Here is a 56,053-nt window from a genome sequence, read left to right on the forward strand (position 1 = left end):
AAGGAATTCAACAACCATCCGGTAAACATGGGGCGAGGCAGGTGAGAAAAACGCTCAAGACTGCCTCACTTTGATCTTCTTCAGTATATAAAGTGAATGCTTTCAAGATGTTGTTATTCTATCCTCTAGCTTTCTCTCTCTCTCTCTCTTTCTCTGTCTGTTGGTCTCTCTCTCTGTCTCTCTCTGTTTCTCTGTCTCTCTCTGTTTCTCTGTCTCTCCATGTCTGTCTCTTTCTGTCTCTCTCTGTCTTTTTCTGTGTGTGTGTGTGTCTTTGTCTGTGTCTCTTTGTCTCTCTCTCTCTGTGTCTCTCTCATCTCTCTGTCTCTGTCTGTCTCTGTCTGTCTCTCTCTCACTCTGTCTCTTCTCTGTCTCTCTCTGTGTCTGTCTGTCTGTCTCTCTCTCTCTGTCTCTGTCTCTCTCTGTGTGTCTCTGTCTGTTTGTCTGTCTCTTGTCTCTCTCTGTGTGTGTATCTGTCTCTGTCTCTCTGTCTCTGTCTGTCTGTCTGTCTGTCTCTCTCTCTCTCTCTCTCTGTGTCTTTCTCTGTCTCTCTCTGTCTGTCTCTCTCTCTTTCTCTCTCTCTGTGTGTCTTTCTCTGTCTGTCTGTCTCTCTCTGTCTCTGTCTCTGTCTCTCTCTCTATAAACTTGTCAACTTTAAGACTTGTGGAGTTCAACTCCCAGAATTCCTCAGCCAAAATTACTTTTTCATCAACGTCATTGGATTTCCGTGCATGCGCACCGTTGCCCATTTCTTCCGCGGTCTGGTTTTCAACAGGTCGCAGCCCGGGGGGGGGGGGGGGGGGGAGGTTGGGGAACCCTTGGCATAGCCTGTAGCTGCATTGGGAGGCGGGGAGGGCGCAAGAGAAGGGACCCTCCCAGGTTTTTCAGGTTGTCATTAGGGAGTTCTGGTTGCGTGGAGCTAGAATAATACTTTTGAGATTTCCAAGAATTGTACTTTGAGATTTGCAAGTGTTGTAAAAGGCTGCAAATGCAGCCTTTAAAACAAATCGTTTTTATCTGGTCGTGTTTCCTATCTGGTTTATCCCACAGCATATATTTAATTTGTGCATATTTTGGGATTCAGTAAGTGATGATTAAGTGGGCCACCTCTTTATTATTAACTTCCGCCAAGTTGAAGGGCTAAATTGGTCAGCAGATGGCAGCATCTGCGAGCTTTTCTTTCAAAAAAATAATAATATTACAAAGCAAAAATCGCATTTAAAAGGATAGAGCCTAGCTTGAAAGGAAAATCACCCCCAAATTTTCCCGCCTGCCCATAAAAAGGATCCCCCCAAAGCAGCTAAATGCAATGAATCACTTTTGCACGTGGTTCCTATTCTGAGTTTATTTAGAGCTAAGCCTTGTCTCTTCAGTTAAGAGTGCAATTCTTAATGTTTTTCACATGTTTTTAAATTGCATTCTAACCAATTTCTGCATTTTTCTTTATCCCGTGGTCTGCTTTGGGTGGGGCTGCATCAGAGCAGAGTGTAAATTATAAAATTTATGTTATAAATTCAATTCAACCCCTCCAGATATCTTCAGTCACCCACAGCCAGTTGTTCTATGTCAGTATTTTTTTTTAAAATTGCCAACTTTAAGATGTGTGGATTTCAATTCCCAGAATTTCCCTAGCCGGCATGAATTCTGGGAGTTAACGTCCACACATCTTAAAAACGGTCAGGTTTCAAAAATACGGATTTATGTCACCAATCTTAGACAAAACAAGATAAACATTTGAGTCCAGATAAGCTAAAAGCTATTTGTGATAGAAGGAATGTTATTATTAAACCTATTCTTGCTTAATCTATGATTTATAGAAACACACTTCGTAGATTTGCCATAATCTGGAAGCTAGTGAGGTCATCATTATTAGTTGATGATTGAAGTTGGGTTTGGTTTTAGCCATAAATACTTTTCATTTCTTTCTTTTTATTGTGTATATTGGTTTGGCTTTAAGCGATATACACTGCCCAGAGTCCCATTTGGGAGATAGATTAATATTAACACAACTAAGAATTAGTTTTAGTTATAATCAACATCAATTGATATTGTAAAATAAATTGTAGGTAATAGAGTGTTCAATCCTGGCTTGTTTGTGGTTTAATGTGTTGTGTAAACAAGTGGTCTATTTTTTGCCTCATTAGATACAGTATTTCAGGGGTGTCCAAACTTGGGAACTTTTAAGACTTGTGGACTTCAACTTTCAGAATTCCCCAGCCAGCCATGCTGGCTGGGGAATTCTGAGAGTTGAAGTCCACAAGTCTTAAAAGTTCCCAAGTTTGGACACCCCTGCAATATTTAAACGAAAAAGAAACTCAGATATTACAGTATTCCTGCACTTTTTTCCAGAAATGTGCGCAGTTATATCGGAGTACACAAGGCAAGATTAATTACGAAAACCCTCTTTAATCTTGGTTTGTGAGGACATGGCTAATGAAATCTGCAGTCCAGTTACGTGGCTGGATTCCGATGACATCGGGGGGTTGAAAGCTCACCAACTACCATCTAGCCTAGTTCAGACTCTGCCGCTGGAGCCTTTTTGTTATCAATCATGATTAAGTCAACAAGTTGCATCAAGTTTTGCATGAAACAAGCGTCTCGTTAGAACCTGCAATTTGGCTGGCTGGCTTTGGCTCAGCCTGTAGGGTGAACGGGGAAAAGACGGCTTGCTAACCGAGATTCGTGGCTTGTTCGTGGTTTATTCAACAAGCCACGGTTAAGGCGAGGCTAGTTTGGCGCCCCCTGGAAGACTCGGACACTTTCTGCCAACTTTTGCGCAGTCCAGAATTTCCAGAGAGGGCGGGGCGGAGGAGAGAAGGCGCCATTGGCCAGCGGCCCCCGCCATTCAGCCACGGGGGCGGGCGCGAAGCGGCGGATTGGCAGCGCGGGCGACCTAAGGCGCGGCGGCGTCCGAGGCGCTCGGGCCAATGTCGGCGGCGGAGGGCGGGCGCGGCGGCGGCTCGTCCAATGGGCGCGCGAGGGCCCGCGGCGGCTGTGGCTGAGGGGGCGGCGAGGGCTCAGAGCCGCGGCTGGCGGCGGGGGAAGGCTGCGCGCCGACGGGATGGGCTCGCCGGAGCCCCGCGCCCCGCTGGCCGCCCAGGACGACGACGAGGCGGCCGAGGCCGAGCAGGAGGGAGGCGGCGAGCTGGACTCGCGGAGCTCGGCGGGCGACGCAGGCGGCGAGCGGCGCGTTGACAAGTTCGGCTTCCTGGTGGCCGACGGGCAGGACGCCGGGGACCTTCCGCAGGCGCCGTAAGTGGCCGGGCGCTCTGCCCATGGGCAGGGGCACTCTCGCCGTCAGCAGCAGGGCTGCTCTCTGGGGAGGGGAGGGTGGCGCTCTTGACATGGGCAGAGGCCCTCGGGGGCTGAATGGGCGCTCTTGACATGGGCAGAGGCCCTCGGGGGCTGAATGGGCGCTCTTGACATGGGCAGAGGCCCTCGGGGGCTGAATGGGCGCTCTTGACATGGGCAGAGGCCCTCGGGGGCTGAATGGGCGCTCTTGACATGGGCAGAGGCCCTCGGGGGCTGAATGGGCGCTCTTGACATGGGCAGAGGCCCTCGGGGGCTGAATGGGCGCTCTTGACATGGGCAGAGGCCCTCGGGGGCTGAATGGGCGCTCTTGACATGGGCAGAGGCCCTCGGGGGCTGAATGGGCGCTCTTGACATGGGCAGAGGCCCTCGGGGGCTGAATGGGCGCTCTTGACATGGGCAGAGGCCCTCGGGGGCTGAATGGGCGCTCTTGACATGGGCAGAGGCCCTCGGGGGCTGAATGGGCGCTCTTGACATGGGCAGAGGCCCTCGGGGGCTGAATGGGCTCTCTTGACATGGGCAGAGGCCCTCGGGGGCTGAATGGGCGCTCTTGACATGGGCAGAGGCCCTCGGGGGCTGAATGGGCGCTCTTGACATGGGCAGAGGCCCTCGGGGGCTGAATGGGCGCTCTTGACATGGGCAGAGGCCCTCGGGGGCTGAATGGGCGCTCTTGACATGGGCAGAGGCCCTCGGGGGCTGAATGGGCGCTCTTGACATGGGCAGAGGCCCTCGGGGGCTGAATGGGCTCTCTTGACATGGGCAGAGGCCCTCGGGGGCTGAATGGGCGCTCTTGACATGGGCAGAGGCCCTCGGGGGCTGAATGGGCGCTCTTGACATGGGCAGAGGCCCTCGGGGGCTGAATGGGCGCTCTTGACATGGGCAGAGGCCCTCGGGGGCTGAATGGGCGCTCTTGACATGGGCAGAGGCCCTCGGGGGCTGAATGGGCTCTCTTGACATGGGCAGAGGCCCTCGGGGGCTGAATGGGCGCTCTTGACATGGGCAGAGGCCCTCGGGGGCTGAATGGGCGCTCTTGACATGGGCAGAGGCCCTCGGGGGCTGAATGGGCGCTCTTGACATGGGCAGAGGCCCTCCGGGGCTGAATGGGCGCTCTTGACATGGGCAGAGGCCCTCGGGGGCTGAATGGGCACTAGTGACATGGGCAGAGGCCCTCGGGGGCTGAATGGGCGCTCTTGACATGGGCAGAGGCCCTCGGGGGCTGAATGGGCGCTCTTGACATGGGCTGAATGGGCGCTCTTGACATGGGCAGAGGCCCTCGGGGGCTGAATGGGTGCTCTTGACATGGGCAGAAGCGTTCTTGGGGACTGGAGGGGCACTCTGGCCATCAGGACTGCTCTTCCGTGAGTAGATTGAATGGCACTCTTGCCATGGGCAGGAGCACTCTCGCCATTGAGACTGCTCTTTGGGTAGGGTCGGGTGGCACTCTTGACATGGGCAGAGGCTCTCTTGACATGGGGAGAAGTCCTCTTGGGGACTGGAGGGGCACTATTTCCATGGACAGGGGCCCTCTCGCCATCAGCAGCAGGGCTGCTCTTTGGGGAGGGTTGAATGGCACTCTTGCCGTGGGCAGAAGTGCTCTTGCTTGGGAGGGAACGGAGAGGAGCTCTTGGTATGGCTTGGAGGGGGGGGACTCTTGGGTGGAGGGATAGTCTTGACATGGGCAGGGCCACTCTTGCTATCGAGCCTGCTCTTTGGGGAGTGTTGAATGGCACTCTTGCCATGGGCAGAGGCACTGTTGCTAGATTGAGAGAGGAGTGGGGAGGGGTTCCTGGCACAACCAGGGCTCTCATTAAAGGAAGGGGGGGTTCTTAGAGAGTCGAATGGGGGGGGGGCTCCTATATGGGCAGGGGCCCTCCTGTCGGAGAGAACATTATGCAAAAGTGCCAGGATGGAGAGGGCCCTCTTGCCATGGACTTTGGCCCCTTTTTCCAGACTCAGCCTGAGCCGCCTTCGCTGGCCTTGGGGGACGGCTCTCCCTTCCGTTGCCTAGCATCCTCTCTAACAAACTGGCTTTAAACCGTTGTGTAGTTTAGCACCAGGGCAGCTCCCAACTTCTGCCCCTTTAAGACGGGTGGACTACAACTCCCAGAATTCCCCAGCCAGCCAGTCACAAACCCACATGCTAGCCCTCGTATTCTGGGAGTTGAAGTCCACCAGTCTTAAAATGGCCAAGTTGGATACCCTTGGCTCTAGACATAGGGCGAAGGCACTCTTCACATGCTCAGGTGCATTCTCCGTTTCCAAGGCTTGTATCCCGTTCTTTATGAGCCCCAATTTAAAACTCTTTGCTACTTTCTGAAACCAAAAAAAGCAGGAAACTTCCGATTGCTTGATACTAAACTCAACAGGTTTCAGTGTGTTGTGCGAATGGGTGACTTCGGTAACCTGGTTATAAAAACAATAATATCTCGGCGGGACTATTAAACCTGCTTCTTTTAGCCATTCCAAAGTTTTTTTTATTTCTAACAGCAACTCCGCTAAGGTGAAATGCGGTACGTTAAAAAAACAACCTGAGATTTATTTTTTTACTTAAGGAACTGAAAAATAGAGAAGAAAAATAAACAAACAAAACACAGAAGAAAAAAAAACACAAAGTGAGTTTTCCAACGTAGCCTAGAAAGAAGAGTTTTCGGGTGGTCTCAACTGTGTCTTTTATGGGGAGGGAGAAAAGGATCCTATTGCTTAGCAAGGTTGTACGTGTGTGTGAGAGCAAATTAAACCTTGTGTGTGTTTTATTTGTGTGTTTGTTGGGAATTATGAGACAGAGCAAGTGGTTGAGTTTAACCACTTACTGATTTATGAAACATTTCGAGTACATTTTTTTGGGGGGGTCTCAATCTTTCAAGCTGTCATTTTCAGGCAGCGTATGGAAAAAGTGATGGAAAAAGTGAGCTTTATTTACTTGGCTTCTTTCCCAGCCTTTCCTTGTTCAAAAGAGCAGAGGGCTTACTCCTGAGTAAACCTTGCTTTAAGCTTGCTTTTAGTACCCATTCCTGGGCTGCCACCAAGTACGTTAAGAAAACTTGGAGAGGCATGCATGGGAAATGATTAATATTCCACTGGCATAGTAGGTTTTTGGTTTTTTTTTAAAAAAAAGATTAATCACACGACATGAACTAGGCATACCTGTTCTGTTGTGTGATTGTGCAAAAACAGTTGTGCATTCAGCTTTCTTTCCAGGCCTGTCTCTCTTTAAAATCGGCGCTCTGGTTTGCTAGGCTGGGCATATGGGGATGTAAATCCTTCAGGGCTTGTTGTTGGAATGGAGAATTAAGGAATTCAGCTGGTTTAGGAATGCTTTCCTTCTTAATAACAGAATAAGGTGATTTTTGTGTGTGTGTGTGTGCTCCCTGTCTGTTGTTATCCAAGATCTGGATGGCTTGTTCTCAGAGGGAAATTGAAGGTCCCAGCTGTTATCTGGCTGTGTGTTTTGTTCTTTTAAACCATGATTTAAATGACTAGAGAAAAGGCTTGATTTAAAGTGTGCCTGGCAGCCTCTTGTATGATCAGAGTTTGATTAAAGATGGTTTGCTTTCGGATTTATTCATTTATTTTCCTTTCCATCCCACCTGCTGGCAAGAGACAAAATCCAAGCCTTCAGTTAAATACCCTGGAAACAAACAAACAAATTAGCAAATGAATCACAGCATTTCCTTCTACTCTTCCAGTGCTGACAAGGCAACAGCTCAGCTGCAATTAAGAACTCAGGTTTAAAGGCTAAACAGCTTGTGGCTTGTTTTCGCTCAAAAAGTCCATAACCAGGACAGAGAGTGTCCGGTCTCCCCCCCCTCCCCCAAATACAGACAGCATTGACAACTTTTGTGAAGTGACAACAACACGGAAAAAAGTGACACTGTAATCGTTTTTCACGCAGCCGTTTCAGCGTCAGCATCTTCTTTTAACGACCCCATAATCCCTTTCCGGGGTAGAGCCCGGTCAGGTACTGAGGATTTAATAGCTGCCAGCTGATGTCAGGTTGGAAGCTGCAAACTGTAAGCTGATGCAATGAGGATGATGCATGTATCGCCTATTTAAGATTCTGATGAGGTCCATGCAAGTCATTTACCGTTTTAAGAGGTGTCTATATATAGGTGGCCATTAGAGGACGTTTCTCTCTCTCGTCCTGTATCTCATTTCTCTCCTTGTGTCCGTAGCTGAGTGGTGAGGGATTTATCTACCGTGTGTATGTCTGTATATATGTATATATAAACCACTATTAATTGTCTAAAGCAGTGTTTCTCAACCTTGGCAACTTTGGGCCAATTGGATGAAGTCACAAAGCCAGTTTATCCCTTTAACGGCTAATTATTTTTCCGTTTTTAAAGTTTGAAGCTCCAAAGACCACCTAATTCTCCCCCGCGCACTTGCTGGGTAGTTCAGCAATGCCTCTATTGCGCCCGAGATAAATTCAATATTCCTCCCGACCTTAATTGGTTGCGTTTGCATTCCTGTCCACCACGCAACATTTATCCCTTTCCTGTCTGCTGAAGAAGAAACCGGGTGCTGGGGGGGGGGGGGGGGCAGGCCAGCCGTTTACAGCTGCTGCTTCCCATCCCTAAACCGGAAGGGATCCCATTCCAGACGCTCGGAGATCTCCATTTGAAATACCACTTGGCTCCAGCGTGTGTTTTGTTTCCAGGAAAGACAGTGACAAAAGAGCAAAACAAGAGATTATAGGGACGAGCAGAGGCCATTGTGGCAAAGCTAAATGCATCCGGCTTGGAAGGCTGCCTGGATTTTGGGAGACCTTTTGACAGCTTGAACGTGAGACAGGATTAAGGAAGAGAAAGAGAGATGGGCAGCCTCGGGGATACGTACATGTTTTGGTCTTGCTGAGGGTGGGTGTCGGGGGGGAATGTTGTGGCCTGGCAGCAGATTCGGACAGTGAGGAGGTTGGGGAGGAAGATGGGCCAGTGCTGGAGTCTGGGGAAGGCTCTGAGGAGGGCTCTGTGTTGGAGGCAGAGAAGGGGCCAGGGCCATCCGACAGTTATCAGCTGCCTTCAGAGTCGGACAGCAGTGGGGCAGAAGAACAGCTGGAGCCTGTTCCCAATGTGTGCATGAACAGAATGAAGGGAACAGCTAAAGAACAGGGTCAACTGGGAGTAAGGCCACAGGTGGACGGTGAATGTCCCCTCCCAGAGGAAATAAAAGAGGAGCGACAGGGGAGTGGAGTTTGCAGGAGAACATTAGTTCGCTTCATTGGTTCATGACTCTCCGAGACTCCTTGCCAAGTTCTGCAGATCTCAGCCTGGCTGCTCTCCAAACCAGAGAAGGTCTGTGACTGTAAATCCTCCCTCGAAAGACTTTGCTGGATGAGAATGAGCAGAATTTACAGTCAATTAATAAAAGGGTTTTTTGTCGGGACAAGGAGTTTGCTTCAGGCTCTCGGGAAGCCTCGCTCAGAACAGGGAAGTCCAAGATACTTTTGTCGTTGTGGTGTTGGAGAAGAGGCTTAGGGCCACAACTGAGCCCAGAACGTCTGGTGGTTAAGGTGAAACATTTGTTAAGTGAGTTTTGTTCCATTTTGCGGCCTTGCAGGAACTGGGTATGTCTGGTTTAATGAAAAGAAGGACTAGGGATGACTGGATAGAAGTCGTCTTATATTAGAGGGGCTGCCCCAAAGAAGCGGGAGTCAAGCTATTCTCCAAAGCACCTCAAGGCAGGACAAGAAGCAATGAATGGAAATTAATCAAGGAGGGAAGCAAATTAGAACTAAGGAGAAACTTCCTAACCGTGAGGACAATTAACCAGTGGAGCAACCTGCCTCCAGAAGTTGTAAATGCCCCAACACTGGAGTTTTCAAGAAGAGCCTGGAAAGCCATTTGTCTGAAGGGGTGTAGGGTCTCCTTCTTGGGCAGGCGGTTGGACGGTTGCAGGAACTGGGACTTATCTAATGAAGATAAAGTCTAGAGGAGACATGATAGCAGTCTTCTAAGACGGAGTCAATCTATTCTCCAAAGCACCAGAAGGCAAGATAAGAAACAATAGATGGAAACTGGCCAAGGAAAGAAGCAACCTGGAATTAAGGAGAGATTTCCTAACCATTAACCAGTGGAACAGCTTGCCACCAGAAATTGTGGTGCTCCAACACTGGAGGTTTTCAAGAATTGATTCCTGCCAAAGCAAGGGGGTTGGACTAGAAGACCTCCAAGCTCCCTTTCAGCCCTAGGATTTTATGCAACTACTTATCCCCAGCCATCGATGTATCGTTTCGAACCCCCTTCTAAGACCTCGCTTTAAAGGGCGCCTCTAGCAAAACGGTTAGGAACTTATATTAATTCTTACTAGAAGCAGAACTGAGAAGAAGGAAACAAAACTCCATAACAGAAATCTGTCTCTTGCAAAGTTTCCCGGTCAAATAATTACTCATAAATGATTGTTTATAGTAGATGGTTTGGGACATCCCTCTTTAACTGGGCCTGGAGGCAGACAAGGCAGGAGAAAATTCACCTTACCGGGCACTTGCCATTTTAATTATTACCCTGGGATCTGTCCTTCCCACAAGCTTTGTCGGTGCTTGCATAGTTTTTCATGTAAATAATGTGTTGTGTTTTTTTAAATGGGATCTATCAGCAGCCTCTTTTCCTGTGTTCCATGTTGGCACACAGAACCTTTTAAGGGATTATGACGGTTGAGCCTTGGGACGGACGTGGCTGAGCAGAGGCTTAAAACTTTTAAGTCGGGACCCCCCCCCCCCCATCTGCCTCTTAACGTTAAAAGGGAAGAGGATCTGTGAATGGAATTGCGATTTAGTTGCAGGAAGATCCAGTACCTGTGATTGAATCCTCATAATCCTAGAGAAGAAGAGAGCTCCCATTTTTTTTTCAACGCTGAATTTTTTATGCCAAAGGGAAATAAATGTGACTTGGCGTCTTTATTTCTCTTCTTTTTAAAAAATAAAAAAATAAAACAAAGAATTTGCTATGTGGCTAGGTCAGCCGATCGCGAGAGACAGAACAAAGATTTAGTGTGTCAAACTTGAGTGCTGAAGTTTTGTCCCCGAGCCAATTCATAATAACCCGGCGGGCAAAAACCATTAACGTTTTAGATTAAGCCTTCAGGTCTGGGAATCTGCGCATGCTAGTTTGGCCTTAATCCTACAGTTGTGGCGTTGGCGCTCCCTTAATATTAAAACATAGAATGATAAGACTTGGGAGTCTATTGAAATAATGAAATCGGCAAATGCACAATGAAAGGCCAAGTCCCTTTGACATGCAGGCAGTTCTCAACTTACGGCCGCAATTGAGCCCCCCAAAATTATGTTGTTAAGTGAGGATATATACATTCCCAGTGTGCCCAGAGAGAGAGAGAGAAATATCTGCCTCTACCTAGGATCGAACCCACAGACTCCTGATTGTGAGGCGAGATCACCACCTCCAGGCCACTGCACCACTCCTGTTAAGTGAATCACTGCAGTTCTTAAATTAGTGACATGGTTGTTAAGCGGATACAGCTTCCCCATGGTCTTTGCTTATCAGAAGGTGAAGGAGCAGAATTCACAGTCAATTAATAAAAGGGCTTATTCCCCTTTCTCGAGACGAGGCTGTGTAGCTATGGGAGATCCCTTCTCCCCTTAAACAACCCCTGCAAAACCGGTACTGCAAAATCCCGACCTTGTTCGCCACTGGGGCACCGTGAAATGCGAGCCGTCCAAATGCCATCAGCCAAGGAGTTGCTTCTTGGCGGCTCTCCAAGTCCCAGGATCTCTTTTGTCTTGCTTCTATCCAGGGGTATCAGTTGATTTTTTTTTCTTTTTTTCTTTCAAAGCTAGGGTTTCATTGCCTTCGCGGCAATTTGGCAGGGATTTCCTCAAGAAAGCAACTTTATCTCCCCCTCTGCTTCCTTCCTGTAAGCAAATTTACCACCAAACGTATTTATTATGTATTCACCACGTATTGTGCTGTCCCACTCACACACACTCACACACGTAACGGTGTTTTTAAAAGGTAAAGGTTCCCCTCGCACATATGTGCTAGTTTAAGTGCTGTGGGAAGGAAGGAAGGAGGGAGGGAGGGAGGGAGGGAGGAAGGAAGGAAGGAAGGAAGGAAGGAAGGAAGGAAGGAAGGAAGGAAGGAAGGAAGGGCCAGGGTGGCGCAGTGGTTAGAGTGCAGTACTGCAGGCTACTTCTGCCGACTGCCAGGAATTCGATCCTGACCGGCTCAAGGTTGACTCAGCCTTCCATCCTTCTGAGGTGGGTAAAAGGAGGACCCAGATTGTTGGGGGCAAGAGGCTGACTCTGTAAGCCGCTTAGAGAGGGCTGGAAAGCACTGTGAAGCGGCATATAAGTCTACTTGTTATTGCCTTCCTTCCTTCCTTCCCCCCACACTCCCTCCCTTTTATCCTTCCTTCCTTCCTTCCTTCCTTCCTTCCTTCCTTCCTTCCTTCCTTCCTTCCTTCCTTCCTTCCTTCCTTCCTTCCTTCCTTCTTTCCTGGGGTTAGAATGCAGTATTGCAGGCTAACTCTGCCCACAGCCAAGAGTTCAATCCTGACCAGCTCAAGGTCGACTCATCCTTCCATCTTTCCGAGGTGGGTAAAATGAGGAGGCCCAGATTGTTGGGGGCAATAAGCTGACTCTGTAAACCACTTAGAGAGGGCTGTAAAAGCACCGTGAAGCGGTATATAAGTCTGAGTGCTATTGTTATTGTGCTTCAGTCAAACACCTCTTCGATGGCTGCTTGGAACCACTGACCAACTGTGGATGAATTTGGCTGTTTGCATGTTGGTGAATTACCTCCCCCAGAAACCGTCACTTTGGCCAGCGACTTGGCAGTCCCAACAACAAGGCTGCCATATTTTTTAGAGCTGGATCCTCACTCTTGTTTTTCTAAGCATCCTGTATCACTTCTCCATTTTGACTTCAGATGGCGTTGAGGTTTTGGGTGGGGCGAGGCGATGACTCAGACCTTGGGTGTCCGTTTTCCATCAGCAGGAATTCCCAGGAAGGATGATTCCACCAGCTGGGCAAAACCTACATCAGTGTTTCGAAAGCCCTAAAACTTCAAAACTGGCTCCCCAACCGGGCAAGGTTTGAGCCGGAGAAAACTCTCTTGTTTACCGCTCGAGTATCAGTTTCGATTTGTGCCGTAGCGTTTCCAGGAGCTCCCGAACTGGAAAACTTAAACCTCCTAATCCTGGCCGCGCCCCTTGATCAGAGCAGACCGAACGCAAACATCTGCGGAATGCATACCCCTGGCTGCCCCGCACTTATTTCGGTCTGGTTTGGCAGCATTCTTGGCTTTCAGATTTGCGTCTCCTTTTTTGGCAGTATTTGGGAAGCAAAAAAATAAATGAAATAATCGGAGCCCGGCTGGTGGTGTTTGAAGGGAACCTTTGCTGCGAGAGAGTTGTTGGCGTGTGAGACTTTTTCTTGACTTGAGTGTTTTCAAAACTTCTGCCACATATCCCGTTTCCCCGAAAATAAAGACCTCCCCGGATAATAATCCCAGTCGGGCTTTTGAGCACATGTGCTAAAATAAACCCTCTCCTGAAAATAAGCCCTGTGTTCCATTTTACGACCTATTTGTCCACGGTGCTTAAGCGAATCACTGCAGCTGTTAAGGGGAATCTGGCTTCTCCTCCATTGACTTCGCTGGTCAGAAGCCAGTGGGGATTAGCTTGCAAATGGCGATCGTGTGACCATGGGGATGCTCGCGACGGTCAATGTGCCTTCACATTTTCTCTCTCCGGCTTCTGAAAACATACCGTGTTTTCCCCGAAAATAAGACAGGGTCTCATTTTCTTTTGACCCCCGAAATAAGCGCTTGGCCTTATTTTCAGGGAGGTCTTATTATTTTTGAGGTGCAGGAGGCGGTGAGCATGGTCACCTCGTGGCTGCTGCTGTGTGGCAAGATTTTCAGGGTGAGCTTATTTTAGCGCATGTGCTCCCAAGCCCCGGTTGGGCTTATTATCCAGGGAGGTCTTATTTTCAGGGAAGCAGGATAGCTGCAAGGAGATTGCGTAGGAACGAGATGGGCTTAGTGGCCCTGGAATCCTCTTAGTCTGTCGGCCGGTGCTTTGCTCTTTTAATCTTGGGCCAGATAAGGTGGGCATGGGAAGCGTGCAAATCCCTTTTGCTGTATTAAAGGTCCTTATAAGAATATAGAGTATAATAACGGAGTTGGAAGGGACCTTGGAGGTCTTCTGGTCCAAAAGGTTTAGTCCCCTGATTAGGCAGGAAGCCCTCTACCTTTTCAGACAAATAGTTGTCGAATCTCTTCTTAAAAATTTCCAGTGTTGGAGCATTTCACAACTTCTGGAGGCAAATTGTTCCACTGATTAATTGTTCTCACTGTCAGGAAATGTCTCCTTAATTCCAGGTTGCTTCTCTCTTTGATTAGTTTCCACCCATTGCTTCTTGTCCTGCCCTCGGGTGCTTTGGAGAATAGCTTGACTCCCTCTTCTTTGGGGCAGCCCCTGAGATATTGGAACACTGCTATTGTGTTTCCCCTAGTCTTTCTTTTCATTAAACTAGACATACCCAGTTCCTGCAACCATTCTTTATATATTTTAGCTTCCAGTCCCCTCATCATCTTTGTTGCTCTTCTCTGCCCTCTTTCTAGAGTCTCAACATCTTTTTTAAAACTGTGGCGACTAAAATTGGATGCAGGATTCCAGGTGTGGCCTTCCCAAGGCCTTATAAAGTGGTATTAAGACTTCACGTGATCTTGATTCCGTCACTCTGTTAAACAGCCTAGAATTATGTTGGCTTTTTGGAGCAAATTGTTATTCCCTCCCCTGTGTTTTCTTCTTGTCTGCTTGCTCTGCATTTTAGATTTGTTTATATTGTCTGTTTGTTATTATATTATTTTCTTCGTTTTTGTTTTCCTCTTCTTTTTGATTCATTGTGTTTATGCAGTCACCCTGTCAAAGCAACATTAGACATCCTTAGATGATGGATGGATAGATGGATGGATGGATGGATATAGAGGGAGGGAAGAGGTAAGAAGGAAGGTAGGTAGGTAGGTAGGTAGATAGGTAGATGATAGATGGATGGATGGATATAGAGGGAGGGATGCTAAAATCAGCCCAATGCTCCTTCTGCGGCTTTGCCTTCACCTCATGGCGCGAAACCCACCCCCAGTGCATTTTGTGTCCTTGCATATGGGTGAACCTAGCCCGTTGCAACATCTTCAACAAGCTATGTGTTCACTATATCCTGGCTTAGCATAACAAAGGTGCAACATCTTCAACAAGCTAGCATTGTTTAATGACCCCATAACCCTTTATGGGGTGGAGTCTGGGCAACTGAATGGAGCTAGCAGAGTGTTTTACTGGCCGGATGCCCTTCCCTGTCGCCAGAGCGGAGTTTTGTTCAGTAGATATATTCTTATTGTACCCAGAGAGAGAAATATCTGCGTCTACCTAGGATCGAACCCACAGCCTCCGTATTGTAAGGCGAGAGCTCCACCTCTAGGCCGCCACACCACTCCCAAAATCTTCAACTAGCTATGTTTTAACTATATATCCTGGCTTAGTCTCTGCATTCTTAAGAGCGAGGCTCTCAGTGCGAGGCGTAACTTTTTGTCCATTCTGCCGCAGGCTGGAGGAGCTGCCGTTGGAGGTGTTGAGGCAGAGGGAATCGAAATGGCTGGATATGCTGAACAACTGGGACAAGTGGATGGCGAAAAAGCACAAAAAGGCAAGTCAATAACATCAAAGAGTTGCCCAACCACTGTGGCATCCTTTCTTCTCTCTCCTCTGGGTGCCCGAATGCTTCTCTGTCTCTTCATCCTTGCTCTATCTCATGGACTTTTACTCAGGGGCTAAGACGCTCAGCTTGTCGATCAGAAAGGTCGGCAGTTCAGCGGTTCGAATCCCTAGCACCACATAACAGAGTGAGCTCCCGTTACGTGTCCCAGCTTCCTAGCAGTTAAAAAGCAGTTAAAAAATGCAAGTAGACGAATAGGGACCCCCTTTGGTGGGAAGGGAACAGCGTTCCGTGCGCCTTGGGCATTGTCATGCCGGCCACACAACCACGGAGACGTCTTCGGACAGTGCTGGCTCTTCGGCTTTGAAATGGAGATGAGCACCGCCCCCTAGAGTCAAGAACAACTAGCACCTATGTGTGAGGGGAACCTTTATTTTAATCTTATTTTATATTAAAAACTAATCACAAAGCAAATTACCCTAGACTCTAGAAAGAGTGCAGAGAAGAGCAACAAAGAGGATGAGGGGACTGGAGGCTAAAACATATGAAGAACGGTTGCAGGAACTGGGGATGTCTAGTTTAATAGAAAGAAGGACTAGTGGAGACATGATAGCAGTCTTCCAATATCTCAGGGGCTGCCCCAAAGAAGAGGGAGTCAAGCTATTCTCCAAGGCACCTGAGGGCAGAACAAGAAGCAATGGGTGGAAACTAATCAAGGAGAGAAGCAACTTAGAACTGAGGAGAAATTTCCTGACAGTGAGGACAATTAATCCGTGGAACAGAAGTTGCCTCCAGAAGTTGTGAATGCCCCAACACTGGAAGTCTTTAAGATGTTGGATAGCTATTTGTCTGAAACGGTATAGGGTCTCCTGCCTAGGCAGGGGGTTGGACTAGAAGACCTCCAAGGTCCCTTCCAACTTGGCTATTATATTGCATTGCCAAAAAACAAATGAGAGAGTGAGTGAGTGAGTGAGTGAGTGAGAGAGAGAGAGAGAGAGAGAGAGAGAGGAAGAGAATTGGGAAAATGTGACACTGATTTGTTTTTACTTTTAAAAGTGTGTGCGTGTGTGCGTTTCAGCCGTGCCTCTCATCCGTGCCCCCTCCTCTCCTTTTTCAGATCCGTCTCAGGTGCCAGAAAGGAATACCCCCTTCTCTACGTGGCCGGGCGTGGCAGTACCTTTCGGGGGGCAAAGTCAAGCTGGAACAGAACGCTGGACGCTTTGATGTAAGACGCTTTGGCAAATGAAAAGAAGGAGGGGAGGGGGGGGAGCTTCGGCAGGTAGTCCTCGACTTACAACACTTCATTGAGTGACCGTTTGAAGTCGCGACGGCACTGGGAACAGGGACTCGGGATCGTTTCTCACACTTAACGACCGTTGCAGCATCCCCCCCAAGGGTCACGTGATCGAAATTCAGACGCTTGGCAACTGACTCGCATTTACGACGGTTGCAGTGTCTCGCGGTGGTGGGGGTGGTGGGGAGTTAGGCCTTTTTTCGACCTTCTGACAGGCAAAGTCAAGGGGGAGGCCAGGTGCACTCAGCAAGCGGGTTGCTAGCGTATTGGCTGCAGTGATTCGTTTATCAACCGAGGCAAGAAAAGTCATAAAACAGGGCAAAGCTCAGTTAAATGCCTCACTTAACAACAGAAATCTTGGCGCCAATTGTGATCGTAAGTCGAGGACCACCTGACAGTAAAAGTGTTCTAGTCTATTCTATTCTCTATTCTCTATTTATTCTATTCTCTTTTATTCTATTTATTCTATTCTCTTTCTATTCTATTATTCTATTATCTATTCTATTCTATTTTGTATCCTATTCTCTATTTATTCTATTTTACTATTCTATTCTCTTTCTATTCTATTCTGTTCTCTATTAATTCTATTCTATTATCTATTTATTCTATTCTATTTTGTATCCTATTCTCTATTTATTCCATTCTACTATTCTATTCTCTTTCTATTCTATTCTATTATCTATTCTATTCTATTATCTATTTATTCTATTATCTATTTATTCTATTCTATTTTGTAACCTATTCTCTATTTATTCCATTCTACTATTCTATTCTCTTTCTACTCTATTCTATTATCTATTCTATTCTATTATCTATTTATTCTATTATCTATTTATTCTATTCTATTTTGTATCCTATTCTCTATTTATTCCATTCTACTATTCTATTCTCTTTCTATTCTATTCTATTATCTATTCTATTCTATTATCTATTTATTCTATTATCTATTTATTCTATTCTATTTTGTAACCTATTCTCTATTTATTCCATTCTACTATTCTATTCTCTTTCTACTCTATTCTATTCTATTCATTTGTTCTGTTCCGTTCTGTATTTTCCCACCCTAAAATTGCAGGACTGTTTCACCTACGTTGTTGTTAACGTTGTCCTTCCCCTGCCTAAAGTTTGGATGCTCTGAAATCTCCTAATTCTTTCGTACTCTTATGGATGGCTGGTGGGCCTCCCAGAGTCGCTTGGTAGGGAGAAGGGAAGCCCCTACGTTTCCTAAACAGGCCAATAAAGCTCTCGTTCATTTGGGTTTGCAGGAGCTGGACCTGGCTGTGGGGGAGCCCAAATGGCTGGACGTGATTGAGCGCGATCTCCACCGCCAGTTTCCATTCCACGAAATGTTTGCTGCTCGAGGAGGCCACGGGTAAGTAGCTCTGCCCACCCCCCTGCCTTTCAGGTTCACACAGGGGGTCCTTTCCACTCTAGCATGGTGGCCTGTGGCCTCAGACCACAGGACTGTGGCTGGGCCTTCAACTTTCCTGACTGTGTAGCAGGCAGCTGTTAAAGCTGCAACTGAGTCAGGCATGGGGCAGCAAATATAGAGCTGCCTCCCTCCCTTCTCTTTCCTCCTCTCCTCCCCTCCCTTTCCTTCCTTCATTCCCCCTCCTTCCCATTCCTATCTCCTTCCTTCTCTCTTCCTTCCCTTCCCCTTCCTGTTTCCCCTCCCTCCCTCCCTCCCTCCTATCTCCTTCCTTTCCTTGTCCTTCCATTTCTCCTTCCCTCCCTCCCCCCTCCATTCCTACCCTCCCTCCTATCTCCTTCTTCTCTTCCTTCCCTTCCCCTTCCATTTCTTCTTCCCTCCCTCCCTCCCTCCCTCCTTCCTCTCTTCCTTCCCCTTCCGTTTTCCCTTCCCGTTTCCCCTTCCCTCCCTCCCTCCCTCCTATCTCCTTCCTTTCCTTCTCCTTCCATTTCCCGTTCATTCCCTCCCTCGATCTTGTCCTCTAACTCGGGGGCAATTCAGGACAGATGAAAAGGAGATGGTTTTGCCCAGCTTATAATCAAGGATTGGAAATGGCAAGGCAAGGACTTAGAAAGCAGCTTATGCAAATTCATAGCTGTTGAAACTGTCCGGTTGCTAATCTCCTTTTCATAACTGGAGGCACCGAGTCTTTTAATATCAGTTGTAGAAACCCAAGCGAAGGTGTGCAATTGTGTTGTTAGTGCGTTGGTTCCAATGGTTGCTTAAGAAAATTATATGGTTTTCTTCGTTTTTGTCTTCCTCTTCTTTTTGATTCATTGTGTTTATGCAGTCACCCTATCAAAGCAACCTTAGAAATCTTTAGATGATGGATGGATGGATGGATGGATGGATGTAGAGATAGGTAGGTAAATAAGATAGGTAGGTAGGTAGGTAGGTAGGTAGGTAGGTAGGTAGGTAGGAAGGAATGTATGCAGATAGATAGAGATGTAGGGAGGTATGTTCATAGGTAGGTAGGTAGGTAGGTAGGTAGGTAGGTAGATAGATAGATAGATGATAGATAGATAGATAGATAGATAGATAGATAGATAGATAGATAGATAGAAAGAGATAGGTAGGTAGGTAGATAGATATGGTAGAGATAGATAGATAGATAGATAGATGATAGATAGATAGATGATAGATAGATAGATAGATAGATAGATAGATAGATGATAGATAGATAGATAGATAGATAGATAGATAGATAGATAGATAGATAGATAGATAGATGATAGATAAAGAAAGAGAAAGAAAGACAGAAAGATACGGTAGAAAAATACGGTAAACACACGGATAAATAAACAGGGATGGAAACATGCATTCAGGCAAGTCCATTAAACTGTTGAACTGATGGGAAAGCGTTTTCCGTGGCGGAACATTTAATCCTGCAATTCCCCGATCGGATTCCGATGGACGGAACGTTCTTCTCAGCGAGCCTTTGTACAGCTCTGGTCAATGCCCCTTTTGTGAGAGGCGTCGTTGAGGCTTGACCTCATCCCAGGTTTTGCGGGTGGAACGGGCCTCGTTCCCTCAAAAGGCTGGACGTTTGCAGGGCCACTGAGGTCCGAAAAGTTGGGGGACCCCTGAAGTAAACTACAACCTCCCCGTCGGACAGTCTGAACTCAACTTGTAAATGGTTCTGTCTGATCTTCCTTCCTTTCCCTTCGATAATTTGCTTCCCCCCCCCCTTTCTTCCCCTCTACAGGCAACAAGATTTATTCCGGGTCCTGAAAGCCTACACTCTATATCGGCCGGAGGAAGGGTACTGCCAGGCCCAGGCGCCCATAGCTGCTGTGCTGCTGATGCATATGCCCGCCGAGGTGCGCTAGAATTCTTCTTACGGATGCTCCGTTCTGTGTCTTCTCCCTCTGGGCGTGGCCTTCCCTTTGCTCTTCCTCTGGGTCGCCTAGTCTGTACTAGTCTATATCGAGTCGTTATTCTCTCCCGCTGAGAGTCAAAATAGCCAGGACTGGATTTCCTGCTGTAAAAATAAAAGTTGGAGGAGTGGGTCTCCTGCTTGAGCAGGGGGGTTGGACTAGAAGACCTCCAAGGTTCCTTCCAGCTCTACTGTCCTGTCCCCTTCTCTTCTCTCCCCTTTCCTCTCCTCTTCTGCATTCTATTCTATTCCTGTCTTCCGTTCTTCTCTTTTCTCTCTTCTCTTCTGCATTCTTTCTATTCCTATTTTCTATTCTCCTCTTCTATTCTGCTTTCTATTTCTATTTTCTATTCTCCTCTTCTGCATTCTCTTCTGCTCCTATTTTCTATTCTCCTATTCTCTTATATTCTGCATTCTATTCCTATTTTCTATTTTCCTCTCCTCTTCTATTCTGCATTCTATTCCTATTTTCTGTTCTTCTCTTTTCTCTCTTCTCTTCTGCATTCTCTTCTGCATTCTGTTGTATTCCTATTTTCTATTCTCCTCTCCTCTTCGGCATTCTATTCTATTCCTATTTTCTATTCTCCTCTCCTCTTCTGCATTCTATTCTATTCCTATTCTCCTCTCCTCTCCTTTTCTATTCTGCATTCTATTCCTATTTTCTATTCTCCTCTTCTGCTCCTGTTTTCTATTCGCCTCTTCTATTCTGCATTCTATTCTGTTCCTATTTTCTATTCTCTTCTGTATTCTCTTCTGCATTCTATTCCTATTTTCTATTCTCCTCTCCTCTTCTATTCTCTTCTGCATTCTATTCCAATTTTCTATTCTCCTCTCCTCTTCTATTCTCTTCTGCATTCTATTCCTATTTTCTATTCTCCTCTCCTCTTCTATTCTCTTCTGCATTCTATTCCTATTTTCTATTCTCCTCTTCTCTTCTGCATTCTCTTCTGCTTTTATTTTCTATTCTCCTTGCCTCTACCCTACCCTATCCACAGTAGTCCTCAAAACCACAGCTAAGGCCAACATCTGCATTGCTAAGCGAAATTAGACTTAGCAGTTAGTTGAAGTCCACACATCTTCAAGTTGTCAAGTTTGAGAATCGCTCTCTTTCCTCTCCCTCAGGACAAACTCAATTATATTGGGCTAATAATATTTTCTTCTTCTCTCTCTCTCTCTTTCTCCAGCAAGCTTTCTGGTGTCTTGTGCAAATATGTGAAAAATACCTTCCTGGCTACTACAGCGAGAAGCTGGTGAGTGTTTCATTTAAACTGGGGGTGGGTGGTGTTCGGGTCTCCAATCATGGCAGCTTTTAGACTTGTGGACTTCAACTCCCAGAATTCCCCACCAACAAGTTCACAAGTCTTAAAGTTGCCAAGTTGGGAGACCCTTGCCTTAGACCCCGATGGAGGTCTGCTGGTTTCAGGAGAGCAAGGAAACAGTGCGGGAATGGGTTGTGTCAGGCCTGCCCCAACTTGGTCCCTTAGCAAAGGAAGACCCTCAATTCCATTTGTAGCGAAAGGCATGCTTTTACTAAAAGCCAGGCGGATTACAGTATAGCAAAGCCAGAACTGACGTTCGCGCGCCAAAATTGCCCGGTTAACTTTCCCCATCCAGTTCCTCTCCTCCCCTGGCCCTGTATTGTCCAATTATATTTGAGTAACCAATAAAGGAGAATATTTGTAGCACAGGGTTGAAATGAGGCCAACATCTGAGCTTGCTTGTTTTCTTGCGGACGTTTCATGACCCTAAGTAGGTAACATCATCAGGGCTAGTGCTATATTTGAGCAAAAACTGGTCTTGCTTTCTTCTCCCAGGTTTATGACCTTGAGGCTTTGCTTCTTCCCATCAACATTAGTTTCACTTTCCCCTCCGTTCCGGCTCCCTCTAGCGAATGTAGTTCACGGCAGATTGACAGCTGGCGAACGTGGGCCAGTGGCCAAGGCAGAGCCAGCCCTCCTGCTCAGCCTGATCCAAGATCTTCCCCCTCTTTTCTCCTTCCGTGCAGGAGGCCATCCAGCTGGACGGCGAGATCCTCTTCTCGCTGTTGCAGAGAGTCTCCCCACCGGCTTACAAGCATCTCAGCAAGCAGAAGATCGACCCCATCTTGTACATGACGGAGTGGTTCATGTGTGCCTTCTCCCGGACTCTGCCCTGGAGTTCCGTGCTGAGAGTCTGGGATATGTTCTTCTGCGAAGGTACTGGGGGTCTTTGTGGTGGGCGGGGGGGGGGGGGACGGGACGTGTTCCAGCCACACTTGGGAGATGCCTCTGGAGGAGGTTGCTTCTCGCCCTTCCGCACTGCAGTCATGACATCTGGAAGGCCATAATGAGACTTAATTGCTGTGGCCTGTTTGCTCCTCTTTTATTTCCTCTGGGAGGGGCCATTCATCGTCCACCTGTGGCCTCAAAGCCTTTCCAGGGAGGATTTACAGTCACAGACCTTCTCTGGCTTGGAGAGCTGCCAGGCCGATCTCTGCAGAACTTGGCAAGGAGCCTCGGAGGGTCATGAACCAATGAAGCGAACTCATGGTCTCCTGCAAACTCCACTCCCCTTTCGCTCCTCTTTTATTCCCTCTGGGAGGGGCCATTCATCCTCCACCTGTGGCCTTACTCCCAAGTCGACCCCTGTTCTTTAGCTCTTCCCTTCGTCTGGCAACTCTGCGCATGCGCACAATGGGAACAGGCTCCAGCTGTTCTTCTGCCCCACTGATGTCTGAAGGCAGCTGATAATTGGCATACGGCCCTGGCCCCCTCTCTGCCTCCGACGCAGAGCCCTCGTCCAAGCCGTCCCAGACTCCAGGACTGGCCCAGGTTCCTCCCCAACCTCCTCACTGTCCGAATCGGCTGCCAGCTCTGCTGGCCACTGGTGGGCCACAGCAGTCCTCTGGAATGCCCCACCTGTTGTCTCCAGGTGTCCCAGAGAGCCAAGGTGTCTCCTCTGCCAATCCTGACCTCATTTGCTGTCCTGGGTGCCCAGACAGATTCCAGTGGGGAGTGATTCTGCCCTTCTTCGTGGCAGGGCTGGGTTTTCCGGCCTCTGCCCTGTGGCTTTTCCCTCTGCCCAGCTGGTCACGCAGACGCATAATTCCCCTGCAAATCTAGGTCAGCAAAGCATTGAGGATGTTATCCAGTGCCAACTTCAGCAGGCAAGCAGGAAATTTTGGGGCAGCGGCAGTGCCCCCTGGTGGCTGGCGTTGTAGTTTCAGTTTTTAACAGAATAACAGAGATGGAAGGGACTTTGTAGGTCATCTAGTCCGACCCCAAGCCCAAGCAGGAAACCCTACACCCTTTCTGACCGATGGCAGTCCAGTCTCTTCTTGAAAGCCTCCAGGGATGAAGCTCCCACGACTTCCGAAGGCAAATTCTGTTCCATCGATTGATGTCAGAAAACTCCTCCTTATTTCCAGGTTGAATCTCTCCTTGTTCAGTTTCCATCCATTCTTCCTTGTCTGACCTTCGGGGGCTTTGGAGAATAATTTGACCAATCTCATCTCTGTGGCAGCCCCTCAAATATTGAAAGATGCTCTACTGTCTCCCCTGGTCCTTCTCTTCCCTAGACTAACCTTGCCCAGTTCCCGCAACCGTTCATCATATGTTTTGGCCTCCAGTCTCCTCATCATCTTTGACCTTGGAGGTCTTCTAGCCCAACCCCCCCCCCCTGCCATGCCAGACAAGTGGCAGTTCACTTTCTTCTTGAAAACCTCCAGTGATGGAGCGCCCACAACTTCTGGTGGCAAGTTGTTCCACTGGTGAATGTTAAGACGTTTCTCCTTAATTCCCGGTTGCTTCTCTCCTTGACTAATTTTCATCCATTGCTGCTTCTCCTGCCTTCCTGGGTGCTTTGGAGAATAGCTTGACCCCCCCGCTCTTCTTTTGAGCCTTCAATTTTGATGGCAACCGTCCTAAGTACATGCCAGTTGCCAAGCCGTCTGAATTTTGATCGCGTGTCTATGGCGGATGCTGCAACGGACATAAGTGTGAAAAAAACAGTCCCAGGTTTCTCTCTTTTTTTTTTTCAGAGCGCATTGTAACTTTGGTCACTAAATAAAGCTATTGTCGGTCGAGGACTATCTGCAAAGGGGTTGGATTTAAACGTTATTGCCTTCCAATTCTCGTCCTCCTCTCACAGGTGTCAAGATTATCTTCCGGGTGGGCCTTGTCCTCCTGAAATACACCTTGGGTTCCTCAGAGAAGTTGAGATCCTGCCAAGGGCAGTACGAGACGATGGAGCAGCTGAGAGCCCTGAACCCCAAAATCATGCAAGAGGCTTTCCTTGTGCAAGAGGTAAAACCGGTTCAGCCGGATGCCACTCTCACCTTCTGTTATAGTAGACGTTGGGTGCAAAAACCCAGGAGTCAGGATAGGGTGTGTGTGTGTGTGTATGTATGTATATATGTGTGTGTGTGTGTGTTGCATTTTTGCTGATAAATAAACGAAGGGAGACTAGTATAGATCTATTTCAAGCTATTTAGCTCTCATCAGCTAGCCATACCCTTTGGGATTCGAACTTGGGTTGTTTTTACATATTAGGCAGTTGTATTAACCTCTAAGCCACAAGCTCTCCTCCCTTGTCAGCTGAGCCAAGGAAATGATTAAGTGTAATATCAAAGCACCTTGTATGCCCAAATATGGGAGGGAGCATACTGCTTCCCTTTGGCATTGATTGATTGATTAGCCTATAGCTGGCTGGGGGATTCTGGGAGTTGAAGTCCATAGGACTTCAAGTCGCCAAGATTGAGAAACACTCCTCTAGAGTCTCCTGCTGGAGCAGGGGGTTGGACTAGAAGACCTCCAAGGTCCCTTCCGGCCTTAGGATTCTCTGATTCTACATCCTTAGAAGAATAGGGAATGGGACAAGTTTTGGGAGGCCGAGGGAAGCTTGGGGTGGATGAGTTATTTACATGCTGGCGTCAGTGCTTCCGGGGTCTGTCCACGTTTGGGGAACCCACCTGGATGCCCACCTCTTCTTTTGCTCCTCCAAGGTCATAGAGTTGCCAGTGACAGAGCGCCACATCGAGCGGGAACACCTGATCCAGCTGAAGAAGTGGAAGGAGACCCACGGAGAGCTGCAATGCAAGTCCCCTCCCCGCTTCCACGGCGCCAAGGCCATCAGGGACTCTGAGCCGTACCCCCACAGAGCCCTGGAGCCCTCTCCTTCCATCATCCTGCCCCCCGGGGCCACCCTCTCCCCCAAGGGCCGCAAGAGCAAGTCGCGGAAGGGCGCCCCCAAAGGGCCGGTAACCGCCGGCCACCAAGCCAACGGCCCTCTCCCGGAAGAAAACGGATCTTTGCTGGAGTCCAACTCTTCCCTTCTCCATCGGTCCAAGGAGAGCCTTAGTTCCCAGGAGAGCGAGGACACCTACCTGTAGGGGTGGGGATTGCACTTTCTAGATATCACACACACACACCCCTCCCTTCTCCCAGGCCACCGAAGACCCGACTGTCCCAGGGAGACTCCCTTGATAGGAAAAGGGCAGCTGGTTTTGTAAGGAGGGGGAGAGCGATTTGTCGGAGGGTAGGCAGATAAGTATTAGGCCTTCCAATGGCCGAAGGAAGGAATCCTGTATGACTTTGGCACCCCTGCTTGGAGTGTCTCTGCTGCCCCCTGCTCTGGTGGGGGGAGACATTCTCGAGGCCTGGGAACCACTGAGGTGCCCCCCTCCCTTTGCTTCAGGGGAAAAAGTTAGATTGGCCAGAATCACACAGGTATAGAAACATAGGAAAGGGAGGGGGCTACCTATATTCTGATAGGAATAAATGGGGGCCGTCCCTTTAACTCTGACCCTGCCCTCCTCTTCCTCGGTGGGATGAAGGGCAAAAAGCTCCTTGATTCCTCTCCCTGGAGGGACTCTGTCCCACTTTCTCTGCGTCCAATTGCCCTTCGCCCTCGACTCTTAACATTCCACCCTCGATCCACCCGCGAGCGGAGAAGCTGCGGGGCTTCTCTCTCAGACGCTACTACCTCTCGGCCCCTCTCTGTCGACTTCCGAAAACCTACCGCCGGCTCTTGTCACAACCAAGCCCAAGTGATGGGAGCTGTAGTCCCATCTGGAGCTTCACCCAGCAACAAGGTTCTCCAGACAGGACCGTCACCGTGGCGCCCCGATTATGGGGGGAGCTCTAAGTTGAGCGGATGGTGTTAGGCGGGTGTTAGACCCTAACTCCCTGCCTCGTTCTGTCTCGTTGCGCAGGAAGAATGTTGACTTGGCGGCCCTGTTTGTTCTTCGGCTCACCCGCGCGGCCCACCGCGACAGCCATTTCTGCTCGCAGAGACGGCATATCCAAGACACGAATGCTTCTCTCCTCGGGGCCGATGCTCAAAGTCAGCCCGCTAAAAGGAAATGCTTTACCGCTTTAGCCTCGCCGTCTCGTTTTGTGTGACCAAATCCCTCATATGCTGTACGGACCAGAAATGCTGATTTCCTCCACCCCCCCGCCCCCGCCGCTCCCTGTCCCCCCGGTTCTGGACCAGAAGGAGCGCTGGCCGAAAATTCCGATATTTGTACACGATTTTTTTGCAAGCGGTTTCAGATGCCCGTCCTCTCCTCTCGCATTGCAGCGCTGTGGTTTTTCTCTTTTTAAAAAGCACTCCGTTTTCCAGGACACTAAAAAATCCCCCTTGATTATGATTATTATTTTTTCTCCCACCTGTCTTTCGCCCAAATGGCAACAAACGTGGGTGGTCTCTCGTTTTGTTGTGGGCAACTTTCCCCCAGCTAAAACTGAGTTGCTCAGAGTGGCCGAAACCTCTGGCTCCCTCCCTCCGTGATGCTAAGGCCCCCTCCCTAAAACGACGGATTCAGACGTGGAAAATGCTAACGTCTAAGGGTGGTTGTTTTTTAGCCTGTCGTTAGCCATCTGGCTTCCGTCGTCCTGTATTTCCCCAGCACACAAAGACGTTAATTTTTGCAGGAAGCAAAATTTGGGGTGACGGGAGCTTCCGAGGTTTATTAAGGAGGTGCAGGAAGACCCTCCCCCAATTGCTCCCTCCCCTTTTGTGGCATAAACTTGCTTAGTTGGAGGAGGCGCCAAGGAACACTTAAAAAATAAAAATAAATAAATTCTTGGGGTAAACCAAAATGTATATTTGGGGGAGAGCGCGGAACAGAGAGGGCTACACTCTGCTTCCTTCTCCCGCACCAGATGACGGCTGATTGGGTGGGATTCATATATGTGGATTATTATTATTTTTTAAAATCTATTGCTGGAACTGTTTTGTACAAGAGGCGAAATAAAACCGGAATTATGTAAATCTCGTGTGCGATTTGACTGGGATGCCGAGGAGGGGAAAGGGGTGTCGATTTTGGGGAGACCCAAATGAGGAAGGATCCGATGGCCCCTTTTCTAATTGACGGGTGTAATTAAGAGGCCTAAGTTTTGGGGTGCCGTAGCTCGCTTCCCGAGAAGTTATTCGCGACCTCAAAAGAAACCATCTGGGGAAAACAAACCCTGGAACTTGGCTAGCATAGCTGAGCAAAGAACATGTCACTAAATTCACATTCAGGCCGTCCTTAACTGTTGTAGCCCTCCAGGGGCCAGGGGAGCTGGTGGCTGATTCGGACAGTGGTTGGGGAGAACCTGGGCCAGTGCTGGAGTCTGGGGAGGCTCTGATGAAGGCTCTGTGTCGGAGGCAGAGAGGGGGCCAAGACCGTATGCCAGTTATCAGCTGCCTTCAGAGTCAGACATCAGTGAGGCAGAAGAACAGCTGGAGCCTGTTCCTAGTGTGCGCCTGCGCAGAGCTGCCAGACAAAGGGAGCAGCTAAAGAACAGGGGTCGACTTGGGAGTAAGGCCACAGGTGGACGGTGAATGGCCCCTCCCAGAGGAAATAAAAGAAGAGCGAAAGGGGAGTGGAGTTTGCAGGAGACCATTAGTTTGCTTCATTGGTTCATGACTCTCCGAGGCTCCTGGCCAAGTTTTGCAGATATCGGCCTGACAGCTCTCCAAGCCAGATAAGGTCTGTGACTGTAAATCCTCCCTTGAAAGACTTTGCTGGAGGGGAATGAGCAGAATTCACAGTCAATGAATAAAAGGGGTTTTGGTCGGGACCAGGAGTTGGCTTCAGGCTCTGGTGAAGCCGAAGAAATGGCTCCGCGTGCCACAGGTTCACCATGACAGCTATAGGATCTCCTGCTTGAACAGGGGGGTTGGACTAGAAGACCTCCAAGGTCCCTTCCAGCCCTGTTCTGATTCTGGGCTGGTTCAGTCTCTTCCCCCACCCCCTCACATTTACTGATTCCACTAAGATGCTTAGTGTTAATTGCTTTGACTCGGATTAGCTGTTATTCCCTTCCAGCTCCTTGGCTTTTTGGGGGGGGGGAGAAAAAAAAAGGGTGGTTGATCTTGGCATGCGGTGCCAGTGGCACCATTCTCTCTACCCTATTTTCTTAGCAAGGTTTGTCTCTGTGTGCAGCCTTGGCCTTATCAAGATCGCCTCTGCGTGCAGCCTTGGCATTATCTTCCCCTCCATTGGTGTCCGTAGCCCGTAGTTGCTTTTGCAGCCACTTCTCCACTGTAGGAAACCTCAGTCTGCTCTTGTTTGGCCACCATCGCGTTCTTTGGGCATTGCAATCTCTCCGTTGCTGGGCTGTGTTTTGAAGCTGGCTGGCACAGTGCCCACGGGTCACAGGGCTGCTTAGAAGATAAAGAAGGAAGCTGAGAGTTGGGCTTGTCTGTCTGTCTGTCTGTCTCTGCACGGACCCCAGCGCCAAACTTGACCAAGGCTGCATTTCAGCCAAAGACTCAAGGACGAAAATTGAATGTTTGCTGAAAGCAATCACAGGCATACGTTTCCAGGTGTTTTCCACCCAGTGGCTGGGGAAGTTTGGGAGTTGTAGTCCAATCTGCCTTATGGGCTTTGTGGAGTGTCTCAGGAAAAGCTCCTGGTCGGTTGTCTAAAATTTGAATCGTGGTTTCGTACTGTTTTTTGTTATTGTTGGTTTGAGACATTTTTCCTGCCCATCCAAGTAGTTTTATCGGTTAGAGAAAGTTAAAGTTAGGTTAGGCATACCCAAAGGCGTTTTTTCAAAAGGCAACTGGACTTTCTTTCCTTCCTTCCTTCCCTTCCTTCCTCTTTCTTTCTTTCCTTCCTTCCTCCCTTCCATTCCTTCCGTCTTTCTTTCTTTTCTTCCTTCCCTTCCTTTCTGAAATCCATAAATATGAAGCTAGGGAGGGCTACAGTAGCCGAGATGTTGGTGTTGACTTGATGAGGGTGATTAGAAAGCAGAGTGAGTTAATCATCGAAGGAGAAGAGTTACTATGGATCACAGAAACAATAAGTAACTCGTCTCGGTTTAACCTCCTACTTGAGGTTATTAATAATAGTTAGGGATTAGGGGAAAGGATGCATCCACCTTCAGGGAGATGCATCCAAAGGAGATTTTTGGGGGTAGAAAAGCGATTATCCTGCAGAAGAAGCTAAGAGAGGTACAACGGAAGCCCTACCAGACCAACCTACGATGCTGTTGAGACCTATCTTTTGTTTCTAATAGGAAAGCCGATACAGAAGGCTGTATGATTATTATATATTGTTATGTGTGTTTTGTGTTGTGTTTTTTTCTTGTGTTTTTTCCCCTGTTTTTAAAGATGAAAACATTCAATAAAAAATATTCCCAAGTTCCAAAATGACGGAACAGGCTTTCTTCGCTCCATTCAATGAGTTTCTTACTTTCTTTTTTATCCATTTCCCAATTGCAGCTACCTGTAATTTTCCACAAAATTCGCTGAAATTTTCCACTGTCGGGCTGTGGCAATGAGGCAACTCCTTTACTCCGGGTTGTAAATTTACTAGCCTGACGGAATAGCTCTGAGATGGACACCCTGAGCTGCGTGGGCAACAGACTGATTTTAGGGATTCGAAGCCCGTCGGTATGGTTAGGAGGGGCATGGGTTTTCGAGCCCTGCCCTATCTACGTATTTTGGGGACGTAACGGGCCCCCACATCCTTGAAAAGGACAGGGGAATGGGTTGTGAGAAAGCAGCCCAAATCTCCATAGGTTATGACAGGAATGTGTTCCATTTCCAAACCATGTTGGCACCTGGGAAGGTGTGAGCTCTTGCTGTTAGACACCTGCTCTCAAATTAATTTACTTATTTATTTTTTTCAATTTGGACAAGTTTTCAACAGTCGCTCCTCCGATTCTTGTGATCCTCCCATTCACCATGGAAAATTTAACAGATGTGTCCTTCCTCCCCCCCTCCCCCCCCGGCCGACATGTCAGTTCTGAAATAGGTGCATTGCCACCCTTCCAACGGCTGTTTGGGATTTGAAGCAGTTCGCAAAAGAGTTCAGGAAAAGCACATTGCTGTTCTGAGTGAGGCTTCCCAAGAGCCTGAAGCAAACTCCTTGTCCCGACAAAAAACCCTTTTATTAATTTAATGTGGATTCTGCTCATTCACATCCAGCAAATCTTTCAAGGGAGGATTTACAGTCACAGAACTTCTCTGGCTTGGAGAGCTGCCAGGCCGATCTCTGCAAAACTTGGCAAGGAGTCTCGGAGAGTCACAAACCAATGAAGCAAACTAATGGTCTCCTGCAAACTCCACTCCCCTTTCGCTCCTCTTTTATTCCCTCTGGGAGGGGACATTCACCGTCCACCTGTGGCCGTACTACCAAGTCGACCCCTGTTCTTTAGCTCTTTGTCTGGCAACTCTGCGCATGCGCACATCGGGAACAGGCTCCAGCTGTTCTTCTGCCTCACTGATGTCTGACTCCGAAGGCAGCTGATAACTGGCATACGGCTTTGGCCCCCTCCCTGCCTCCGACACAGAGCCCTCCTCAGAGCCTTCCCCAGACTCCAGGACTGGCCCAGGTTCCCCTCCAACCTCCTCACTCTCCGAATCGGCTGCCGCTGGTGGGCCACAACAGTTGGTTTACCTTTATTTCTGAAACCAGAATATGGCTTTACTTGGTTTTGATTCAGTAGGTGACATTAATCCAGCCTCGTGGCGTTTCTAATCCGTGGTTTAATGGACCATGCATGATTTCAACTAATCAAACAGCAGGACGTTTATACAAGCATGCAGAATCCAGAATAACAGAGTTGGAAGGGACCTTGGAGGTCTTCTAGTCCAACCCCATATTCAAGTAGGAGACCCTACACCATTGCAAACAAATGGCTGTTTCATCTCCTCTTTAAACACCCATGACTTCTGCAGGCATCAGGCTTCAATTTACCTGGCCAGCAGTTCTGATCCTTGCAGGTCTGTGTTTAATCAGTTTTGGGCCAGGCTCGTGGCAACTGCAACAGGAAAACCGGCTGTTATATGCAACACCCCCTTGTGTCCTCGTAGCTGTGGCAGGAACATTTGCTGTGGGCGCCTAGAGGGCCTGTTGCAACTCGAATCAGCCTGGTTTTTGGTCTATTATCTGCATTTTTCCATCAAAGGCCGGGGAGATGAAAAGAATTGCATTCCCGGAATGTTAACACGCAGAGGGAGCAGTGGAGAACGTTAGAAACGCCTCAAGTTGAAGGTGTGTAGATGAGCACAATGTGGGCATGGCACTGAGGATGAGGAAGGGAGGGAGGGAGGGAGGAAGAAGGAAAGAACAAAAGGAAGGAAAAAGAGAAAGGTTGAATGGAAGGGAGGGAGGATTAAGAGAAAGACAGGAGAAAAAGTAAAAGAGATGAAGAGAAAGATTATAAGACGAAGGGAGGAGGAAGGGAGGAAGGAAGGAACAAAAGAAAGGAAAAAGAAAGGTTGGGAGGGAGGGAGGATTAAGAGAAAGACAGGAGAAAATTGAAAGCAATAAAGAGAAAGATAAGAGGAAGGGAGGAGGAAGGGAGGGAGGAAAAAGGAAGGATTAAGAGAAAGGAGAAAAATTGAAAGATAATGAAAGATAAGAGGAAAGAAGGAGGGTGAGAAGGAATAAAAGGAAATGGGAGGGAGGGAAGGAAGGAAAGATTAAGAGAAAGACATGAGAACAATTGAAAGACATAAAGAGAAAGATTATAAGACAGGAATGAGGAAGGGAGGGGGGAGGGAGAATTAAGGGAGACAAAGTAAAATTGAAAGACACAATGAGAAAGATTCTTAGACAGGAGAGAGGGAAGGAAGGAAAATGGGAGGGAGGGAGGAGGAAAGGGAAATGGAAGGAAAAAGGAAACTGGGAGGGAGGGAGGAGGGAAATGGAAGGATAAAAGGAAAAAAGGAAAATGGGGAGGAAATAAGCAAATTGGAAAATTGGAGGGAGGGAGGGAGGGAGAAAGATGATGATGGAAGGAAGGAAGATGATAGGGAGAGAAGGAAGGAAAGAAGATGATGGGAGGAAGGAAAATTGGAGGGAGGGAGGAAGGAAGGAAGGAAGATGATGGAAGGAAGGAAAGTTGAAGGGAGGAAGGAAGGAAGACGATGGAAGGAAGGAGCTTAAAGTCTCAGGCGGCTGCACCCGACCTACTTAGCCATCAATCCCCGAAACCCCACGGCGGCTGAAGGGGTCGTGTGAACGCCCGGCTGCTCTCTTTCAGCACCCGCGCAAGGAAAGCGAAGGGAGCCCCAGGGGCGCGCCGTTGCCAAAGCGCTCTGCACCAGCTCAGAGGCGCGCCAAGCCAAGGCGAAGGCGAAGGCGGGCCGGGGGTGGTTCGGGGCCGGCGTTCCCCACCCCGTGGGCCGGGCCGGGCCTGGGGAAGGAGGCGGCGCCGCGGGCCCGGCTTGCGTAAAGCCCAGCGCTGGGGCTGAGCGCCGGCCTTGCTGGCTGCGCTATGGAGCTGCGGATCCTGGAGCCCCGCGTGCGGGTCCTGAGCCTGGCCCGCCGCGGCCTCTGGCTCTACACCCACCCGCTGCTCAAGATGCTGCTCCTGCCCCAGCGCAGCAGGTAGAAAGACGCACGTGAGAAGGCGCAGACACGCGTCTCGGCGGGGCTGGAGAGGCTGCGCGGGCGGCGAGCTGGTGCACGCGGGAGCGCAGACGCGCGTGTCGCCCGAGGCTAGCCTGGTGGCGGAGAGACTGGGCGACCTTAGGGCAGTCGGGAGGGCGCCGACACGCGTGTCAGGGGAGGTGGGCTGGTGCTGGGTAAGTGGGGCAATGCACGCGGGAAGGCGCAGACGCGCGTGTCGCCGTGGCTAGCCCGCTGGAGAGACTGTGCGGACACCGGTGTCGGTGCCGTAGGGAGGGCGGAGACACGCGTGTCGCGGAAAGTGGCTGGAGAAGCTGCCCAGCCCGGGGGGGGGGGGTTAGTGCACGCGGGAAGGTGCAGACACGCGTGTCGTTGTGAATGGGCTTGCAGAGAGTGCACTGCAGGCGGGGGTTGGTACACTCGGGAGGATGCAGACAGGCGTGTCACGGGAGGGGACGCCGGAGAAGCTGCGCAGGGGGGGGGGGGTTGGTGCATTAGGGAGAGCGCAAAGAGTGGATGGGCTGGAGAGGCTGCGCAGGCGGATTGTTGGAATCCTATGGCCGCGGGATTCGGATTGACCACTGGTGTGGATCAGAGCTGGTGTTTGCTCACGTGCTCCGAATTGGGGAGGGGGTACCTAAGGACCTGCCCAACTGTGTTATTCTGACCAGTGTAGACATGGAAAAAGAACTTCTCTCTGCTGTTTGCTTGCCAATTAAGGGGGGAGCCCTGATGTGTGTATTTGTAGACAAGTGTTGTACAAGTGTGTATACAAGTATGCAAGAAAGGGGAAGTCCGGTGCACGTGTGGATAGAGCAGAGCTGTGTCTGTTGCCATGGTGGAGGTTGTTGCTAGCCTCTGAAGATGCCCACAATCTTTCCAGGCATCAGAAGCTGGACTGCAGTACTCCAGAAGCCCTGTAGGTGGCGACGAAGGTGCTTTCTACTGCCACCTGGAGATACTGTGGAGTATTGCAGCCAGTTGCTCTCACTTTAGCCCAGAAGGGGTGAGAACCCGTCCCCCAGCTTTCCCCCAATATCCATCTTTCTTTTTTGCTTTGCTTAGACTCTCACCCTGCAGACCAACTGGCTGGGGGCGATGGGAGTTGTAGTCAGGGGGAACTCCAAAGGAGAAGCCCAGAGGTGGCCTACCAGATCTGTAAAGAAATTGCTGCCAAAGAGTTGGGTTCGACCCAATTTGGAATTGGGGGTGTCTCTTATGAGAAGTGTTTCCTCCAACCTGGGCAATTCCAGAGCTCTTAGACTACATCTCCCATCGTCCCCAAGGAGGTTGCCGTTGTCCCTTAAATTCAGGAATGCAGACTCCCCACCCAAAACCTAAATGCTGTCAATTCTGCACAATCTTTTTAAATTGTCTTTTAAATTTAAATATAAAATCTTTTTGACATCTTTTCCTCCAACGTGGGCCCTTCCGGAGCTCTTGGACTACAATTCCCATCGTCCCCAAGGAGGTTGCTGTTGTCTCTTAAATTCAGGAATGCAGACTCCCCACCCAAAACCCAAATGCTGTGCGTTTTGCTCAATCTTTTTAAAAGATGCCAGTGGCTTGTGATTGCTTCTCTGTTTTGGGGGCTTAACTGCTCCCCAGTTCTTGAAGAGGGGCTCCATGGACCCCAATTAACTTGGGAGGATCCCTTCCCGTACCTTAAATGCAGCCAAAAAAACTCCCCATATTTACTTTGGCGCTGGGCACACGGGTGCGGATCCTGGCATAAGCGGGATGGGACGGCCCCACGTTTAAAAGCCTTGAAGTTTAAAAGCCTTGAAGGAAAATAAACAGCCATCCTTATTTTTGTCTTATTTTTTCCACCCAATGGCTGATTTGTCTTGAAGCAATTAATTTTTTCCCCCTGTTTGGAGCAAATTATATTTATTTTCCTTTCTTGAAGCAATTTATTTTTTCCTCAATTCTTCCCACCCCAACGCTTGACTGCAAGAATTGGCAGCCGATCTCTCTCTCTCTCTCTTTCTTTCTCTCTCTTTCTTTCTCTCTATTTCCCTCTCTCTCCCTCTCTTTCTTTCTCTTTCTCTCTCTCCTACTCTCTTTCTTTCTCTCTCTCTTTCTCTTTCTCTCTCTCTCTTTCTCTCTTTCTCTCTCTCTCCCTCTCTTTCTTTCTCTCTCTCTCTCTCTTTCTCTCTCTCTCTCTCTCTTAAGGTTTTGGTTTTTTTTCAGGGGGTCCTTGGAATTGCAGAAATTAAAGAAAATGTATGTTTTTTTTAAAGGGGGGGGGATTGATGCAGAATACCTGCTTCCTTACTCTCTCTGGCATTTGTTTTGGTATTTCAAACTTTTTTTTAGGGAGTGGGGGGGGGGGAAATCTACAGCACGGATGGTCCAAAGAGACGCTTTGCAAATATTATGATTCGTGGATGGTGTTTTTAAGCTGCCCAGATCATTGGGCTATTTTAAATCAAGAAATATTGGGGTTTTATATCAATGCTCCAAGGGACGCATGGTCAGGGGCTAAGATGCTGAGCTTGTCGCTCAGAAAAGTCGGCAGTTTGGAGGTTCGAATCCCTAGCGCCACGTAACGGAGTGAGCTCCCTTGGTGGAGAGGGTGCGGCCTATAAATTGAATTAATAAATAAATAAACTTGCCCCAGCTTCTGCCAACCTAGCAGTTCAAAAGCACGTAAAAAATGCAAGTGGAAAAATAGGGACCACCTTTGGTGGGAAGGGAACAGCGTTCCGTGCAAATTTTGGCATTGAGTCATGCCGGCCACATGGCCACGGAGACGTCTTCGGACAGCGCTGGCTCTTCGGCTTTGAAACGGAGATGAGCACCGCCCCCTAGAGTCGGGAACGGCTAGCACATGTGTGCGAGAGGAACCTTTACCTTGTAGTTTCTGTTTTGTGGGAGAATTCGGGTTTATAAAAATGCTACTTCACCTCATTTGTAGAATTAGGAGGTAGTTGAGTCATTTACAGGTTGTTTTCGACTTCCAGCTGTTCGTTTAGGGACCGTTTGAACTGATGTATCACCGTTGTTCACACTTAACAACCGTTGCAGCACCCCCAGGGTCAGGCGATCAAAATTCACACTCTTGGCAATCGCTTCATAGTTATGACCGTTGCAGTTGCTTGGGAGGGGAGGACCTCCCCCCCGCTTTGCGACCTTCTGATAAGCAAAGTCAATGGGGAAGCCCAACTCGCTTAACGATCGCGTTGCTAACATAACAAGCGCACAGATTCAGTGAACAACGGCGGCAAGAAAAAAACAACGGCACAATTTCCTTAACATGTCTCGCTTAGCAACAGGTAGGTAGGTCTCAATAGTGGTGGTAAATCGAGGACTACCTGTATAATGATTGGGGAATTCTGCTTCCCACCCAGCTAGGATTAGCTGAAGCTTTTTTGGGGAGGTAACTTTCCTTTATCTTTTGTTATTGTTTTCCTTGCTATCCGGCCTTTAAGCAAAGAATCTCAGACAGCGGAAAATTTTCTCTTTAGTTTTCTAACTTGTGTGTGTGTTTGTGTGTTTGTGTGTGTTTTGAGAGAGGATTTTCAGAGACATCGTTCAAGAACATCTGTAGGGTTTGACTCCCTATCAGCACCCAAGTGAGTTGTTTGGCTCACAACTTCTGTTTCATAAGTTGTTTTGCACACTTGGAGATAAAACTGAAGCCTGCCAGCTCAGAATTTGCAATCAGGGTGAAATTTGTAACAGAAGATTAAAAAAAACCCAAATAACAGAGTGGGAAGGGACCTTGGAGGTCTTCTAGTCCAACCCCTTGCTCAGGCAGGAAGCCCTGTACCATTTCAGACAAAGGATTGTCCAGTCTCTTCTTGAAAACCTCCAGGGATGGAATACACACAATTTCTAGAGGCAAGCAGTTCCACCGGTTAATGGTTCTCACTGCCTGGAAATGTATCCTTAGTTCTAGCTTAGCTTCTCTCTTTTGTAACTTTCCATCCATTGCTTCTTGTCCTGCCTTCTGGTTCTTTGGACCATAGCTTGACCCGTCTTCTTTGCCCGCTGTACAATTTACTTTCCTCTTTTCTCCTAATTTTCCTTCCTTGCCTGCTCTCTTTTCCTTGTAATTTTGTACGGCCTAATTCTGTTTTCTAATTTATTCTTAGCCTGGTGTCTTTCTTCAGTTCCTTGGCATTACTACCTATTGTTTTCCACCAATTCCTGCTTTGCAAGCCGTTTCCTACTTCCTTTAGGTACTTTACTCCGCGTCTTAGCTGGCTGCTTAACTCTTTCAACTCTGCAGCTTCCAAAAAGGAAGCCAAATAATTAGCTCACTCCCCCTCCCTCTTTAGTGGTTTTTAAAGGGAAAAAAATATATTAAGGTTTGCCCTGAAAAAGCAAGAGTTTGAAATTGTGCAGAGGCCCAAAACTGTCGCTAAGCATGTTCCTAAGTGCGGATTTCAAATAAAATTATTCTGGAAAATATAGTGTTGCGTTTTGCACCCTTTGCCTTGCTCGGTTTCAAATGGCTGTTTTCTTTTCTTGTTTGTTTGGTTTTACATTTATACTTCTTCCTGTGATGGCTAGATGGCTACGCATCCTAGAAAAACAACAAATTCCTGTTCTTGTTTTTGAAAAGCCTTAAGGCTGCAACTGTAAACAAGTCCGGAAAAAGTTTCCAAACTGAAAAACTAAAACTGGCTGTTAGGATGAAAAAAAATAATAATCTAATCTTTGTGCAGCGAGGAGGCAACTTAAATCAACATTAAGCTAGGGGGAAAAAATATTGTTGCTTTTTTTTCTCCCGGATGTGAAATGGTTTCAGTTTTTATAACCCCTATTTGTAGCCTTATTGAAAAGGAGAAAAAAATATTTCTGGCAACTATGGAAGAAAAATATGGCTTGCTTAGTCGCTCTTATGGCATTGCGATCATCTGTGATAACCAGGTAATTTGCAAATGAGATTTCTTCACTGTCTTGTTTTTCCCTTAAGTTCCCCTTTGATATTCTTTTGCCTTTCTTCTTTGGCTTTTCCTCTTTCCTTCCTTCTCACCTGAGACCTGGTTTTTTTTCTTTTGGATGTGAATTTTAACTCACCTGGTGAACTGTTTCTCCCCAAATCTGGCCGGCCAGTGAAACGATTCGGTATTTTTAGCTCAGTGTTTTTGAAACTTAGCCTCTTCAAGATGGGGGGGGGGGGATTCCCAACTCCCAGAATTCTCCAGCCAGATATATCATCATAAAAAGGGACCTGAGAGATCTTCTAGTCCAACCTCAGGTGGTATAAATCCAGGTGAACTTATATCATCCCGCTTCAATGGTCTCATCAAATGGTCAAATTCCCCAACCAGCCAAGCTGAAGTCGGGTCGTAAACGCAGTCGTAGTTGCACAACGTACACAACTTCGCTTAATGACCAAGTGGCCATTCCCAATTGCTGTTGCTAAATGAGGACTACCGTACTTGTATTGGGATTCTAACATTATTCATTAGAGAAAGCGAGGAGCTGTCCTCTGCCCTGCCTAAGTTAAAGTTGTTTGCTTTACGTTTACAGTTCTTTCTCTCATGGCTACAAATTGTAGGGAAAAAAACAGAGTTTTGTTGCTGTTTTGAAAAGCAGCGTGATAAACAAACCTGAAAGCCACTGGCACTGATAATGTTACCTAGTTGGGTCATGAAACGTCTGCAAGAAAATCACTAAAATATCAAGGACCCCACAGTTGAACCCTGAGCTACCAATATTCTCTTCTGTCGAAGCCTGAAACGGTTTCCAAAAATCTGGCTTAATCCTTTTGCGGTGCCAAGTTTGGGGGGGGGGGGACAACAACCTCCATTTGTGGTTGATTTGCCACCAGTGAGCTGGATGTTACATGCACCAACTCTTAAGCCTTTCACATGAATCAGCAAATCCATTTCATTCCGGCCCATCGGATCTGCTCAAACAATCTCCCCCCCCCCCTTTCTCAGACTCTTGCAAGGGAATAAACAAGTTGTGTGTCAGATAAAAAGGGGCAGAGCGCTTTGTGTTGTGGTTAAACAGGCTTTGTGTTGTGTGACTGCGGTTGAGTGCAGCTGGGTTGTTTCCCCCCCCCCCCCCCCATTGCTTAAGAGGCCCTGGTTAGTGTCGGTGGGTTTTTGTTTTTTCAAGCTGAAGAGGTAGCCTGAGAAATTTTGTTGGAGTGTGTGTGTGTGTGTGAGAGAGAGAGAGAGAGAGAGAGGAGGAGGAGGGAAGGAGGGAGGAAGAAAAGAGAGAGAATGAAAGAAAAAGAAAGAAAAAGAAAGAGAGGGACAGAGGAAGGGAGAGAAAGAAAGAAAGGAAAAGAAAGAGAACAAGAAAAGAGAAAGAGAGAAAGAAAGAAAGAAAGAAAGAAAGAAAGAAAGAAAGAAAGAAAAAAAAAGAGAGGGACGGAGGAAGGGAGACAAAGAAAGAAAGAAAGAAAAGAAGGAAGAAAACAGAGAAAGAAAAAGAAAAGGACAAAGAGAGAAAAAACAAGAATACAGGTTGACTTATGCCCAAAAGCGAGGCAGGAATGACAGTGGTAAGTCGCGGCCTGGCGCAGGGGTGAAATACTACCGGTTCGGACTGGTTCACTCAAACCGGTAGTTAAAAAATGCTACTGGTTCGGGCGAAGCCGTATTTCCGACGATCAGCTGCGACTCGGAAGTCTGCATCCTGAGACGGATGGGGCCTTGATTCGAATTCTGCCTAGTGGTGCCTGGTGGCGATTTTTTTCCAATTTGTGTCCAAAGGGAGGAAAATTTCACGGAAGGAGTTCATAAGCCTGACTCGGCGCTCTCCTCTTTTCCCAAGGTGTAGATTTTTCAGCTTAACCGAGACTCCCGAAGACTACACGATCATGTTGGATGAAGATGGCTTCAAAGGTATGAGTACAGGTATTCCTCATTTACTGACCACTTGTTCAGCTGTGGCCAGGACTGAAGACAAAACATTTGTAGCCCATTTCTGACTATTTCCTACCTTCACCGCATGCCTCGGGGATGTGACTGCCGGGACGGTCGGTACGGGTGCCATGGTTTTTTTTTCTTCCCCCCTCCCTTCCTGCAGCACAGATGGGTTGGAGAGAAAGGGATTGCAAGAGATTAAGGGACCCATCAGAAGGAATCCCGTCATGCTGGGAGCCTGGAGTGAGGAGCTGCTTAACAGCATCCAATGGGTTAAAGGTTAAGAGAGGGAAGGGAGGGATGAGGGAAGGAATGGAGAGGAAAGAGTGTCAATTTCTTTTACAGCAGATACATAGTAGAAACTACAAAACTACTCCACTCTAGGATTTTTCCCCAAAAGCTGCCTTTTTTCCTATGATCCAATTGGTTTTCTAATCATCAAAAAGGGACACGGTGGCTCAGGGGCTAAGACGCTGAGCTTGTCAATCAGAAAGGTCGGCAGTTCAGCGGTTCGAATCCCTAGCGCCGCCTAATGGAGTGAGCTCCCGTGACTTGTCCCAGCTTCTGCCAACCTAGCAGTTCGAAAACAGGTAAAAAATGCAAGTAGAAAAAGAGGAGCCACCTTTGGTGGGAAGGGAACGGCGTTCCGTGCGCTTTCGGCATTGAGTCATGCCGGCCACATGACCACAGAGACGTCTTCGGACAGCGCTGGCTCTTCGGCTTTGAAACGGAGATGAGCACCGCCCCCTAGAGTAGGGAACGACTAGCACATATGTGTGAGGGGAACCTTTACCTTTACACATCATCAAAACCACATATAGTTTGACATTGGTGAGGGAATTATTTGTTTAGCAGAGTGATGGCGTTCAGGGAAAAAACTCTCCTTGTGTCTAGTTGTTCTGGTGTGCAGTGCTACATAGCGTCGTTCTGAGGACAGGAGTTGAAACAATTGATGTCCAGGATGTGAGGGGTCTGTAGATATTTCCACAGCCCTCTTTTTGACTCGTGCAGTGTGCAGGTCCTCAATGGAAGGCAGGTTGTCAGCCATTGTTTTTTCTGCAGTTCTGATTCTCCTCTGACATCTCTGTCTGTCTTGTTGGGTTGCAGAACCAATCCAGGCAGTTATGGAGGTGCAGATGAGATGCTCAATAAATCCTCTGTAGAACAGAATCAGTCCAACAAGAATGGGATTATTTTGAGGCAGGCCAAGAGGTGCCCTCCAGATGTTTGGATTCCAATTCCTAGAATTCCCGGGTGGAAATGCCCCGGCCGACCAAAGTGGAGGAAGTTGCAGCCCTGGAAAAAAATGGAAACGGTCGCTCTGCTTCTATTCGGCTCTTTGGTTGGGAGGTTCCCCAAATTCCAAGAAAGGGAACAATCGCTTGGCTGCCCCCCTGTGTATATTTCCAAGGATGAAGGGGAACAGATGTTTATCTCAGGATGTTCCACTTGCCCAGTGGAGCACAGGGAACGGAAAACAACTCCACTGGCCAGTCTTTGCTGACCGCTGCAGCACGGCCTTGGCTGCAGGTTGGCAAGGCTGAGGGAAGGGGTGATTTTCCAAGGCTGGGAGAAGAACTTCGTGCTGTTCCCAGGGAACAAGGCTCACATGTGGGGATAGGGTGAAGGAAACTCCCCTGATGCTTCCTGGAACGGCCAGGGAGGGGCAAGAGGGAGAGAATCTGGCTGTCTGGGGAGGGGGGGGGGGGAAGAGTTTGAATGAAATCAAATCTTTATTACTGTTGTAGACTGACATAAAGGGGGAAGGGAGGGAGGGAGGAAGGAAAGGGCATAACTAGGAGAGGGAGGGAGGGAAGGAAGGGGCATAACTGGGATAAGGAAGGAAAGAAAGAAAGAGTATAACTGGGAGAGGGAGGGAGGGAGGGAAGGTGGGAGGGAGGGAAGGAAGGAGGGAGGGAGGGAGGGAAGGGCATAACTGGGAGAGGGAGAGAGAGAAGGAGGAAGGAAGGAGGGAAAGGAAGGAAGGATGGAAGGAAGGAAAGGGCGTAATTGGGAGAGGAAGGGAAAGAAGGACAGACGGACGGAAGGAAGGAAGGAAGGAAAGGAAGGAAGGAAGGAAGGAAGGAAATGGCATAACTGGGAGAGGGAGGGAGGGAAGGAAGGAAGGGGCATAACTAGGATAAGGAAGGAAGGGAAGGAAGGAAGGGAGGCATAATTGGGAGAGGGAGGGAGAGAAAGAAAGAGCATAACTCGGATAGGGAGGGGAGGAAGGAAGGAAGGGGCATAACTGGGATAAGGAAGGAAAGAAAGAGCATAACTCAGATAGGGAAGGAAGGAAGGGGCATAACTGGGATAGAGAAGGAAAGAAAGGAAAGAAGGAGGGAAGGAGGGGAAAAAGAAGGGAGAAGAGATGGGGACAAAGTAAAATAGGGAAGGAAGGGGAGAGGGAAGGAAGGATAAGAGGGAGAAAGAGAAGGTAGGAAGGGATGAAAAAAAAGAAGGGATGAGCTGAAGAGGACAAAAGAAGAGTAGAAAGATAGCACCTATATTATTTAACTGTATCATTGATGGTTTTTTATACTGTTTGGAAATTCTTTCAAGGGGATTGCTTGCCTGGAGAGAAAGGGAGGAAAAGGAAAAGCAGAAAGTGGAAGAATAATGATCTTTTGGGGTTGGGTTGTTTTGAATGGCTCCAGTAAATGCAACCTCCTAACCTTTGTGTGGTATTTATTTAGAAGGTGTCCTTGTCCTTTTGGGTGGAGGGGATTCTGGGTGGTATATCTAAGATTTGGCTAAGACATCTCCTTTCTTAGATGTGGTGTCCTTTTTGGTGGGGGTGAGGAATTGTGATTGGGGAAAAGGAGGGCACCATTTTGTTTTCTCCTGCCCCCCCCCCCTTGCAAATTCCTTCTCAATGGAACCCTTTGACCCTCTGAGGACCATTAACAGGCTCCCAGCTCTACCGAAAAGATCCAGTCATCCGAAAAAGCAAAATATTTTAATGTTTAACCCAATTTAAAGGAGACCTCTTCTGAGTTTCCGGTCGTCTCCATGTCAGCTTATAACTTTCTTTTCCAAGTGGGTGTGAAGATTCCAAAAGAGGCCCGAATTAATTGACGAGCCTCGAGACAAAGTTCAAAAGAAATCCAGTCATTTATTAGGAGCAACATTTTGGCCGCTCGGAGCCAAATCTGATTGTGTATGAACTTTACCCCTGTGTCTCCCCTCCCCTCAGTCTGTGTCATAAATCACATTTCCTTATTTAACTCCTTTCCCCCCCCCCCCCCCCGGATGCCTTAAATTAGGGGGTCTCCAACCTTGGCAACTTTAAGACTTGTGGACTTCAACTCCCAGAATTCCAGCTGGCTGAGGAATTCTGGGAGTTGAAGTCCACAAGTCTTAAAGTCACCAAGGTCGGCGACCCCCCAGACTAGAAGACCTCCAAGGTCCCTTCCGACTCTATGATTCTTTTTCATTCCTATGATTCCGTCTTCTGGGTAAGCCGCCTTCGTGACGTTTTCTCTCCTTTCTTCCAGAACTTCACGCCTCTGAGTACCTACAAGTGGTGGATTCCACCTGGCTAGTGCTTAACGTCTCGTCTAACGGCAGCGCCTCCCTCAGCCAGCCCATAGGAGTCACCAAGATTGCCAAATCCGTCATTGCGCCCCTGGCTGAACATAACGTCTCCGTCTTAATGCTGTCCACCTATCAGACCGATTTTATTTTGGTGAGCTTTGTGGGGGAAGCCGGTTCCAGAGCTCGGGGGGGGGGGGGGTTGGGGGGGGTTCAAAAGTAAACGGGAGGGTGGTGTGGCTGACACAGAGAGGGAGAAGCTAGCCAACCAGCATTAAGTCAAGATTTCGGGATAACAGAGTTGGATGGGACCTTGGAGGTCTTCTAGTCCAACCCAAGAGTGGGATTCAGCCGAACAGGATGCTAATTTTTCATCCGGTTCGTCAAACTGGTAGTTGCAAGCACCGGCTGGCCATGCCCACTCTGCCCCTCCCCTCCCAGGAGTCTCTATGTGGCCCATTCATCATGCCAGTTAAGTAGAGGGCTCGCGTGGAGCCTGGAGAGGGCAAAAAACGGGCCGACCGCAAGTTCCAGAAGTCCTGAAACCGGTCTGTTTTTGGCTTCCGGAGCCAAAAAACCTCCAGAGCCTGGGGAGGGTGAAAACATTCCCCCCACCGTGAGGAGGCGGAGTACGCCACGCCCTCCCATGGCCACGCCCACCCAGCAAACTGGACAGAGAAACGGTTGCTAAAATTTCCCTTTTTTTTAAAAAAAAAAAAACTTTTTATTTTGTTTATGCAAACTTCACATCTTTTGCGACACATGACCCTTCTTTTACATATCTGTTGCGATCCTTTTACCTGTACACGTAGGTCTGGTGTAGCTATACCTTTATACATCTATGCGCATTTATATTATTGTTTTCTTCATTCTATATATAACGTTCTACATATTCCATGTCTAACAACCTTTATTGCATTTGAATCGTTTTGCAAGCGCGAAATAGACGGTAGCCAAGAAATAATAGGAAACGGTTGCTAACCTTTTCCAATCCCATCCCTGGTCCAACCCCTCGCTCAAGCAGGAGAAATGGAAGCCGTTCCAAGCCGCGATGATGCTGCAATTTTGGGTGATCTTTGGTCTGCCTTCCAGGTACGGGAGAAGGACCTCCCCGTGGTGATCCACACCTTGGCCGGAGAATTTGAGATTTACAAGGAGGTGAATGGAGAACTGGCCCCTGCAAACTGTGAAGTCCTAAGCAACGGGTTCCATAGAGCCAAACAAGGTAGGGTTTTTTCTATGGTTGAATCGGAATCATTCCAGTTACTTGAGGACTTCCAATATTCGAAGGACTGAGAAGAAGAGGTCAACCTATTCTGCAACCCACCCGAGGGCAGGACAAGAAGGAACAGGGGGAGAGAGTTCCAGGAGAGAAGCAGCTTAGAGCTAAGGAGTTCTTAGCTCTAAGCTGCTAAAATTATTAATGACTATCAAACTTAGAAGTACTGACCACAATGTAAATACCATGGTGATAGGGACAATTAATGTCATTATAATTGTTAGTACAACAGTTATTACATTACTACAGAGGTTAAAACCGATAGCAACCGAAGGTGATGGAGAATGGAGAACTTACAAAGGCTAAACACGCAGGGTGATTCGGAAGGCTATATCGCTATTTTGTATATGGTTACGTTTGTTCTTTCTTTTCTTTTCTTTTTGCTGTTGTGGTTTTTTTCCCTGTTTTTAAAGGTAAAAATGTTTAATAAAAACTATTTTTTTTTAAAAAAAAAAGAGAACAATTAATCAGTGGAACGGTTCATCATTGGAGTCGAGGGTGTTTCTTTCTAAGGGATCAGACTGAGAGAGGACTGACAGTGTCTGCCTCCCTCTCTCTCTCTCTCTCTCTCTCTCTCTCTCTCTCTCTCTCTCTCTCTCTCTCTCCTTCCCAGAGTTCAACGCCACGGTCCATCCCATTCAGACTCCTCAGAACAGATTCTGCATACTCAGCATCGCCCCCGAAACCTTGCCCGCCATTGCTACAAAACTCATCGATGTCCTCTTCTACTCCGCCAGGTCGGTGATTGATGTGTGCTGGTTGTGTGTGTGTGTGTGTGTGTAGGAAAAAAGAAGGTTGCTAAGAAAAAGGGAAGATCTACCAGGAGTAGCTCTTAGCCAGGGTGTATAGGTAGTCCTCGAACTTATGACAGTCGAGCCTAAATTTTCCCTTGCTAAGTGAGACTGTTCTTAAGCGAGTTTTGTTTCATTTTACGACCTTGAATCTCCGCCTGGTTAAGTTAGTAAAAAGGGTTGTGGAGGGAATCCGTCTTCTTCGTTATTTTGCTTCTCGGAAGGTCGGCAAAGGTGACCCCAGGACATTGCAACCGTCATAAATATGAGTAAGTTGCCAAGCATCTGGATTTTTAGTCATGGGGATACTGCAACGGTTTGTAAGTTTGAAAAGCAATCATAACTCACTTTTTCCAGTGCCGTCGTAACTTTGAACCGCCACTAAAGGAATGGTTGTAAGTCAAGGACTGCCCATATGATTGTCAGAGCCAAATTGCTCTAATTGTCAGAGCCAAATTGGCAATAGATAAGGCTCAATGGAATTCACAGGGCTGCGCTGGGCTCTTTTGTGACAAGGCAACGATTCTAAACTGATGACACCTTTTACCCCGCCTTCCAACTCAGCCTCTTCTTCTGCTACAGAACGTTCCTAATCTTCTTTTTCTGCTGTGATCAGATTGTCCGGTGTAAACTCCAATTTGGGAGGGCCACTCGTCCTTGCTTTTACAGCAGTGGAAAAGTCCTGTTGAAGCAGCTTTCATTTCCACCCCACGCGTCCGAAATAGGAGACCATTTATGGCCCAACATTTGACGTCGGGATTTCTTTCTTTGGCCTTTTCAGCCCACCAAAGGATGGAGCTGCTAGCAGCCAGGAGTCCATTACGTTCTTCGCCTTCTCACTGATTGAGGGCTACATCTCCATCGTCATGGACGCAGAGACCAAGAAAAAGTGAGTGCCGCAACGGAGGGGAGTTTTGTGCTTCCCGTGGCTTGGAGGATTGCAATCCTCTGAGTAGCAGTAATTACACCAGGAGCAACCTTCACAACGCCTGCAATGAGGCTCCATAGGTTTGTTGAAAGATGGATTCTCATTTACCATGCAATAGTAGAGATGGAAGGGACCTTGGAGGTCTTCTAGTCCGACCCCCTGCCTAGGCAGGAAACCCTATACCCTTTCAGACAAATGGCTATCCAGCATCTTCTTAAAGACTTCCAGTGTAGGGGCATTCACAACTTTTGGAGGCAACTTCTGTTCCACTGGTTAATTGTTCTCACTGTCAGGAAGTTTCTCCTCAGTTCTAAGTTGCTTCTCTCCTTGATTAGTTTCCACCCATGGCTTCTTGTCCTGCCTTCAGGTGCCTTGGAGAATAGCTTGACTCCCTCTTCTTTGGGGCAACCCCTGAGATATCGGAAGACTGCTATCATGTCTCCCTTAGTCCTTCTTTCTATTAAACTAGAATACCCAGTTCCAGCAACGGTTCTTCATATGTTTTAGCCTGCAGTCCCCTCATCCTCTTTCTTGCTCTTCTCTGCATTCTTTCTAGAGTCTCCACATCTTTTTTACATCGTGGCGACCAAAACTGAATGCAGGATTCCATGTGTGGCCTTCCCAAGGTCTTATAAAGTGGCATTAACACTTTGACTTGTTTAGAGGTGTATGGAGATGATCTTGAAAGAGGAATGCAGGACTAAGGGTAGAATGAGAGCAGGGTTCCCATATTTGAGGGGTGCCACAAGGAAAAAAAAGGGGGGGGGTGTCAACCTATTCTCCAAAGCCCCAGAAGGCAGAAGAAGAAACAACGGATGGAAACTCATCAAGGAGAGAAGCAACCTAGAACTAAGAAGGAAGTCCTGAAGAGTGAGAAGAATCAATCGGTGGAAGGACTTGCCTCCAGAAGTTGTGAATGCTCCATCACCCAAAAGTCTTTTAAGAAGAGTCTGGACAGCCATTTCTCCAGGAAGTTAGAGGGTCTCCTGCTTGGGGAGGGATTGAAGTAGAAGATCCCCAAGTTCCCTTCCAACTCTGTTATTCCGTGTTGTTCTTGTAATAGTGAAGTTTTCTCAGCTTAGCCATGGGAAGTAGGAAAGGGTGAGAAAGAAACTCAAGATCACCCCAACTTGATTCTCTTCCATGTAAGAGCGGGGAACGAAGAATTTCTGCCGGACTTTCAAAATTCTGTTTTTAAACGCCCGTTACAATAAGTAAAGATTTCCGGTCATCCTTTTCAAGGATGATGCCTGACCCTCCAATGGATAATGTTGTGGAGAAGGATGTCAACTTGTAAAGCATTACCATGCCTATTATCAAGTTGACATGGATGGGAGAGAGGATTCCATGCAGACCTTCGGCCAGAGTCGGGTCGCATATTTCTACAACCTCGTTGGTGGATATGATTTATGACACAGACTGAGGGGAGGGGGGGAGAGATAGGAGTAAAGTGCAAAGACCATTAACCAGAAATCAGTTTTGGCTCTGCCAAAATGTTGATCCTAATAAATGACTGGGTTTCTTTTGAACTTTGTCTCGAGGCTCGTCAATTAATTAGGTCATCGTTTGGAAACTTCACAAAGACATCAAGATTTTCCTCTCCTTTTCCCAGGTTCCCCAGCGACCTGTTGTTGACCAGTTCCTCAGGAGAACTCTGGAGGATGGTAAGAATTGGTGGACAGCCCCTGGGCTTTGGTGAGTTGCGTTATATTTTCTTTCCCATCAGTGATGATGGTGTTGTGTAGCTAATAGAGTCTCTTGGTGTTGTGGCCCACCAGGGGAGCTGGCAGAGGATTCGGACCGTGAGGAGGTTGGGGAGGAACCTGGGCCAGTCCTGGAGTCTGGGGAAGGCTCAGATGAGGGCTCTGCGTCGGAGGCAGAGAGGGGCCTTCAGCTGCCTTCAGAGTCAGACATGAGTGAGGCAGAGGAACAGCTGGAGCCTGTTCCCAGTGTGCGCCTGCGCCGAGTGGCCAGCTGAAGGGAACAGCTAAGGAACTGCTGTTGGCTGCCAGTGAGCCACAACACCTGAGAAGGTTGGCCCAGCATTAAGTTGATGCCTCTCCCTGTTCCTCCTCTCTTCTTCAGATGAATGTGGGATCGTGGCCCAGATTGCTGAGCCGCTGGCCAGCGCGGACATCTCTGCCTATTACATCAGCACCTTCAACTTTGACCACGCCCTGGTAAGCCACGAAGGGCTTGAGGACATCCTGAGGTTGAAGCATTTGTGGTTTTGAGGGTTCCTGATTTTTTATTGATATGATTTCACCTTTATTGTTGTTTATAAACACCTCGAGGTGGGGAGCCTTCCTCCTCCTTTCCCCCCCCCCCACAACAATTACCCCGGGAAGTGGGTTGAGGGAAGGGACTGGCTCACTCATTTGGCTTTCATGGCTAAGGCGTTGGGACTAGAACTCTCCGTCTCCTGGTTTCTAGCCCAGTATCTTAACCATTAGATCAAACTTTGATCGTTTGGAGTTGTTTTGAGGTGTAAGATGTGACTATGAGTGTAAATTAAAACCCCTTTCCTTTCCTTCTCTTTCCTTCTCTTCCCTTCCTTTCCTTTCTTTTCGTTTCCCTTCCTTTCCTCTCCTTTCTCTTCCTTTCCTTTCCTTCTCTTCCCTTGCCTTCCTTTCTTTTCTTTTCCTTTCCTTCTCTTTCCTTCTCTTCTCTTCCCTTCTTTTCCCTTCCCTTCCCTTCCCCCAGTCAGAATAATATAGCAGCCAATTTAATAAGACAAAAATGTTGTTCTTAACAGCAATAATTAAACTGATTACATATCCGAAGACGATCGCTCCAAAATAACTTGGGCCTTCCTTATATTTTGTATTTCCTGAAAGGCGTCAATGCAACCAGATTTTTTCTCCCCCGTTCTGTTCCCTCCAGGTTCCAGAAGACGGCATTGACGAGGTCATTGAAGTGCTCCAGAAACGCCAGGAGGCTGGGAAATAACCCCCTGGGCTTCCTTGGTCTCAGCTGTGGGTTTCAGAAGCCAAACTGATGGATCTGGTCCAGCCTTACTCCCCACGGATGTTCCTGGAGAGAGAGAGAGATAGGGAGGGAGAGAGGGAGTATGGCAGCCCACCTTCTCTGCAAGCCAAATTATCTTTCTGGGGACTCGTATTTGCCTGGAGGACAAGGTTCTCACCTGAGGATACCTTCCATTTCTCCCAGGGGAGAAACAGGTGCCTTGTTGTTTGATTGACCCAACAGGGATGGGATTCTCTAGATTTCAGTGTTACTTGCTTCTTCTGGTCTTCTTAGCTGTCTTAGTGGTCCTTGATTAGCTGCTTTTCTCTAGAGACCCTCAGACAAATTCCCATACACAATGACCTGCTCCTTGGTCAAGAGGGAGAGGTATCCTCTCATCCTCTAATTTTGCACATATTCTGAGATTTCTAAAAGCATCCTTGGGGGCGGGATTAGAATTTGCATTCCATGCCCCGCAAGGAAAGGACGATGTCCTCCAGAAACAATGTTCTCTAGATGATTGCTTGAGGGCCTTCAGGAGATGATCACCCCAATGTATCTGGAGGACCAAACCATCCTGGTGCCCTTTTTTTTCAGTGCACGATGTTAAGAGTAGGAAACACTGGGTTTTAATTTTGTTTTTCAATTTAAACATTCCTGGAGGAGTGACCAAAAGGAGGAGAGAAGAGAGAGAACTTGGGACCTCGGTGTCCTTTAGTTCTGTGGCTGCTAAAAGGAGAGAAATAAGCTTATTTTTGGTGCTCTTGCAACTTCCCTTCTTTCCTTCTGGTCCCATGGGAGTCCGGTGAGCAGTATTACAACCAACATGAATCTGAAGCATTAGCTGTCCAATATTTTTGGGGGGGACGGGGACAGGGACGGGGACAGGTTGGGGTTGGGAGAAAAACGTGGGTCGAAAAAGCTCCCTGCTTTTTGGAAGCCTTGATGCCTTCAAAGTGCCTTCTTCTTCTTCTTCTTCTTAAGCTTTCTTGAACGACAAACTAAGCTACGGCCTTTCCCTGGTACGAAAATCATAACCGCCTGGAAAATGAAGAACTCACAAAGTGTGTCTTTTGTTGTACGGAGTGTGGGATGGAAGTAGAGAAGTCCCATCAGGGTGTTGGGTGACACGCAGTGTATCCTTTATCTTTCCACCCCTTGGAGACCTCTTGTGAGGTCTCCCCTTGGAGACCAGCGAGAAGGTTGAGTTTAGATGCCTTATCGCCCCACGCGCCTCCTGCTCGGAAGAGAAGGATTGTGTCGCCATCCTGGTGTTTCTGCTTCCCCCTCCTTTTCCTAGCCAATCAGATTGCTATGAAAGGGGGGGGGGGAGGTTGACCCACTCCACTGGCCAATCCAAGCCCTTTTGATGGTGATCTGGAGTGGAGAAGGTTAGTGTTGACTTCTCAAATGCATTGGTAGAAGGTGACTTCTCACTCCCACAGGCTGATGGGCCTCCACCTCTACCTGTCTAGAATTTCCCAGACTTTCTAGATGTTCTAGAAAGTTTCTAGAGCTTTCCGCACGACTTGAGAGTCGTGATCCAATGTAGACCTTCAACCATCTTCTCTTTCATAGAAGAGAAGAAACTGGGAACCAATGAAACTGGCCCGAAACATAAGATTTGTGGAGTTGCCCACGAAAGACACAGATGGTCTTTAGCTACTCTGGTCTTAATTTTGTTCGTTGGTGCTAAGCTAGACTAAGACGTTGTGTTCCTTCTCGATAACGGAAGCCTCTCCTTAGCTGGGGCTAGGATTCAGATTTCTTTATAAAGTTCTGTATCATTTTTTTTTTTTTTGGCCATGGTTTTAAATTTTTGTCAATAAAGGTCATTTTAAAAAAAAAAAAAACGTCCAAACCATCCAATAAAGCAGTGAACATCTCATCTGTGGTCCAAAGTCTTGGCTTGATGATACATTGGGTAGCCTCCGTTTTGGGGGTTGTGAACTTAGCTGGCCTGGGTGTGTTTCAAAAGATGAAGGTGGGGATAAAAGCTGTATTTAAGATAGTTAGAAGTGCAAAGAGGCACCGAAGCCCCCCCCCCCAAATCACATCTCTGTATAGGGCAGGTGTCCAGCAACCCCCGGCTCTGGAGGTGCGTGTGGATTTTTCATCCCTCTGCTGCAGCTCCCTGTCACTCAAAATACGTGTCCCAACCGCCAATGTGCGACACCCGCCGGCACGCAATTTATTGAGCATTTCAAACCCCAGTGGATTTTGTGACCCCCGGTGTTTTCTTTTGTATAGGAAACGGATCCAAATGGCTCTTTGGGTGTTTTAAAATTGCCGGTCCCCGGTATAGGGATACCTTCTCAAGGTAATACTAACCAGGGGAGACAGGATATCAGTCTTCCGATATCTCAGGGGCTGCCACAAAGAAGAGGGAGTCAAGCTATTCTCCAAGGCACCTGAAGGCAGGACAGGAAGCAATGGATGGAAACTAATCAAGGAGAGAAGCAACTTAGAACTGAGGAGAAATTTCCTGATTGTGAGAACAATTAATCAGTGGAACAGAAATTGCCTCCAGAAGTTGTGAACGCTCCAACACTGGAAGTCTTTAAGAAGATGTTGGATAGCCATTTGTCTGAAACAGTATAGGGTTTCCTGCCTAGGCAGGGGGTTGGACTAGAAGACCTCCAAGGCCCCTTCCAACTCTGCTATGGTATTGTATTGTATTGTATTGTATTGTATTGTATTGTCTTCTAGTACAATCCCCTGCTCAAGCAGGAAATCCTGTAGATCTGGAATCGGCAACCTTAGACCCTTTAAGACTTTCCAGACTTCAACTCCCAGAATTCCCCAGCCAGATTTCTGGGAGAGTTGAAGTCCCCAAATCTTAAAGGGCCCAAGGTTGGAGACACCAGCTGTAGATCTTTCAACTGTTAAAAAAATAAAACAGTTGGACTTCAGCGTGTTTTTGCAAACCACATAAATGCATCTCAACTTCAGAAAGTGCTTGGATCTACTGTCTTATATCAAGCTAGAAAGAAAAAAATGGTACGGGACGCGGTGGCTCAGGGGCTAAGATGCTGAGCTTATTGATCAGAAAGATCGCAGTTTGTTGGTTCGAATCCTGAGCGCCGCACAACGGAGTGAGCTCCTGCTACTTGTCCCAGCTTCTGCCGACCTAGCAGTTTGAAAGCACGTAAAAATGCAAGTAGGAAAATAGGCACCCCCTTTGGTGGGAAGATAACAGCATTCCATGCTCCTTCGGCGTTGAGTCATGCCGGCCACATGACCACGGAGACATCTTCGGACAGCGCTGGCTCTTCGGCTTTGAAATGGAGATGAGCATTGCCCCCTAGAGTCGGGAACGACTAGCACACATGTGCGAGGGGAACCTTTACCTTTACCTATGATTTATTGTTCTGATTATTAGGACCGATTACAGAAAAAGAAGAATGATGTTGAAAGTATAGAGCATAACCATATCTTCTGTAGAGGAGTCAACAAGCTACTTCTTTGTATTTTTATTTTTATTTCTTTTCCCTTTCTTGCACTTCTCTTTTTTCTTTTATATTAGTTTGTGTTAGTTTTGATAGTTTTTGAAAAGATTTGCCTGGAATGGAACGAGGGGGTTGAATTAGAATGGACCAAGGATCCCTTCCAGCCTTATAAATTCTATATTCGTTTTAAAAATCTTAAAAATAAATTGTATACAAATTATGTATGTATGTGTGTGTGTGTGTGTATGTGTATGTATATATATATATATACATACACACACACACATACATACATACAGTACATACATACATATATTCACCAGCAGAGGGAGCTAGAGACCCATTTCGTATTGAGAAATTTGTGTCTCATCACAAAAGTAAAATTTCCAGTTTGTCTTTTGTTCACCCCTAAAAATGTTTGATTTTTCCACATATCAAAAGTCTTTAATTTTGGAAATTTGGGGCTTGGGGAAATGCTGAAAACAATCCAATTTAGACTGAGGCTTGTTTTTGTCCCAGGGGACAAAGGGGGGGGGGGTGTCCCGATTGAGCCAAATTCTAGCTAGGAATTGGGATAACCCATAGTTATGCTACACAACGAGATTAACCTTGCTTATAAAAGCATTCATAGAAAGTTGGAAATATTAATGAGAAAAGTTGTACGTGTGAAAAATCACTTTTTTCCCAGGCCGTCGTAACTTTGAGCTGTCGCGCCACGAACTGTGGTTAAGTCAAGGACATTACCTATCATCACTTGGGAGAACTTTATTTGCCAGTTTCTTTTTTATTTTTTCCCAAAGAATTTTTTATTTTTTTAATTCTCTGACATACCATTTTAAGTATACATTTCCCGAATTGTTATTCTTCTTTCCATTTATCGTTCTTATACATTCATCAAACATTACAAGAAGTATTAAGCAGTGCAATGTTGGAACTATTCAATGGCTTACTAAGGGAGGCAAAGATGCCAGGAACACGGACAGAGGCATATAATAACGCTTATACTAAAAAGAAGAGTCAGATCCACAAACAAGTAAAGAGCTAGAGACCCATTTCACTATTAAATGCGGATTATAACATTTTTGCGGCAGTCATGGCAGAAAGAATGGAGATAAAAGAAGAGTCAGATCCACAAACAAGTAAAGAGCTAGAGAACTATTTCACTATTAAATGCAGATTATAAAATTTGTGCATCAATCATGGCAGAAAGACTTTTAAATGAATTTATACGCAAAGACCAAAATGGATTTCTCCCCAAGAGACTGATCAGAGATAATATGTGAATTGCATTTGCCAGTTTCTGAGTTGATGAGGCCCTGGGAACTAAGTTTGGCTCTTTATTGTTTGAATTTCATATGGACTAGAAATCTTGTCCTCAAGAGGTCTCTTCCTTCCTTCTTTTTCTTCTGTTCTCTGGTGTTTCAACCGAGTCACGAGGCGGTGATGACATCTAGGAAAAGGCCTCGAAGATTAAGTAAAGCCGCAGCTCCTATTTTAATACCCAGTTCTGGGTAGAAAGTTCTCCTTTCCTTCCCTTATCTTCTTCCAAGGAATGTACTGGCAAAACTGAGTCTGCAAACTTAAGAGGAAAGGAGGAAGGGAAAACAATGTTTATTTTTACCCGAAAGGAGGAAGATCTGCTGGACTCTTATCCTGCTCTGAGGGTGGCTCAGCAGCTAGAAAAGCAATGGAGGGCACATCTTTCCTTTAAAAAAGAAAAGGGGAAAAAGAAAAGAAATGGAATTTATTATCGTTTCAAATACACGTTTTCTGGCAGGGGTTTCATGGCCCAAATTAGGGAACGTCATCAGGGCAAGTCTCCAGGGCAGAGGCACAGCTCAGGGGACGCAAATATCCGCGCACCGGAACAGGCCACAAGGAGGAGCTGGAACATAAACCATCACATCACTAGTCCTGATGAGGTTAGCTAGTTTGGTCATGAGACGTCTGCAAGGAAACAGCCACTGGAAGAGCACCAAGGACCCCAGAGGAGTCCTCATCATCGTCGTCCTCCTCCTCTCAAATCCCATTCCCTTACAAGCACTGATGATGTTACCTCATTGGGTAATGAAATGTCTGCAAGAAATCAATCACGCTCAGAGAGCACCAAGGACCCCACAGTTCTCTTCCTCCTCCTCCTCCTTCTCCTCTCCTCCTCCTCTTTGCAAACCCCCACTCCCTTCTAGCGCTGATGATGTTACCTAGTTGGGCAATGAAACATCTACAAGAAAACAAGCAAGCTCAGAGAGCACCAAAGACCTCTCATTTCATGTTTCTGCCTAATCTGTCCTAATAATCAGAACAATAAATCATAGGTAAAGGTAAAGGTTTCCCTTGTACATGTCTCCGTGGTCATGTGGCCGGCATGACTCAATGCCAAAGGCGCACGGAACGCTGTTCCCTTCCCACCAAAGGTGGTCCCTATTTCTTCCACTTGCATTTTTTAACCTGCTTTCGAACTGCTAGGATGGCAGAAGCTGGGACAAGTCACGGGGGCTCACTCTGTTATGCAGCGCTAGGGATTCGAACTGCCGAACTGCCGACCTTTCCGATCGACAAGCTCAGCCTCTTAATAAATTGCACAGAAACATTTTCGTGTGAACTTCCAATATCCAGACACAGTCCTGTTAGTAAATGGGGCCAGAATGAATTTGGAGCACGGAAACTACAAAGAGAGAAACGGAAGTCGGGAGATTATCTCATCTTTATCTGTACACAGGTATTTGCTAGTTTGCAATTCTTCCTTGCAAACACAGAGGATCATAATTCCGCGAAGTTGAAAACAGTCGGGGTGAGGCAACATTTTAAAACTGCCTGCATCCGGGATAACAAAGCCCATCTGCTATGCTCACTGAGTATGCTATACCTAAATAAAAAGGTAAAGGTTCCCCTTGCATGTATGTGCTAGTCGTTCCCGACTCCAGGGGGCGGTACTCATCTCCGTTTCAAAGCCGAAGAGCCAGCTCTGCCCGAAGACGTCTCCGTGGTCATGTGGCCGGCATGACTCAACGCCCCCGAAGGCGCACAAAACGCCGTTCCCTTCCCACCAAAGGTGGTTCCTATTTTCCTACTTGCATTTTTTACCTGCTTTCGAACTGCTAGGTCAGCAGAAGCTGGGACAAGTCACGGGAGCTCATTCCATTACTCGGCGCTAGGGATTCGAACCGCCGAACTGCTGACCTTTCTGATCGATAAGTTCAGCGTCTTAGCCCCTGAGCCACCGCATCCCTCCGTACACCTAAATACAGGGATGCTCTACCTGTTATGCTACTATACCTAAATACACTTCATTTAGTGACTGTTCCAAGTTGCAATGGCACTGAAGAAAAAGTGACTTATGACCAGTTTTCACACTTATGGCCCATTGCAGCATCCCGATGGTCCTGAGATCAAAATTCAGACAATTGACAATTGAAATCTGGGGCTCAACTCTGGTCTTAAATCAAGGCTTACCCGTAAAGGAATCCACATTGTGGTTTAATGTGAATTTGCTAAGGTGATGCCTAGATTCCAGCATCATCTTAGCACCAATACCAATTTCTATTCCAGTTTTAGATCAAACGTGATAACTTTTAAGACTTGTGAACTTCAACGCCCAGGAGTTGGTGGCATTCAGAACAGGCAAGTGGATTGCCTGTGTAGGGGAGGAGCAAGCTGAGCTGGAGGGAGTGGTCAAACGCGTCATCAGTCTCAAGTCCTTTTGCGCCCACAAGAGATTCTAAGTCCAACTCTCCTTGAATTCCGTTGACTCTTTACCTACCGCCAATTGGCTTTGACCGTTAGTAGCTCAGATTCTTCTAGAGAGCAGAAGCTTGCAATAAATCTGTA

General features: G+C 47.6%; 2 protein-coding genes across 5 annotated transcripts; both read left to right on the plus strand.

Annotated features, from left to right (window-relative positions):
* Window positions 1–2,851: 2,851 nt before the first annotated feature.
* TBC1D10A (TBC1 domain family member 10A) lies at window positions 2,852–26,640 on the plus strand. Of its 2 annotated transcripts, XM_081966472.1 has the most exons (10): window positions 2,852–3,249; window positions 14,863–14,962; window positions 16,089–16,196; window positions 17,531–17,637; window positions 19,439–19,553; window positions 20,794–20,859; window positions 21,615–21,804; window positions 23,738–23,892; window positions 24,591–24,685; window positions 25,804–26,640. In XM_081966472.1, the coding sequence occupies exons 1-10, from the start codon at window positions 3,059–3,061 to the stop codon at window positions 25,964–25,966; spliced, it is 1,290 nt and encodes a 429-aa protein (XP_081822598.1). In that variant the 5' UTR covers window positions 2,852–3,058; the 3' UTR covers window positions 25,967–26,640. The 2 variants fall into 2 exon arrangements, with proteins under 2 accessions (XP_081822598.1, XP_081822597.1); XM_081966471.1 differs by having other exon boundaries at window positions 2,939–3,249; window positions 24,591–25,946.
* A 5,598-nt stretch (window positions 26,641–32,238) lies between these two features.
* CASTOR1 (cytosolic arginine sensor for mTORC1 subunit 1) lies at window positions 32,239–50,664 on the plus strand. Of its 3 annotated transcripts, none has more exons than XM_081966478.1 (9): window positions 32,239–32,420; window positions 39,186–39,256; window positions 42,775–42,965; window positions 43,904–44,036; window positions 44,704–44,827; window positions 45,663–45,770; window positions 47,422–47,504; window positions 47,895–47,989; window positions 48,693–50,664. In XM_081966478.1, exons 1-9 carry the CDS (start codon window positions 32,308–32,310, stop codon window positions 48,756–48,758), a joined length of 984 nt encoding a protein of 327 aa, XP_081822604.1. In that variant the 5' UTR covers window positions 32,239–32,307; the 3' UTR covers window positions 48,759–50,664. The 3 variants fall into 3 exon arrangements, with proteins under 3 accessions (XP_081822604.1, XP_081822605.1, XP_081822606.1); XM_081966479.1 differs by lacking the exon at window positions 32,239–32,420 and adding an exon at window positions 37,195–37,322; XM_081966480.1 differs by lacking the exon at window positions 32,239–32,420 and adding an exon at window positions 37,499–38,913.
* The last annotated feature ends 5,389 nt before the right edge of the window (window positions 50,665–56,053 follow it).

This window comes from Natrix helvetica, assembly GCF_964273705.1.
Source record: "Natrix helvetica genome assembly, chromosome: 14".
Classification (NCBI taxonomy): Eukaryota; Metazoa; Chordata; class Lepidosauria; order Squamata; family Natricidae; genus Natrix; species Natrix helvetica.

Excerpts from the sequence above, each read along its gene's own strand:
- TBC1D10A (XM_081966471.1), top strand. The coding sequence starts at position 3,059 with ATGGGCTCGCCGGAGCCCCGCGCCCCGCTGGCCGCCCAGGACGACGAC. Across the intron at positions 14,963-16,088 it reads TGGCGAAAAAGCACAAAAAG|ATCCGTCTCAGGTGCCAGAA; the intron begins GCAAGTCAATAA and ends CTCCTTTTTCAG. Across the intron at positions 17,638-19,438 it reads GCTGCTCGAGGAGGCCACGG|GCAACAAGATTTATTCCGGG; the intron begins GTAAGTAGCTCT and ends TCCCCTCTACAG.
- CASTOR1 (XM_081966478.1), top strand. The coding sequence starts at position 32,308 with ATGGAGCTGCGGATCCTGGAGCCCCGCGTGCGGGTCCTGAGCCTGGCC. Across the intron at positions 45,771-47,421 it reads GACGCAGAGACCAAGAAAAA|GTTCCCCAGCGACCTGTTGT; the intron begins GTGAGTGCCGCA and ends TCCTTTTCCCAG. Across the intron at positions 47,505-47,894 it reads TGGACAGCCCCTGGGCTTTG|ATGAATGTGGGATCGTGGCC; the intron begins GTGAGTTGCGTT and ends TCTCTTCTTCAG.